The 53,810-nt window shown below is 41.4% G+C and overlaps 4 protein-coding genes across 5 annotated transcripts; 2 read left to right on the forward strand and 2 right to left on the reverse strand.

The window, feature by feature from the left end:
- Positions 1 to 6,751: 6,751 nt before the first annotated feature.
- Positions 6,752 to 29,385, reverse strand: LOC137265727 (putative cytochrome P450 120). 2 transcript variants are annotated; one of them, XM_067801168.1, is made up of 12 exons: positions 29,201 to 29,385; positions 27,081 to 27,468; positions 26,147 to 26,224; positions 22,515 to 22,599; positions 21,196 to 21,231; positions 19,040 to 19,176; positions 18,554 to 18,633; positions 18,127 to 18,333; positions 17,451 to 17,561; positions 12,324 to 12,451; positions 11,155 to 11,242; positions 6,752 to 7,590 (listed from the first exon to the last, which is right to left on the reverse strand). In XM_067801168.1, exons 2-12 carry the CDS (start codon positions 27,277 to 27,279, stop codon positions 7,459 to 7,461), a joined length of 1,281 nt encoding a protein of 426 aa, XP_067657269.1. In that variant the 5' UTR covers positions 27,280 to 27,468; positions 29,201 to 29,385; the 3' UTR covers positions 6,752 to 7,458. The 2 variants fall into 2 exon arrangements, with proteins under 2 accessions (XP_067657269.1, XP_067657268.1); XM_067801167.1 differs by having other exon boundaries at positions 27,081 to 27,478; positions 29,201 to 29,344.
- Positions 14,979 to 16,757, forward strand: LOC137266148 (uncharacterized protein C17orf113-like). Its single transcript, XM_067801636.1, has one exon. It carries the CDS (start codon positions 14,979 to 14,981, stop codon positions 16,755 to 16,757), a length of 1,779 nt encoding a protein of 592 aa, XP_067657737.1.
- Positions 29,386 to 29,436: 51 nt separating the features above from the next.
- LOC137265741 (uracil-DNA glycosylase-like) lies at positions 29,437 to 35,866 on the forward strand. Its single transcript, XM_067801191.1, has 8 exons — positions 29,437 to 29,648; positions 30,268 to 30,495; positions 31,047 to 31,142; positions 31,397 to 31,451; positions 31,820 to 31,862; positions 32,326 to 32,414; positions 32,705 to 32,883; positions 33,588 to 35,866. Exons 1-8 carry the CDS (start codon positions 29,478 to 29,480, stop codon positions 33,735 to 33,737), a joined length of 1,011 nt encoding a protein of 336 aa, XP_067657292.1. The 5' UTR covers positions 29,437 to 29,477; the 3' UTR covers positions 33,738 to 35,866.
- A 1,772-nt stretch (positions 35,867 to 37,638) lies between these two features.
- LOC137265234 (uncharacterized) lies at positions 37,639 to 46,654 on the reverse strand. The gene is made up of 7 exons (XM_067800588.1): positions 45,958 to 46,654; positions 44,904 to 45,158; positions 43,238 to 43,624; positions 42,475 to 42,792; positions 41,064 to 41,175; positions 40,060 to 40,125; positions 37,639 to 39,256 (listed from the first exon to the last, which is right to left on the reverse strand). The coding sequence occupies exons 1-7, from the start codon at positions 46,652 to 46,654 to the stop codon at positions 37,639 to 37,641; spliced, it is 3,453 nt and encodes a 1,150-aa protein (XP_067656689.1).
- Positions 46,655 to 53,810: the final 7,156 nt, after the last annotated feature.

The raw sequence follows: 53,810 nt of genomic DNA on the forward strand, positions 1-53,810 counted from the left end.
AGGAAGTCAATGTTTTTTTCAACATAGGCCTAAACTGAATGTTCATAACAAAATATTTTCAGGTCATGAGATCAAAATACTGTGGCAGCAGGGCTCCCAGGATACTCCTTCACATCAAACACTGACGGTGTTGTTGTGTATACTGTATGTATAGAAGGGGCGGGGAGGTAGCTTAGTGGTTAAAGCGTACGCTTGTCACGCCTAAGACCCCAGTTCGATACCCTACATAGGTACAATGAGTAAGCCAATTTCTCATGTGCCCTGCCATCATATTGCTGAAATAGTGTTAAAAGAGGCATAAAACCCAACTTTGTCAGTCATTACACATAAAACATTGAATGAGTGATGGTTTAAACTTCTAGTTACAGTCCAGCAACACAATGCAGTAACATAAGGTTCACATAATGAACCCATATTGGAAATTTAACCTGGGTCCTTGGTGTGATAAGGAAACACTGTAACAATTAGGCTACCCTGGCACATATATATGGAAACACAATTTTTCACATACAAATAATAACAAATATTAAGGTCTGGTTAACATGTCATCATTCAAGGGAGACTACTCTATGGCACCATCGTTAAAAGTACATGTATTTGGAAACGAGTATCACGGACCACATTATCACCCCAACATATATGAACTGATAAAATATTATGCATTAAATTCTCAAAGGTGCACAATCACTCTTAATGTATAATTCTCCATCTTACACGACACTTGGGGACTGAACAGTTACAGAACAAAAGTTGTTAGAAATGTTAAGAATGATTTAGCAAATCTTGTTTAAATATTAACTGGACATACAAGTCCCTTCAGAGAAAACAAATTGATTATCTTGAACCATTGATCAAACACTCATTATCTTTAACATGGTTAGGGCAGGAAAACATTAACTTGACAAAACCTTGCAAAGGGCTGCAGATGGTTCATCTTAAAACAGGAAGTACTGACCATCAATAGATGGATATTCATTTACAGTTATGTGAAGACAGAATGTGTGATCCACACACAACATACTGTACAGAGTCCAGAAACGAAAAACAGGCATTTTAAAGTGCAATGCTCAAGTTATATATAAATGCAGGACATTTTTGACTATCTCCAGACCGCTGACATATAGCTGGAATATTGCTGTGTGCGGCGTAAAACTAAACTCACTCACTCTGAGTATCTTTTAAGTAGGTCTGTGCAATATTACCAGAAAACTGGTATATACTTGTGCAGTATCTCACAATATGATTATTGCAATAAGGTTCAGATTTGGCAATATATCGGGTGTTCCCTTTGAATTATCTGCCCTTGATTTCCATGACAACAATACGTGCACTTAAAGTGCCAAATATACTTTCTGTTGGTTTCATGTAACATTTCACAAGTGGAAGTATCTTCAAAACTGGTTCTAAAAGCGCAAAAAAGTCTACCAGGTTTGGGGGGTCTTGAATGATTTCATATGTGACTTGAGAGGAATTTCATGGTATGTAAATGGACCAATTGTTCTTTTTTTGAGTAAACAGAAGAGCCTATGACTCTGAGTGACCACTTCACAATTCACATTATTTTATCAATTATGTTAGTTTTGCAAAGGAACATGCTGTCAATTTAATATATAAAGGCCTAAGTCTTATAAATGTAGGACTGTATAATGACATTCTAGTCAAGGATTTTAGATACTGGAGGTCACATGAGACTTTAAGCTGAAGTGCTTCACCTAAATGATGTTTTTGTTTCATTTTCAACAGTTCATGTCAACACAGGTTTATACTAAAGTTGAATATGAATGAATCACTGACATACAGTAACAATAACTTTACATACTTCATTGAAGTGCATTTCGTTGAAGGAAACAAGACTGATCATGAAAATCATGTTATACATTTGTACTTTTACATTTATCATTACATTCTCAAAACTTTGTTGGAATACTTCAATTAAATATTCCATACTGAGGATCTATATAATTACATAACATGTAAACCATCGGCATACATCCATGCACAATGGAGATGTGGAGCTAGAAAGTACGGTGTAACAGTAACTTAGAAGATGAGCTACAGGTATTAAGAAGGAATGATGTAAACACTTGGACAGGAACCTTCCAGACATTATAGCACAATACATATTGTAATATCTCTCAAGTTACTGCAATATATCGCAGTATGATAATCAGGGTAATATCCACCCCTGCTTTTAAGTTTCAACATAAAAACAAGAATATGTCTATTTCAGTAAATGCAGTATGAAGTATCCTTACTTAAAGGTCACATGCAACCAAAAAATCAAATATAATTAAAACACAGTTATCACTTGTTCATGATGTATAAAATGCATTGGTTATTGTGAAAAAACAAATAAACAAAATTATAAGCCCATAATCGCAAAACAAACGTGCAATATTTTGTACTTAGGTTTACCTCCGTTGAAACAAAGCAGCAGCAACACCGAACCCGGTTACAGCCGGTGTGCATGCACTCATGTGTAGCAACGCCTTGTCGTTGGACATTGGTTATTAGCCAATACTCTTAGCCAGCTCTTTGTTTATGGCATATAAGCCAGAGAGGTGTTAATTTCAAACTGCATATGGTCATTATGAGACAGGCAGATACTAGTATATAGGTGTGAATAAATAAAGACATTGAATTTTCTCTGTGACAGAGTCTGCTTATCACAATAAACGAGTTTTTTTTATGTAACAAGTAGATTATTTACTAGTTTGTGTACACAGCCAAGATCAGACTACATACTGCTATCACAACCTCGTACACCTGGCATGCATACTGTTTCAAGCTCTGTGAACCTACTCACTGCGCATGTGTTATGAGCACAGCTCAGTGCTAGGGGAGAATTAGTGAATCCTTTGAACTCTGATTTCACGGGCTTTTTTTCATCACGGTTTTTTTTTCAACTTTACAGGTTGGATTGGCATTTTTGATGATTTGTTTCAGTAAGTGCAGACCGAAAGGTACCAGAATCTGCAAAATTGTTTTTCATGTTGCATGTGACCTTTACACAAGAAATATGATGTGATATCTACCATCATAAGATAAGATCCGATTTCCATGATCATACGTAGGATTAGGGAGAAATATGATCTGAGGAGGTACACCAATGAACAGTTTAAAATTGAGTATGGTATAGGTTTAACATCACTTGTTAAAGCCAAGTGCAAATATTGTTGTGACACTGGAGTTAAGTACAGAAAATATTGCATACGTTGGTGAGACTCATGTACAGGGAAAACTGTCAAAACTGGCATCTGTCCAATCTGGCAAGTTGTTAACACTGGCATAAAACCTCAGTCCTATTCATGGCTTGTACATTTATCACCAGTTCTTCAATCTGGCACATTGTCTAAACCAGATAAATTCTTCAGTCCCAGTGAGGGCTGGTTTAGACAGCTTCCACTGTATTTGGAGGGAGACAGGTGACTTCAATGTCAGTGTGTTCATGTACAGCCAGGGATAACTGCACAACATGTAGCACACATGGATGGAATGTAATGCTTGTCCTCCTGGCATTGACATTTTATAAACAACAGAAACCCATAAATAATGTCAGGGTTATAAATAATGTAACATGAAAATCCATGATTAATATCACTCTAGAAAACAATCACATCTAAAAATACTTTGTGACAGAATCTTATCTGTATCCAACAATCCACAATTTGTCACAATGCATATAATGCACTTCATTGCAGGCAATACATATTGTACAGTGTAATGATTTTTTACACCCAAGGCTAAGCACTGTTCGGGAGAGTATGCTGATTTATCACACACTTCACCACTGTAAATTATAATGACATTTGTTTCCATTCTGATATCTATCTGCAGAAACAACCACATGAAACACAATATCCTAAAGTATTACTTCAATCATGTAAAACGTCTGTAAAGTTTTATAACTTCCAACAAACCAAAGTGAGGGTTGATACTATTACTAATCAGAGGAAATTATGAAAAGGAACAATGATGCTTCCAGTCAACAGCAAATGTGTGACTTCTCTATTATGAATAATTCTTATTAAAATTGCCACAGTGAGGTAAAACTTATAAATGAAAAAAAAATAATGTAACATTGAAAAATACAACTAATAATTTGAACTACATAAGAACAATGCAAACTGTAAGTTTAAACCTGAGATTTACATTATTGTGAAAAACCATCACCAGCGGTGGCTCAGTAATAAGCAGAAGATAAGGATGCCCTGGCATCAAATGTCCAGGTGAAGCAGTGGTTGACAGCATGAACACAACTTCAGGTCATGATGACCTGCATGGCTCCACCAAGTATACACTTTAAGAGCAAGAAAGTCAACAGTCAGGTTGAGCTATTACAGCAGAACACATCCTCGAAAATCTCCTGGGTATATGTTATGATAAATCTCCACTAAAAGACTGGCCTTATCAGCTTGGCCTGATAATGTTAATACCCTCTTTGCTGGCTCTGCGTTCTCACAGTAGCCAATCCATTAAGTCAACAAAGACAGTGGTTCCAGCCATAAAGATTTGTTCGCAGCATGACTCAGATTGTGGGGGAAATCATACAGATAGACCGACAGGTCTGAAACATTAAAAATTATATGCAAGACCTCCTACTTCTTCCAAAGTACCTCTGCATCAATTGTGTTTCCAAGTTCAATTGAATAGATAATTTAAGAAGCAAAAATGAGATGCGATTTAGTTTCAGTAGTTCAGTAGCAGTGGGTGAATGGTCATGACGCCATCACAGATAATCATTTGTGTCTCAATAACCAGACCAAGGACATATCACAGATACTAGGAGAATCAAATGTACTGAGTACGACAAGATATATCTATGGGAGATGATATGTTTCTGTATGTAAGCAACAAGATGGCGCTGAGTGACAGTCCAGCCCCTAACAATACACTTTAATGTGATATGATACGATCTTGATAGTACGGTTGCAGCATCATAGACATTATGCACACCTTGACAAAGGAGTCACAGCAATCATAAGGTCATAATACAATATGTATCTCCATCGTAAGTCATAATACAATACCTGTCTCTACTGCAAGGTCCCATTACTATATATATATATATATATCAAGGTCACAATAAAATACATATCTCTAGCGTAAGTTTATCGAACACCATGCATCTCAGTCATAAGGCCACAATAGAATACAGATCTCAATTATAAGGTCACAATTTGATGATCAAGTGTAACGCAGTGAATTATGCTTCTAAATATTCCAGTAAAATCTGATACCCCTATATACTACATAAAAACATGAGCACCATTCAGAAGATCCAGTCCTTCACCAAAAAGACCATCAGTTGAAAATATATATCTCCAAAACAGGTTTTGTCTATTAGAGAGTGAAATAGTTTGGTTTTCACAGGCCATATAACAGCATTCATGCAATATACCAACAAGGGGACACAGACAAATTGGCTCCTGTTGAGAATGAAAGCAGACCTTCTGCAGGACGAGCAAACGCTATAACAACTGAGCCACATATTTAAGGAAGTTACCAACCATGTTAAAGTACCAGTACAGAATTCATTAAATATCATTTGGAGCAACAGCATGTTGTCTGAGAACCTTGATATATAGTTTAAAGTATGTTACATGAACAATCACAATACTACCACTTGTAGCACATCTCCTCCACAATCTAGCATAATAATACACATGTAGGTAAAGTGAGAAACTTCCTCTACAAACTGTACTAAAAAGTATAAATATCATTTGTAAAACCCCATGAACACATGGTGCAGGTAGATTCACCTGTGTGAACACATGGTCCAGGTAGATCTACCTGTGTGAACACATAGCCCAGATAGATTCACCTGTGTGAACACATGGTGCAGGTAGATTCACCTGTGTGAACACATGGTCCAGGTAGATCCACCTGTGTGAACACATAGCCCAGATAGATTCACCTGTGTGAACACATGACCCTGGTAGATTCACCTGTATGTACACATGGTTCAGGTGGATTCACTTGTGTGAACACATGGTCCAGGTAGATTCACCTGTGTGAACATGACATGGTTCAGGTAGATTCACCTGTGTGAACGCATGGTCCAGGTAGATTCACCTGTATGAACACATGACACGGTTCAGGTAAGTTTACCTGCGTGAACACATGACACGGTTCAGGTAGATTCACTTGTGTGAACACATGACATGGTTCAGGTAGAGTCACCTCTGTGAACACATGGTCAGGTAGATTCACCTGTGAACACATGGTCCAAGTAGATTCCAATGTATATCTACAGCAACATCACTGAGTATCACAGCAAACATGTAAATCATCCCAGTTGTGTAATCAAACATATACTACTCAACCTTCCAAGAGGATAATTGAATATTCTGTCAAAATCCATGCTTGTTAAAAAAATTTTCTAAATTTGAATGAGGATAATTCAATATCCATATCGAAAGGTGGGTAGGATTTATACTAGCAGTATTATAAAGCTAAAAAGATGAGGATAAATATTTTCGTTGATTTTTCAATAGACTTGTCCATTACAAGAAACATCTTCCCCAAGAGTTACCTCCCTTCAAAGTTAGTCAAACACTTAGGGTCAGTGGCTAAAAACTGGATGTCGACATACAGGAACATCTGTTACAAAATCAACAGTGTTTCCATCATCTCTGCATGTGACAACACAAGTGACTGCTCTAGGCACACAACAATATCAGGCCACATAAAAGAACTGTCTTGTTTCCCATCACTTCTTCAAAAAATATGGGTCAGGTGGTGGATTGTATTTTTTTTTACATTTTTGTATGTCCAATATTGTGGACATTGTTGGAACTTGTCTCTAATAAAAAATAAAAAATCAGAAGTGTGAAAAATTCAAACACATTTTGAGAGTCAAAGCTGCATTTTCCCTAGTGTATATTATAAAACAAAATCTTAGAGTCGAATTTTTGGGTCTGGTGGTAATTAAAAACAAGAATACTGTGATATATGGAATAAGTGTGGCCACTGAAGGCATTGTAAACACTACTTTGAAGACCTGCACACAATCTGATGTGATATGACAGCCCAAGTCATGAAACAGGGTTTGGTGGAGAGAACTGTATCTCTCTCCATATTACAGATGGCTGACAATACTATTCAGATCAAATTCAGCAATAGTGAACAGCTATTGAGGAACGGTTGTCAGATGTGGACTCATCTCAGATGTGTAGCAGATCTCAGAAGTGGGGCAGATCTTGGTGTGGACCCTCTTCAAGAATTGATAGTTGATGCAAACTTGCTCTGCTGTTCCTGTGACTTCATGAACGACAATTCTCACTTGATTAATAACACAAACTGACTTCAGATTTCCCAGCTACAGAGGAAGAATGAGATAACAATAGTTGTGACATTAAGATAAATATCAAAATCTTGAGATAAAAACAGCAATAAAAAATGACATAAAATGTCTTGTGGAAAATAGCACTAGTAAGATCTAGGTGAAGATGGAGGTCACTGGTCCCGCTTGGTGAATGTGGCAAGAATCTCTCCTTTCGGACGTGAAACTGGCAGCCATTTCTGAGACCATTCTTGGTTGTCTTGGAGACGCCATTGATAAGCTCCCATTATCTTGTTAACGGTGGACTGAAATAGTGTAGATAATGACAGTGGGTGATCAATAAATTATTTATTCTCCAGCTTTTAACAAAACAACTACTGCCGCCAAAACCATCTATCCATCCATCCATCCATCTATCTATCCATCCATCTACCTATCTATCTATCTGTAAAGCATCCTCATTGACACCTACTATTTCACATGGCATTTTTAGCTGGACACTGTCCTTTCTATTTGGCACCGGCGTTTCTACCATACACCAGGAAATTTTCAAGGTACTAAACTTATGAGGTTTGATACTCCAGAGTTTTCGACGTGATTTAAATTTCGAGGTTTGGGGTCCTAAAATATATAAATATTTTAGACAATTTTAACTTTGATATTGAAGGAAATTCATTGGCCAGAAACATCAGATACCGGACCAATACTCACTGAGCTATTGGCAAAACTAGTAAAATAGCCAGTGATAATAGCCAGTGATAATAGCCAGTGATAATAGTGATAATAGCCAGTGATAATAGCCAGTGATAATAGCCAGTGATAATAGCCATCTGACTGTCATGACTATGGGTATACCAGTCCAAGGCAGCAAAATATACTAGGCGCATAAAGAAACTGTGCATACAAAAATTTAGAGTTTAAATTTATCAAACCTGTGTAGACACATAAGGATCGAAACTCAGAGATAAGTGACATCCATCCAACATGTATGCACATGCCATGTTCCGTGACATCAGTGGTTTCATCCTTGAGATATGCAATAGTTGTTGCATGTGCATTCTGGGAGAGAGAAACAGAGTAAATGAATGCCACACAATGCTGTCACTTTGGAAAGCTCAACCCCTGCCCTTGCAACTGTTCAAAAAATTGAAAAGCTATTGAAAAACGTAGCATGACATGGTTAACGTCTGCACAACATCAGGAGGCCATTGTGATGGTCCATGGGGGAATGTCTCAATGACATGTGGCCACTGGAACACCATTTCTGCACTGGTCAGACGCTACCAGAACGCAAATGACATCATCGATCGGCCATGTTCTGGATGTCTAGGGATAACAATGCCAGACAGGACAGATGGATAAGGTGACCCATCTTCGTTGCAGGTTTCAGACTGCAGTGATGACTGCCCAGAAACCGTCCCAGGACTTCGCTGTATTCACCCCAACACAGTTCGACAACATTTACGTAATCACAGGATCAGAACACGACGTCCAGACATACGACCTATCCTGACACAACATCAACAACAAGCTCGCTGAATGTGGTGCCGAAATCATGTCCACAGACCCTTCTTTTGGTGGAAGGTGGTGTTGTTTTTACGGATGAGTCAAGGTTTAACATTTCCCATAGTGATGGATGTCAACGTGCCTACAGACACGTGGGAGGGTGTTGTGCACAGGTCTGTGCCTTGGAGAGGAATTACTTTGGTGGTGGTGGTGTTCCCGTGAGGATTTGGGGTGGAACAACAGCACACCAAAGAACTCCTCTGGTGATATTTCTGGACAACTTAACTGTTGTGGGCTACAGGGACCAGATTCTTTGACCAGTGGCAATTTCTTTTCTTGTAACATCATGGGTTAACATTCCAACGGGACAATGCCCGCCCTCATATTGCAAGGGTTGCTATGGATTTCTTGCAACACCACAACGTTGACTTACTGCCTTGGCCTGCAAATTCACTGTATCTCTCCCTGACAGAGCACGTTTGGGACAAGATGGATCTCCGTCTACCTCATCCGCCCCAGATAACGTCCTTGACCTTGCAACAGAACCTTAGAGAATCTGGCGCAACCAGTCTAAGTAAACTTAGCCTCAGTACTTTCGTTACAATCCACTACTGAGTCTAACAAAACCTTATGAGAGGTCACGTCAGGTAACCTTTGAGATTGACCAACCAGAGCACAGCTTACCAAATCGCGAAAGTGCACATTCGCACATACCTTTGGAACTTTTTATCTCAAAAAGGTTCGTACCCGAACGATTCCGAATGCTATTTAGTGTATGCTCACTTCCGGGTGATGCACACGGCGTACGTATAACCATGACAACGGTGAGTAAACACTTGCTGAAAAAAGTGTTTTTAGCAATATTCAAGGATGTCATCTTGCGGAAATATTAGCTAATGGTAACCATGTCAACAGAAACCCCAAAGCGTATATACTGCAGGTCAAATAACTGTGTTATAGGCGGATTTTTGTTTGTGGAGAGATCTGTGTCAGTGACGTGAATATTTTGAAAGTCCCTCCAATCCCTGAATAGTAGCCGTTGTCTGATTGGTTAAATCTATTTAACCGTTTCGCGTTTGATTGGACGGCCATTTGTTGCTCAAAGGTTACCTGACGTGACCTCCTACTAGGTTTTGTTAGACTCAGTAATGGAGTGTAATGAAATACACTGAGACTAAGTTTACTTAGACTGCTGGCGCAACATCCCACAAGCCTTCCTTGCACATTTGATAGGCCCTATGCATCATCAAAGCATTGCTGCTCTCAATGCCGATGGTGGACATACCCGTTATTGAACTTGTGACATGGTCGTTTGACCACTGTCCTGCTGGTGAACTCGTGACGTCATTGTGATTGACTTTTCGATTGAAATTTTCCTAACTTGTTATGGTCTCGTGATCCCTCCATTAAAGTTTATATGTACCTTTGACATTGTTATGATACTTTTCAACTGGGATAATATTTTGAGAATGCACAGTTTCTTTATGTGGCTAGTATAGTAATGAAAACAAACGTTTGATCATCCCATGTTGTATAACTTGTAATAAATGACCCATGAAACACTTAGAGCTCAAAGATGATGTCATTTTTTCTTTAGATGACATTGTTTTCTTAACAGGTAACTATCGCCAATACAGTCCACTTGGCCAGAGAGTGACATCAAGTGTATTTACAGTTGGTTTGACTTCACATGTAAGAAACTGACTGAATGCATGTAATGCAGGACAAGGAATCTGTTCTTATTCAGGCCATTAAGGGTCACTGAACGTTAACATTAGTTGTAAACATGCATTACGGAGTTAATGCACATCTCAGGAAGTCATTCGTTGCCAGCAGTTGAAATGCCTATCGCTAGGAAATCTAGCCAAAAGATTGGAAAAAATCATGGATATAATATTTTTGAGGTTGCATTTCTAACCTAGAAACCCTAACAAATTAGATAACTAAAAGATTTCACAGTATATGGTATTTGGTAACCTGGGCCTAGATTTTCAAAGCTCTCTGAGCACGAAGATAGTCATAACATTAACTTCATGACTATCTCAGCGCTAAGAGAGCTTAAAACATCTAGGCCCTGCCTATAATTGATATTAACACCTGGTGCTATTTTTTCTATTTCATGTTGAAGTTAAGTGAAATAACTCTGCTCTTTTGAGTCTTTGAGCATCATATGCATGAATAACTCCACATAATACTTGGAAATTTGTTACTGCCCTTATTGGAATTGGGGTGCTGCCTTTGAAGTTATGTTGCCCTACCCATTTTGGATCCTGGGAGGTAACACCACAATATTCTGTTGGCGAGAGTGATCAGATGTTGGGTATTTATCAAATCCTGACAGATACAACATGGACGGTTCTTACCTTGATTATGTCCCAGACTAGTCTCTGACCAAGACATCCTCGGGGGCCAGCCCCGAAACAGAACAGCTTGCTCTTCATGTCAGCAGAACTACAGGCAGAACGCACGGACATTTAGAACATACAGAACTACAGGTGAAATGCATAGAACATCTAGAACATACAGAACTACAGGTGAAATGCATAGAACGTCTAGAACATACAAAACTACAGGTAGAATGCATAGAACATTCAGAAGATACAAAACTACAGGTAGAATGCATAGAACATTCAGAACATACAAAACTACAGGTGAAATGCATAGAACATCTAGAACATACAAAACTACAGGTGAAATGCATAGAACATTCAGAACAGACAGAACTACAGGTGAAATGCATAGAACATCTAGAACATACAAAACTACAGGTGAAATACATAGAACATTCAGAACAGACAGAACTACAGGTGAAATGCATAGAACATCTAGAACATACAAAACTACAGGTGAAATGCATAGAACATCTAGAACATACAAAACTACAGGTGAAATGCATAGAACATTCAGAACATACAAAACTACAGGTGAAATGCATAGAACATTCAGAACAGACAGAACTACAGGTGAAATGCATAGAACATCTAGAACATACAAAACTACAGGTGAAATACATAGAACATTCAGAACAGACAGAACTACAGGTGAAATGCATAGAACATCTAGAACATACAAAACTACAGGTGAAATACATAGAACATTCAGAACAGACAGAACTACAGGTGAAATGCATAGAACATTTAAAACATACATAACTACAGGTAGAACAGCAATACATGTCAAAGGATATTTTTTTCTGACATACATGAGTGGACTCACAATTCTATCAACATATTCATTCGGCACTGTCCTCTAATGACATGCTACATATATCTTATCATTTCCTCTGGCAGTGTGTTTGCTTAGGGTAACCGGTTGGTTAAGATGACCGGTTGGTTTGGTTACATTCCGTGTAAGAGACTCCATATATCATCACATTTCCTCATGGTCAACATTCCTACATTACTATACTGCACAGTGAGTGAGGGAGTGAAAGAGTGAGAGAGTGTGTGAGTGAGTGAGCGAAAGAGTGGCACAGAAGCCTGATGACAACTAATGTGGTACAGAAGACAACAGACTCTTGTGTGGTACTCACCAGTTTGTCCACCGCTCAGGACGGAATTCCTCCGGAGATTCAAACACAGCTGGGTCTCGGTGAGCAGCAAAGGTCATAAACACCACGGCATGATCCTTGGGGATCAAGTACCCATCAACCTCATAGTCCTGCCAACAGCAACAACAGCATCAACAACACCATCCTTGGGGATCAAGTACCCATCAACCTCATAGTCCTGCCAACGGCAACAACAGCATCAACAACACCATCCTTGGGGATCAAGTACCCATCAACCTCATAGTCCTGCCAACAGCAACAACAGCATCAACAACACCATCCTTGGGGATCAAGTACCCATCAACCTCATAGTCCTGCCAACGGCAACAACAGCATCAACAACACCATCCTTGGGGATCAAGTACCCATCAACCTCATAGTCCTGCCAACAGCAACAACAGCATCAACAACACCATCCTTGGGGATCAAGTACCCATCAACCTCATAGTCCTGCCAACAGCAACAACAGCATCAACAACACCATCCTTGGGGATCAAGTACCCATCAACCTCATAGTCCTGCCAACGGCAACAACAGCATCAACAACACCATCCTTGGGGATCAAGTACCCATCAACCTCATAGTCCTGCCAACAGCAACAACAGCATCAACAACACCATCCTTGGGGATCAAGTACCCATCAACCTCATAGTCCTGCCAACGGCAACAACAGCATCAACAACACCATCCTTGGGGATCAAGTACCCATCAACCTCATAGTCCTGCCAACGGCAACAACAGCATCAACAACACCATCCTTGGGGATCAAATACCCATCAACCTCATAGTCCTGCCAACAGCAACAACAGCATCAACAACACCATCCTTGGGGATCAAGTACCCATCAACCTCATAGTCCTGCCAACAGCAACAACAGCATCAACAACACCATCCTTGGGGATCAAGTACCCATCAACCTCATAGTCCTGCCAACGGCAACAACAGCATCAACAACACCATCCTTGGGGATCAAGTACCCATCAACCTCATAGTCCTGCCAACGGCAACAACAGCATCAACAACACCATCCTTGGGGATCAAGTACCCATCAACCTCATAGTCCTGCCAACGGCAACAACAGCATCAACAACACCATCCTTGGGGATCAAGTACCCATCAACCTCATAGTCCTGCCAACGGCAACAACAGCATCAACAACACCATCCTTGGGGATCAAGTACCCATCAACCTCATAGTCCTGCCAACGGCAACAACAGCATCAACAACACCATCCTTGGGGATCAAGTACCCATCAACCTCATAGTCCTGCCAACAGCAACAACAGCATCAACAACACCATCCTTGGGGATCAAGTACCCATCAACCTCATAGTCCTGCCAACAGCAACAACAGCATCAACAACACCATCCTTGGGGATCAAGTACCCATCAACCTCATAGTCCTGCCAACAGCAACAACAGCATCAACAACACCATCCTTGGGGATCAAGTACCCATCAACCTCATAGTCCTGCCAACAGCAACAACAGCATCAACAACACCATCCTTGGGGATCAAGTACCCATCAACCTCATAGTCCTGCCAACGGCAACAACAGCATCAACAACACCATCGTTCATACACATCTCACCTCCTATCATCGGAGATTGGGGAAACAGACATCCCTGAGAGAACATTATTCAGAATAAGCAACACTACAAGTTAACTTCTGTCATCTTTTGTCACAATATATTATCAGATACAACTTGCACTTTAGTTACTTATCTTCACGCTGATCAGGCGCCAAGCTACCATTATTCAAAAAAGCCTGGACTTACTCATGATTTGTAACAAAAGTTTGGGCAAGCCCTCCAATCTATCTAAATATAAAGCTTACATGAAAAAATGGCCTTTCTATGTGTCTGCTGATCAGATAATTTATGTAATTTCATTGTCGTTTCCACATGAAAATCTAACCCTTTGGGATGCAAAAGGAAAGTGATGACAACTTGACTCCTGCCATACACAAGATTTCACCATGAGTACAAATGGCAACAACAGTGTTTCCGTTATCCGGCATATACCGGCTTTTGGCCGGTAAAAATAGCCAATATCCGGTATTTTGAAACACTGCCGGCCATAGTAGCCGGCAAAATTTTTTTACCAACAAGTTAATAATTTCATTATTACTTCATTAAAATATTTCCCAACCAACCTGTTTGTGTTTTTTTTATCACGGCAACAGATCATTACGTGGCCAAAAACGGAAAAAGCCCAAGCTAAAAATAGCATTCGTTTCGATGTTCATTCTGAACTTACCAATACGACATTTGAGATTTTGTTGATGCGCATGTCAATTTCCCACGTGCTCGCTTCCATGACATCACTATGTCTGCCAAGAAAAAGCAAGCTTGTTTGTCCGCCTTTTTTGGGGGCAAACATTCAAACTTATCCTCAGAAAATGAAAGTAGTTTGAAACGGAAATTACCAGAAGAAAATAACTCTAAGTCTGATGGATCATCGGCATCGGGGTCGAAAAAAAGTGCCAGTGTCAAATCAGTGCGGAATTTCAACAGTGACTGGTTGAAGCAGTTCGGTTGGTTGCGTCACGAACTTACGCCAGATGGAGAATTATTGTTCTGTACTATATGTGAAGCTGCCAAAAAAACAGAATGGATTCACTAAAGGGTGCATCAACATGAAACTTTCTGCACTGAAAGAGCACAGGGATAGTGCTTCTCACTACCAGGCTGTAATCGTCGCTGGTCAAGTCAGAGCAATGGCGACTCATGTAAATAAAGCTGCTGAAAAAAGTGATGAAAAACTGACGGCTATGATGAACACCGTCCTTTTCATGGCTAAAGAAAATCTAGCGACTTCAAAGTTTTCCAAATTAATTGACTTACAGAAGAGAAACGGATGTACCAGTTTGAGTGGTGTGGTGTATTCCCATTCAGATTCTGTGGAGGAAATGGAACATTGTATTGTGCAAAGTACCATTGAACAACTCAAGGAACGCGTGCAAAACAGCAGATTTATCGGGTTAATAATTGATGAAACTGTAAACATTACCGTGGAGAAGAAACTGATCATGTTTTTGAAGATTCAAAATAATGGAAAAACTGACACTGTATTTCTTGGGAATTTTTCCGTTCACAGCGGAACGGCCGAGTGTATTACTGAAAAAGTGAAAGAAGTGTTGAGTGAATGGAATATTTCATTGGAGCAATTAGTGGGCCTTGGTTCCGACGGAGCCAGTGTGATGACCGGACGGCGAGCGGGGGTAGGGGTCAGACTTCAGCCAGAGAGCCCCTTTTTAGTCCATGTACATTGTGTGGCACATAGGGTCGCTTTAGCCTCTGCAGACGCAGCTAAGGTTTCAAAATATGTGGCTGAATATAGAAAAACTCTAAACGAAATTTATAAACTGTATGAATACTCGGCGACTCGTTACAATCGTCTTAGGGAGTTATCAGAAATTCTTGAGGAGAGTGATTTTGCAAGTGTGATTCAGCCGACCAGTGTGAGGTGGCTGTCAGTCGGCAGAGCAGTTAAATCTACAAGAGAAACATGGCCAGCTCTTGTCATGGAAATAGAGGAGGAGGCTTCAGAGAGAAAAAATGCAGTTGCGTCTAGCATCGTAAAGAAAATCAAAACCTACACTTTCATAGGAATGACGTATGTGTTGTCTGACACGTTACATTTCATGGACAAACTTGTGTGTTTATTTCAGAAGGATACGCTAAATCTTGGACTTGTGAAACCTATTGTTCGATCAACTATCGAGTCATTGCAGGAGCTGAAAGAAAATCCTGGGAAACATGAGCAATATTTCAACGAAAACGTTAGAAATGGTGAATTTCGTGGTGTGAAATTGACCTATGCAGACCCTCGCTCTGTCACAGCTTTCAAGAAAATTCGTGATGACTTCATTGACGAATTGTGCAGTTCACTCGAGGCAAGATTCCCTGATGATAGTCTGTCTGTTTTATCCTGTCTGGATAATCTATTAAATCCAGATCGGTACCCTGACACGGCGAACGAGTTGGCGACATACGGCCAGGATTCCCTACAAGTTGTTCTTGACAAGTTCAGCCCTGTGATTGGTCAGGAGGGCTGTGACGTCGTGAGTGTTCCAGTCAATCGGGAGCGAGCTGAGGGGGATTTCCCGCACTTCAGGAAAACAGTGACAGGCATGGGAACAGTTGGCCTAGAGCAGACGTGCAAACTCATTATCAGAGACTTTAGCGATCTATATCCAGATTTTGCCAATCTTGCAATTATTGCATTGGTGATACCAGTCAGTAGTGTGCCTGCAGAACGTGGGTTTAGCTTGCAAAATCGTTTGCACTCGTCCAGCCGTAATCGGCTCTGCGAACGACGCCTGAACAATCTCATGTTGTTGAACATGCACGCAAGTGAGGAATGTATCACTAGAGCTGTGGATCTCTTCAGAAATAAAAAACGAAAGATTTAAAAGGTGAGAATTATCGTTTGTTTTATTTTTGAAAATAGTTTGATTGATGTGGCCGGTATTTTTCTGGAATGGGCGGTAAAATTTTTAGCTGCCGGTCATGGTGGCCGGCTGTGCAAAAAGCCACCGGAAACACTGAACAACTCACACAAACAAGCCTGGACATATAAGAAGAAATCAAATCTCCTCCAGACAGCCATGTTACCTCAAAATCTCAAGAGCCAGGTATTCTTGGACACAAGGGCACGGTCAAAAAGGGTATAACTCCCATTACACATCTTCTTATGAACAGGTTTCAGAGATATCAATGTGCACATACCAATTATATTCAATGACAGAAAGAGCAGTTGTGATATACTAAAAGCCTCACAATCCGTTCAAAACCATAAAGTTGCATTTTGATATAAAAATTACAAAAGATCACCCTATTGTATTTTGACATCAGATATAACCATTGGCATTGGATTGTGATATCACGATAATTTGTAAAACATTGTTATGATATCTGATGTGGAAACAGTTTTGATGTCAAATGAAAACATTTCAGAACTCAATTACTTTTTATTAAATAAGAAGTCAATAATCTAAAGCTTGAAAACGTTTTTACAATGACTGCACATTTATTAACTTATTTAATTTCAAAGGATACTTCAACAAATTTCATTGCAATAATTATATGCAGCAATGAAAACTTACTTGCGTGACAATACGACGTCCGCCAAGAAAAGCAGGGTAGAGACGTTGAACCTCCAGAAACATAGCATCCATGAAGTCAGGATTGGACAGGCATTCCGTCTGCCAGGATAGCTACGAAACGTCAAGGTCATAAAAAGGCAAATTAAACCTTGCTTTGTTTAGGGTTATCAATAAAACTCTGAATAATGAACAGTAACAACACACATCAATCCTTCTTTTTATTGTGGTATTGGTTTCCTTAACAATCTGCAAAGCAAAGCAAAGATTTCCAGATTGACATCCATTACGTCAAGTGAGTCACTGACAGTGCGATCTTTTTATCCCAAGATGTTTTTGTCCAGATTTCTGGATTCATGTTTCAGCATGCCAATCCAAAGTTTGCTCTGTTTGTCATATAATAATAATATTCCAACTATATGACATCAGTTTGAAAAAAAAAAACAACATTCTTGACTGACCAGTGACTGATGTCATGAGCATAGGTCTATGGACACGAACTATATTGCATCAACAAAGTCAGCATGTCTGACCTCCTAATACTGTTTGTCAACTGTAACTGGGTTCCATCAAGAGCATTAAAAGTATTCAATATTCTGTCACAGTGTACATTGTCCCTGTGTTTGCTTATCAGTTAAAGGAATGTAGACATCATCTGCATAAAATGGAACAGGTGTACCTTGTCCCTCTGCCCAACCTCCACAGCAAAGGATGTCAAGATGGAGGCCAGCGCCTTCGGGACAAGAGCAGACGTGAAAAGCAGGAGATGGTTGTTGATGAAGGTGTCATTATGTACTGCTGGGTCTTGAGCTATTGTGGACATGTGCTGCGGGAAGCTCTTGTCAGTCTTCACTCTTCTTTCCTTGATGACTTCTAGCAGTTTTTTCTGCATTGATATAAAAACAAATATATACAAAGCCTCATAAAAGCGAAAATGTACTAGTTCCTGTATTACAATATCATTCCTTGCCCCATCTTTACAAGAGCAGTTCTGGCTATTACAACCATGGAAGCAGCAGTCACCTTGGCAACCAGTGCCTGACTGAGGAGATGCCCCTTGGGGAAGTGGAGATGTCTCTCCTGCAACCTGTGTGGGAGGGGCTTACCTTAGCATCCAGAGCCTTACTGTAGGTTGAAGCCCCACCTCTTCCAGGGATCTTCAGGGGCAGGGGAACGGAGATGATTCCTGTAAACAGAAAACCAAAAGTTACAAAGACAATTATATTTCATGGTTCTTGTTGCGAACTACACCAGTGCTGAATTAACCAAGACGCAACTATGTGGGGGACTGAACCCGTGCCCTCAGCATGCAGAACCAACACTTCACCACCTGGCTACATCACCACCCTTTCTCACCATTATGTAACAGATATGTAGATGAAAAATATAACAGATCAATCATAAGAACAGGTAGGATTCAACCAATAGTGGACAGTCAAATAAAACATACATAAATTATACTCAGATATTTCAAACACACTTATCAAGCATGTAAACCAACACATTTTATTTTTATTCCGTGAAACAGGAATCTTCCAAGAAGGGGGTAAAAACATTACGTTAATGTGATAGCATAATAATAACAAACTCACCATGCCAGTGAGTAGTTGTCATGGATATGATGGTGTCACTGACTTCCTTTGAATCCTGGAAGTCCAGTCCCAGAAAGAGGCTGAGGCAGATCTCGGTGACCAGCTGTTTGAAGAACGCATATAGGCACTTGGGACGGCTGCAAGGACAGAGTGACATTATCACTGTGGACAGACTGAGAGAGTCTTAGTGAATTGGACATAAGTAAAGATTGATGTTTACACTCCAGAAATATCAGGGCAAAGGACACCAGAAATAGGCTTCACTCTTAGTATGTTGGAAACTGAACCTGGGCCTAGATTTGCAAAACTCTCTCAGCGCTAAGACAGTCGTAAGTGCCATTCACTAACATTAACTTAAGACTATCTTAACGCTAAGACAGCTTTGAAAATCTAGGGCCTGGGTTGTCAGCCTCAACCACTAGGCTACCCATCACCTCTGTTGACCTTCAGGTTGCTTTGAGGAGTATTTAAGTTACACTATGGCGACAGAAACAGAAGCTTCTGCCAGATATTATTACTCTGGTGTAACCAGTTAGCACACTGTGATGCTGGAGGACACAATGATTCAGCCCATGGATACAGGCTGCTGGTTTGACAGTGAATTACACAACTAGGACACATGCTTCCTGTGTAGTAGCAATAATCAGCATAACAATATAGAGTTATGTCCCGTCTTAAGGTTACAGGTGACTCCTCACAGCAACAGCCAGATTGTGGCAGCTCCCCACTCTGCTGGGCACTTTACAACCATGCATGAAGTAGAACTGACAGATGTGCTTATAGATAACTAATGTGTGAATTTTCTTCATGGCCTGAACTGTTATTTTGTAGGCTTATTAGGGACTGTTCATAATTTATGGCCAGAACACACCTATGTTATAATGATATTAAGGGGGTCTCCCATTTTGTTCTACGGAGGCAGGAGGTGGGGAGGCAGGAGGTGGAGAGGCAGATGTTCAGAAGGCAGGAGGTAGGGAGGCAGGAGTTCGGGAGGCAGGAGGTGGGGAGGCAGGAGGTGGAGAGGCAGGAGTTCGGGGGGCAGGAGGTGGGGGGTGAACACTATAAGGTATTTACCTGGTGTCCAGGTAAAGGTCTCCCATTTTGGGGGTCTCCCATTTTGTTCTAGGGAGGCAGGAGGTAGGGAGGCAGGAGGTGGAGAGGCAGGAGTTCGGGAGGCAGGAGGTGGGAAGGCAGGAGTTCAGAAGGCAGGAGGTGGGGAGGCAGGAGGTGGAGAGGCAGGAGTTCGGGAGGCAGGAGGTGGGGAGGCAGGAGGTGGAGAGGCAGGAGTTCGGGAGGCAGGAGGTGGGGAGGCAGGAGTTGGGGAGGCAGGAGGTGGGGAGGCAGGAGTTGGGGAGGCAGGAGTTGGGGAGGCAGGAGCTGGGGAGGCAGGAGGTGGGGAGGCAGGAGTGGGGAGGCAGGAGGTGGGGAGGCAGGAGGTAGGGAGGCAGGAGTTAGGGAGGCAGGAGGTGGGGAGGCAGGAGGTGGGGAGGCAGGAGGTGGGGAGGTAGGAGGTAGGGAGGCAGGAGGTGGGGAGGTAGGAGGTAGGGAGGCAGGAGGTAGGGAGGCAGGAGGTAGGGAGGCAGGAGTTCAGAAGTTCGGGAGGCAGGAGGTGGGGAGGCAGGAGTTCAGAAGGCAGGAGGTGGGGAGGCAGGAGGTAGGGAGGCAGGAGGTGGGGAGGCAGGAGGTAGGGAGGCAGGAGTTAGGGAGGCAGGAGGTGGGGAGGCAGGAGGTGGGGAGGTAGGAGGTAGGGAGGCAGGAGTTCGGGAGGCAGGAGTTCAGAAGTTCGGGAGGCAGGAGGTAGGGAGGCAGGAGTTGGGGAAGCAGGAGGTGGGGAGGCAGGAGTTCGGGAGGCAGGAGGTGGGGAGGCAGGAGGTGGGGAGGCAGGAGTTCGGGAGGCAGGAGGTGGGGAGGCAGGAGGTGGAGAGGCAGGAGTTCGGGAGGCAGGAGGTGGGGAGGCAGGAGTTCAGAAGGCAGGAGGTGGGGAGGCAGGAGTTCGGGAGGCAGGAGGTGGGGAGGCAGGAGGTGGAGAGGCAGGAGTTCGGGAGGCAGGAGGTGGGGAGGCAGGAGGTGGGGGGGCAGGAGTTCGGGAGGCAGGAGGTGGGGAGGCAGGAGTTCGGGAGGCAGGAGGTGGGGGGTGAACACTATAAGGTATTTACCTGGTGTCCATACTGGCAAGTTTCTTGTTGAGGATCCTGTTGTTGAAAAGAATCAGATTGTCAGTGTCACAATCATAATAACAGTTCTGAGTTGTCACGTCAATGTTCTCTGTACCCATGTCTTGAAGAGCTGTATCATCTTGGAGTGAGTGAGTGAGTGAGTTTAGCTTTACGCCGCATTCAGCAATATTCCAGCTATATGGCAGCGGTCTGTAAATAATCTAATCTGGACCAAACAATTCAGTGACCAACAACATGAGCATCGATCTGTGCAACTAGGAACCAATGACATGTGTCAATCAATTCAATGAGTCTGACCACCCGATTGCGTTAGTCGGGTTGGTGAAGGCCTATTCTACCCCAGACCTTCATGGGTTGTATCATCTTAGATCTCAACAAACATTCTGGTGGTAATATATATTACACCATTCACCATAACCATGACAACAGCTATATAGACACAAGCATGCATTAATATGAAACCCCTTCCCTTTATTGCTAATGTGCTATTAAAAATTAACTCACTTAATTGGCTAGCCAAACAAGTAGTTAAAAGAATGAGCAAGAATCCATACTGTCTGCTACCATGGCAACCATCAAGGTGACTCAACGTACTCAGACCCTTATTATGATATCAGAAGTGGTAAAGAGCACATGGGACCGAGGGTGCCTGAGAGAATAGTTTTCTTATTACTCACTGACTGATTTTTAGACAATGACTCTAGTTCATGCTTTGGTGACTCTTTTGAATTTTTTGTATTTTTTGTTTTCACCCTGATAGTGTTTTGTCAAATACACAATATATATTTCAGGACACACTGCCAATCACACAAAACCATGAATTTCATGAAGGAGGTGTGAGGTGAGGTCAAATACATAACTGACATTGACACAGGTATATCCCAAACCGAAATGAGCGAAGACATGACTGTCAGTGTGAGACTTGAACATGCTCATTACATCAGCCTCTGGTTTGTCTGGACCAGAACTATTTATATACCGGCCATTGTTATATGGGTGTTATACTGCCGACCATGGCATAAAACAATACATGAACAAACAAGTAAAGACAAATCTTCAAAAAAGCCAAAAAATTACTTTTTAGCAAAGATACTGAAATAGTCTATTTGTACTGTTTTTCACAGATTGGCACATTATTTGTACAAATTTAATCACAATCAATTAGCAGCTAAAAGTATCTCAGTGGAAGAAGTCACAATCCACATTTTCGTCAAAACAAGAAAAAACATTGTAAAGGGACACAACTCTGCATGTATCCCATAACAGAAGTCTGATAAGATGGAGCCTCACTTCATTACCTGTCAATGGTCTGATGGTAGGTGCGGACACTGTCTTCTGTAAACAGCTGACTCAACGAGTGCCGCAACACCTGCGCCTCCTCACCTGCGGCAAAGGAATGTAGATAACAGTAACCATGGTAACACAGAAACATGCCACATCCCTCAATTGTAACATCACTGATGTCTTCACACTAGATATTTTCTACTGAATATTAATACAAATGTGAGTCAGCATGGCTATTGCAGTAGGTTACACACAATAAAGAATGAAATACAAAATAGTGATAGTTGTACCGATATTGGAGCAATAAAAACATTCTAAAACAAAGATACGTAACTGTGCTTGATTTGTCTACACCTGTTTGTTAAAATGTATATTCTTGAGAAAATAACACACATATACATATATAACACACAGACCCACCTGAGAAATGCAGGATTTCCTACAATTAGAATTTTGAGCTTTACAAGCAGTTAAATACTAAATCATAAAATTATAATTCAAATGAATAAGCAGGTGATAAAATATTTCAACAAAAATATGATCTTTGCAATGTAACCAGTGTTACAACTGTTACTGAACAAAAAATAATGATTTGAATAAACGCTGTACATACTGTGTTGCTAAATATCATTACATGATATAAGCCATGATCTCCAGGAATTATAGTCTGTTTGGCTGAAAAATGGACTGATCTGGATCTGAATTGCAGTCTAGCTCGAAAACTAATAAACATAACATACTCAGTGAAACGCTGATCATAATCATGATAATCAGAACATCATACCAACTCTGTGAGTTGTTTGCAGAATATTTTTCCTTGCAATATAAAAGTTCTTTAACAAACTATCATTAAAAATACTGACACAGTTCACTATTTGATACGACTAATACGAGGGATAACAAGCACTCCTCCCTTGTAATAAACAGTGAATTGTGTCAATACTTTAATGATAGTTTGTTAAACAACTTTTTTACTATTAGGACAAAAATTCTGCAAAAACCTCACAGGGTTGTTAAAATGTTTTGATTATGATCAGCATTTCATTGAGAATGTTATACTTATTAGTTTCTGAATTACTCTGCAACACATCTGTCCGCTTTTGAGGGAAACAGACTAAATGATTCCCGTGTGTATTTTCTCATACTCTAGCCTGGACATTCCCATCAGTAGCCTGCTCTCCACAAATTGTAGACCAGATTTACAGGTGATTCAGTTACAAAAGCTTCATACTGAGATAAATAATTATTAGGCGCTTGACCGTTTAAGCACTTGTAAACAAGGAGCAGGATTTTACAGTCGATTCTGAAGTGGACTGGAAGCCAGTTTAGAGTTTTGAGGGCAGGAGAGATGTGATCCGTCCTGTTGATTTGACAGATCAATCGTGTGGTTGAATTTTGTATCAAACATGGGTAGCTGAATGCCTCTTCATAAATTGTTTTGGAGGTTATCATTAAGGAATGTACAAAGTTTACCAAAACATTACTTTGGTTCAAGCCCAAATGGTAGACTAACTACAAACAAAACCCCTTCACTAGTTGATTGTGCAAGATGAGGCCAAATTACAGTAACAAAACTATAAAACCAAGAACATACATAGGTCACAGGACATAAGACAGGATATATTTGGTATTTCATCTAGATTGCTGATACTCAGTACAACAAATTACAACAAAGTTCAACTTGCAACTTAATATATATCTGTGTACAACTTAAGAGAACTCATTACAACCGACAGTACAACTGAGTACAACTTAATATATTATTTTATACAACTTAATACAACCAAGAACAACAAAATACAACTCTTTATAACTCAATACAACACAGACCAACCAAACACAACACCAAATATTATCAGTACTGTTCATTTTTCTTCACATATTTGTCAATAATTGACATGCTATATATACAGTAACCTAAATTAGCACGGTTAGCTAAATGTTCAATGTGAGATCCATCACAGGAATAAAACTAGCTTTGTAAACATTGATTTCCTCTTCACAGCTGTTGTCACAGACTTACTCACTTTGACATAACAAATCACCGAGTCAATGCAACATATCAGTTCTTCTTTCCCTAAGTTTCCCATCTTCAATGACCCAGAAAATATAACGACTTTATAATGAGTTATGGAAGTAAGTGAGTTTAGTTATAAGGGTTAAGGACGGTCAAAATGGAAAGTGAGTATGTTTTTACGCTGCTTTTATCAATATTCCGGCAACATGACAACAGGAGACACAGGTAATGGGCTTCATGCATTGTATCTATGTGGGGAATCAAACCTGGATCACCAGTGTCACAAGCAAATGCTTCAACAACTATGCTATCCCACCACAAGGTAAACAATGGAGTGATATGGACAGGAATTGTATTTATCTTGGTCCTGATACAAAAGTATACAATGATTAATTCTTCATAATTTGTTGATAAAGAGTAACAATAGGTCATGTTTTAAGGGTTTTTTTTATTGTTTTCACAAAAAAAAACAACACTGTTTCTAAACATGGATTTTCTCCTGCTGAAAGTTTTTTTCTAGAAAGTTTTCTTTCCCTACGTTTTGTAACAGACATGAGTTCTGGATTACAACTTCTTTGTACTATGTACTATCCTAGGGAAGTAAGGAATATGTTCTCAGTTCACTGTGTCTTCTTTGTACTATGTACTATCCTAGTGAAGTAAGGAATATGTTCTCAATTCACTGTGTCTTCTTTGTACTATGTACTATCCTAGTGAAGTAAGGAATATGTTCTCAGTTCACTGTGTCTTCTATGTACTATGTACTATCCTAGTGAAGTAAGGAATATGTTCTCAATTCACTGTGTCTTCTTTGTACTATGTACTATCCTAGTGAAGTAAGGAATATGTTCTCAGTTCACTGTGTCTTCTTTGTACTATGTACTATCCTAGTGAAGTAAGGAATATGTTCTCAATTCACTGTGTCTTCTTTGTACTATGTACTATCCTAGTGAAGTAAGGAATATGTTCTCAGTTCACTGTGTCTTCTTTGTACTATGTACTATCCTAGTGAAGTAAGGAATATGTTCTCAATTCACTGTGTCTTCTTTGTACTATGTACTATCCTAGTGAAGTAAGGAATATGTTCTCAGTTCACTGTGTCTTCTTTGTACTATGTACTATCCTAGTGAAGTAAGGAATATGTTCTCAATTCACTGTGTCTTCTTTGTACTATGTACTATCCTAGTGAAGTAAGGAATATGTTCTCAGTTCACTGTGTCTTCTTTGTACTATGTACTATCCTAGTGAAGTAAGGAATATGTTCTCAGTTCACTGTGTCTTCTTTGTACTATGTACTATCCTAGGGAAGTAAGGAATATGTTCTCAATTCACTGTGTCTTCTTTGTACTATGTACAATCCTAGTGAAGTAAGGAATATGTTCTAAATTCACTGTGTCTTCTTTGTCACCAGTCAGCTTGCAAGAAATGCTCATGAAACAATCTTTCACTCTCTTAAGTAGAGTCATGCACAGGCAAAGTGTAGTGGAAATGGGGTTGCGCAGCATAGATGATATGACCAGTCTTCTTATATGCTGGCGAAGCAAGCAAAGCTTGGCAACATACTTCCCTCGATTCGGTTCGAAAAAAAAGTTTCATGTCAAAATATAAAATTGCCAATATACTACTCACCATTAGTAAACAAGATATTGTCCCCAAATATCTGCCCCATGAATGCCTTGTAGCCAAGATCCAGGTGTTCTCCGCCATCTGTAATTCAGAACAGTTGTAAACATACATAAAACTTAACATCAGCACTGCATCAGTGATAAACTGGGAAGAAAATCATTATTATTTCATTACAAAATAAGACCATCATACACATGTATAAGTTCCTATTTTCTTCAATTTAGATATGTTGAACACTGTATATTGATGAAACAATGTATGACTGATTATTTAAGTCTCTTCATCATCACCACAATATATTGTTCCTGTGATCAGTGAATCTAAGTCAGATGTACAGTTTCATGTGATAGTCACTATCCCTCGTACCATTTATAAATTACAGAAGCTATATCACTATCCCCTGTATCATTACTTACAGAAGTGATATCACTATCCCCCATATCACTTACTTACAGAAGTGATATCACTATCCCTCATATCACCTACTTACAGAAGTGTTATCACTATCCCTCATATCACCTACTTACAGAAGTGAAATCACTATCCCCCATATCACTTACTTACAGAAGTGATATCACTATCCCTCATATCACCTACTTACAGAAGTGTTATCACTATCCCTCATATCATCTACTTACAGAAGTGAAATCACTATCCCTCATATCACCTACTTACAGATGTGTTATCACTATCCCTCATATCACCTACTTACAGAAGTGATATCACTATCCCTCATATCACCTACATACAGAAGTGATATCACTATCCCTCATATCACCTACTTACAGAAGTGATATCATTATCCCTCATATCACCTACTTACAGATGTATAATTTACTTACAGAAGTAATATCACAATCTCTCATATCAGTTATTTTCAGTATATTGAGAAGTGATGTCAATATTTTTTAACAATGAAGCAAGTTTTACACAGTACCTGCCAGCACTTTCTCCACTCCACTGTTGGAACACACAAACACTGTTGGCTTGTTCAGGAAGCGGACAGAAAACACCCTGGACTTGTTTTGAGTCATGTATTTCTCTAGAAAATCTTTAGGGTTTTTGTAGAATTCATATGATTTATCTCCAACCAAAGGCCATCCTACCGACCCTGGAGCAGTTGGACTGGTTGCCATTATCTATAACTGTCTGGCTGATGTTGGTGCAAATCAAAGATATTGACTGCAGATGGATGACACACAAAATGTGTCAAAACAAAATAAGTACTTGATCTATCCAGCAGAGGATAAACAACTTCAAGGCATCACGTTCATGGTATCATATGATTTGTTCAGCTGATCTCTGGGGCATTGATCTCTCAGCAACTGAAACAAACTAAAAGTATTGGCCATATGTCTCATGTGAAGTGAGAGAAATGGTGTAGTGTGTCACTGCTGTTATAATATTCCAGCAATATTATGGCGGGGAACACCAGAAATGGATTCACACATTGTACCTATGGGGAATCAAACCTGGACCTTTGATGTGATGAGCAACTAGCCTACCAGTTGTAGAGAGTTGTACTTAAAATGGTCTGTATTCCGCATGCACATCACTTCCACCATGGGTAACCAAGTAGAGTATGTTACGTCGCAGTGAGGTGTCAAGAAGGTTCGTTTCAGGGGGTATCGGTATGTTAGACACAAGGATCTGAAGACTGGAGTTGTCAGCTACCACTGTGAGCTGAGACGGACTGGACAGTGTAGTGTGTCCATCAACGTTCTCGACGACCGGTGTAGTGTTCCCCCTAGGCACATCTAGGAGGGCGCAGCACCCTGCCCTTTGACTTTTGCGCCCTGCCCTTTCTATTTTGCGCCCTGCCCTTTTTTGCCTCAATCACAGTTGTTTACTATGACGAGTGTGTATTTTCCAGATTTGAAATGCTTTTTTCAAATTCTAATCTTAAAATACAAACTGAGAAGAGTAAAAACTTTAGAATTGAAGTCATAAGACAATTTGACTTCAGATACATTTTGTTGTTTTTTTCAATAATCCTCACCCTCTGCCCATTGAGGCTATAAAGTGTCCATTTCCATGAATTTACCCTGCCCTTTCTGAACCCTAGGGGGAACACTACCAGTGTGTTGGTGTCCTGTATGAACACACACACACACCTGACCATATGTCACAAAATAGTGCTTCCTTACTTAAATGCTATCATTTTTTATGTATTAAATAGGATCAGTAAAACTGATACTAAAGCATGCCAAGAAGAAGGTAATAGTTCATGTTTGTTTTATGTGGAATATTGCTATATTACATGTGCTAAAATGAATACATGTTGAAACTTCATTCTTATGTTGAAACTGACCTATGTTCTTCATGTTACTTTTATTTTGGGGTGGGAATTATCCGGGTGGCAATTGTCCTAGGTGGGAATTGTCCAGGTGGCAATTGTCCTGATATCTCTGGGTATTGTAATTATCACTTATCACAGTTGAATAAAGTGAAATTAAATGCATGTAATCATGTCTAAACATGCTACAAGCTAAGGGCTTGGACACCAGCATGGTGAATAAATGTCTTCCACATTAACATAAGAACCTGTCAATACAGTGCCCCATTAAGTAATGAGCATGGCACGAATGTAATCTTGTGAGATTATGACTCAGCAGAATTTACATGTGTTCTACATTCACAAACCTTACATTACTTCCTCCTGTACACATCTGAGAAACACCGAGCAAGTATCAGACTGACGTAAATATCCAGCGTTCATGAACAACTGTCCAAAGTCAAATGAAATTTTTGGAGTCCATGCAGATGCATCGATTGTAATGTACTACATCAACGTTCCATGTATATATAGGTAAAACTTCCCTTGTTATTCATATAGCTGAATATTTATATTTGTCTAAATGGCAAACTCAGCATGTCAAACTAATATGCACACAAACATTGTAACAGTGATAATAGGTATGTTAAGATAATTAAGATGAAATGTCTAATCTCATGTTTATCGGCGACTTTCAAGCTTCACTAATTCATGATTCCAACACAGCTAATATTCATGGTGACAAGAATGTCTCCAAATAGACATTTTCTCAAAACCATTACCTGTCCTTCGTTACAAATGACACGGTTCCCACAGTCACCGCTGTCGATCGGCATATCTCTCAGCTTACACCCTTGGGAGGGTTAGCTAAAACCTGTCGCCTAAAACAATCCATGGCCACTCATCCGCATCCATTTCCGCAATAACAAAAACGACCGTGCCATTGTATCTAATACAGCACATGACTGGCTATTTCTGGCGAATGGTCAAGTACAGAATCTCTGATTGGCTATTGAACAGCCTTCACCTTTCCATTTGACATATGGCGGGAAATAGCACATGCAGTTTCTACGTAAATTAGGAAGTGATTCAATATTCCGTGTTTGCTGTCGCTGGCCATTTGACAGTGCATGTAATCCTCAGATAAGCGATATGATAGGTCAAGCGAAGATCTCATCCTTTTTCAGCCCTAAGAACACCAAGAGGCCAGCAGACACTGTTGCAGATCAGGTAACTAGGGATTCAGTGAAATACTGCTCTGGCTGTAACCGTGTGCAATGTATTCAGTGCACATTGCATAAAAGAGCTATTAATGTAGACGTGACCACTGATTCTTTTTGCTTAAACCTCGAAATGTATTATTGACAGAGTAGAAAATTGGAAAAAAAACTAGGGGAAGAAAACGTCAGCGTATTCATCTTGAAGTTTTTGTCTGTAAATATGTGAACTATTGATATGTTGAATACAGTACATGGAATAGAACTTTAACTATTACATGTGGCTCTTTAATCATTCGTTTACTGATATAAACGACCAAGCTGCATTTGTTATTTCATTGTTCTCAACACTTTGAGAAATTCGAACTAATGTCAATGATAGCCCAAAGTGACCAGATCTTAATTTTTTTCACCATAAGCTCAGGGTTGATGTACAACAGTTACGGCATGTAGTGATGGTATTGACAACAGTGATAAAATATATATTCAGCCAGAGGAGACTGAGTTTTAAATATTGCATCAAATTAACAGCAAAAAATTAACTAATACCACTACTGGTATCAGAGACCATATACCGATATATTGGTATATGGTCTCTGCTGATATATTACAACAAATGTTTCTGACTTCAGAACACCCCACCAAAGAAGACCAAACCTGACCGTGCCCCAGCTGAAGAGAAAGAAGCATCACCATGTTCTCAGACTTTGTCTCCAGAACAACGCAAGAAAATTGAAGAGAACCGGATTACAGCTCTATCAAAAATACATGCCAAGAAATCATCAGGCCTGGTTGTCAATGTTGGGAAAACTTGGCTGAAGGCTTTGGAACCCGAATTTTCAAAGTCTTACTTTATAGAGGTGAAAACATGTACTGATCAGTTGTACATAATGAGTCCCTGTGGTAGTGTCGGTTACGTTTTGTAGTCAGCAAACTATGCTGATGGAAGAAAGCTTTATGCTGGTCAGAAGTGTTGCTCACAATATCAATCACTAGATGTCAGGTCCACATTGTCATAAAGCTGAAATAGCGCTGAGTGTTGTTGCATGGAAAAGAAGAGAACTCTCATTCTCTCTCTGCCCATGTTTAAAGGGATCTCTGCCTCACCATGTTTAGGGATCACTGACCATGGCTCAGAATGTCTGTCTGATCATATTCATAAGGATCTGTCTGATTTAAATGAGTGGGATCTCTGTTTGAACAATTTTAAGGGGATGTCTGTCTCACCTCTGTTTGGCAATGTGCAGGGCATTGTTTCCATACTGTGTTGAGGGGATCTCTGTTTGACAGTGTTGATAGGGATTTCAGTCTGTCCATGTTGAGAGGGATCTCTGACTAAGTTGAGAGAGATATTTCACTGACCATCTTGAGGGGGATCTCTCTCTCACTGTGTTGTAATTTGTGTCTTCAGCTCAGTCAGTTTGTTCAGAATGAGCGCAGCAAGCACACCATCTACCCACCAGCAGACCAGGTGTTTAGCTGGACACAAACCTCGGACATTGATCGGGTAAGGTTTTTAATCATGTCGTAGCTGGCCTTGTGTAATTTTGTTTCCATTTGCGAAGAGAAACAAGGAAACTATTGTTTCTTTGATAATTGGGGGAAACATTGTCATTCCAATCCAGTGCTGTCCCATAATGCATCATGTCACTCTAAGATTTCTGGAATCAGCAACATTCTGATTAATGTCCTGGTTTCCACCTGTTGTCCAAGATGTCTTCCGCTTCACCATCACTGTGACATGGTGTGTTTTCTGTCCAGGTGAAGGTTGTGATACTGGGGCAGGACCCGTACCATGGACCCAAGCAGGCACATGGTACGTAGACTTAGAGTAAATATGGAGAGAAATGTTTTGTTTTAGCTTGACTTCCCTTTCGACTTTGAACAGCTGAAATGACTTCTGTGAGTGATATAGGTATATTGCTTTTAATAATGTTGTTATCAGTTAAGGTCATATAAAGCTGGGATAATGTAATGAATTACGGTGAAATAATGCCAAGATAATGTTATAAATATAGGTGATGTAAGGCTGGGATAATGTGATTATCAATTACAACGATAAGCTTGTCTTTTGTTATCAGTCACAGGAAAATAATACCAGGAAACTGTTGTCAGTCAAACTGATGTAGTGCTTGCGGACAGTAATGACAGGTGTGATACTTCCATATGTTTGTGTCCTTCCAGGCCTGTGTTTCAGTGTTCAACAAGGCGTCCCACCTCCACCCAGGTGAGAAATTTCACTTTCTTGTAACTACTATTATCATTCAGTTATATTTCTCTTGTCTTCAAATCCTTGTCTTCTAAACCACAGTATTAACTGGTACCATTTACTGTTGTGAGCTTTTTATTGTCAGAGCAGATGCCCAAACCTCTCCCTTCATTCATCATGAATCGGTGCTCATACATTTGTGGAATAACTTGTGAACAGGGGTCTTTTGCTAATGAGGGATATTTCTGTTCTTGTTATATTTTAGGTTTTATGGAAACAGGTTGGACTGAAACTAAACTTGGTTTGTTTCTGTGAAAACAGAATCTGTCCACTGTTTTGTAAGGTGTATAAACAGGTCCCAGGCTTGAAGTGCTGCCTTCTGACTGGTGGGTTGATAGTAGGAATCTTGTTGATGATTCATGGATGTCCCTCATTTATTGACTCTCACTCAGTCTTTGTCTGGCTCTCTATTTGTCTGCAGCCTGGTGAACATGTATAAGGAGCTTGAGAATGACATTGATGGGTTCAAGCACCCGGGACATGGAACCCTCACTGGCTGGGCCAGACAGGGTGAGTTGCAACCAGCAGACGTGTACCATTTGTCTGAAGCAAGCGTGAACCACTTCTTTGAAACCCAAGATTACTAAACTTTATTACCCTGTTTTACACAAAACTGATACGTTTGGATTAAAGTTCTACTGTGTGGTAAAATGTTTCCCCATGGATGTACTGTGTGACGCCCGTCGCTGAGTGATTGTCAGCGTAGGTCTAGAATATGTGAAAACTAACTCTAATTCTTTGATAATTTTCCAATCTTGCTCTGCATCATACAAGACATCCCTCCATCCTCCCTCTTGCAGGCGTTTTGCTTCTCAACGCCTGTCTGACGGTGCGAGCCCACAACGCCAACTCGCATGCCGGCAAGGGCTGGGAGAAGTTCACTGATGCTGTCATCTCTTGGCTCAACAAAAACGGAGATGGGATTGTCTTCATGTTATGGGGATCCTACGCCCAGAAGAAAGGAGCCTGCATTGACAAGGTACTACACATACCAATAACATTTTATATCTGGCTGAAAGGTCAACTACTTCAACCAGACTGGAAACCCAATTGGCTTGCTTGCAGGAATTCATGTATTGGGATGAATATTATGTATCATCAGCATGTGATTGATCAGCTTCCTTTATTAGGACTGGTATGCATTATAAAAGAACATTATGTTTACTAATATATAACAGATGGTATATGCACCAATCGACATTCCAGTAACTTCTTTGAGTGGCATGTTTAGAAGTTGGTGAATCAGATAAGGACAAAACGTTATGGATGAGCAACTTCTTTAATCAGGTGGAGCTCCTGAATAAAGAAGTTGCTCATCTATAAAGTTTTGTGCTTATCTGACATTCCAGTAAAGCAAGGCAGAGTTATCTCCCTTCGTCAGGCTCTACAAAACATGGCTTTGACTCTCAAATTTGCCAGATTGACACCTTGTCTAGAAACTCAACTCAGACATGCAGGATTTCATTGAATTGAGCTTCAACTCCAAAGATCTGCATAACCATGACAAGAGGTTGTTCCTCCAACATCAAACTCACTCACTGTAGTTGCCTTCCCTTGTACACAGGATGAGTAATGTTACTTTCTCAAGCATTATTCAAGCTGACTCAAAGAGATCTGTATCCTTGTTGTATAATTAACAACCTGTATGTGTTTAGTTTGTAAAATAACTTTTGTATAATTCAGAAACGGCATCACATCCTGAAGGCTGTCCACCCATCCCCACTGTCGGCACACAGAGGTTTCTTTGGATGCAAGCATTTCTCCCAGTGTAACAAGCTCCTCAAACAGCAGGGCAAGACCCCCATTGACTGGGGAAGTCTCCCCAGGGAATAGAGAAGACCAAAGAGCGAGGAACGATGCCAGCTGATCCACTGACGTCACTATGTTCATGATCACATCATATATCTTCAATAGGAGATCCAGACATGTATGTGTTATTTCAGATTGTTTCAGGTTCTCACAGAGAAGGTCCTGCCTGTGTTGATGTGTTTTGTTGTCACAATATGGTCAGTATTCTCATCTCACACTGCCATGCTTCTGTCTGTTGCCATGGTTATGTTACCAGTTATCATCATGTCTAGTGTTGTGTGTTCATTGTATCGTCAGAGAAACCGTTAGGGAGACATCAGTGGATGATTTTGTTGATTGTAGGTTATACCAGTTTATTCTTTTACTTAAATCAAACTGAACATTGTATCATATTTTAAGTTAGTCTGTTTGGTATGGACCTGCCTTGAGTAGGCCATTTTTAAAAGTATTTTAAGGTTGAAAGACTTGGAGAATTCAGAGTCCCGTGTCATTCTGGATGCTGATTTCTGATTGGCTTGAACTGACCTACATGGTTGACATGGCAACATACAAACAAATGTACATTCATATGTATATGAAGCATTGAATCTATGATTTAAAACCAAAATGTTGAGGGCGGTGTATTAAGGATAATTTTGTAGTGGCATCTCACAGAAGCAATATGAGCATAGATAATAGCCATACCACACAAATTCACTGCATGTAAGAAAAGGAGTATGGGCGTGCACACTCATGCATACATGCGCAGACACACATACACACGCACCATCTACACCGCTGACCCTGAAGACACATATTGAATCACACATGCTCTCATGTAGTGGTGCTGCTTAGGCTGCTATGATGATGTCCTGAGTGAGTGAGTGAGTGAGTCTGACTTCCTCTCCGGGTACCACCACTACTGTGTTCATGTATGGATGTGTCGATGAATGATCCGGGCAACACCTGGCAGCCTGGGTTGCACACCTCAACACATAACAGTAAACTAAAAACTGAGAGCTGTCATTAAATCAATTCTCAGTCATGATCCATGTGACATCTGTTGTTTGTTCTTGAGAGGAGATCATGGCGAGGATTACAACATCAATATTACATTTATGTTCACAGTCATGCTTGGCTTTTCTACAAAGAAGCTCACCTTGTCATGCTCCATGGTTGCCATGGTAACAAGTGTCATGGTAACCAGGCATATGAGAAGAAACAGCTATGAGAGCTTTACAGGAGAGCTTTATCATAACAGCACATCTGTATTTGGCTGAAATTAATTATATACAGGAGAATATTAATAGTCTTCAAAGTACATGATGACAGGTAGTTAATTATTCACAGGTACAGGAACATTTGAATATAGAACCAGTAACAACAATAAACCCTGCTTCTCTGAATTAGTATTGACATGGCATTGTTAGTAATGTTTTGACAAATTTCAGAGTAATTATTAGTGCAGGTCATTTTTTCATTTCATTCAAATTAATATAAGGGATCTATGTATCTTGTTTCCTGAGCCAACATGGATGAAAGGTCTGTGGTTGTCGCCCCTTTGATATGTGAGATGTGACAAGAGAAATCTGATACCTACTTTGGATACCACCTCAACTGTGTTCATTTGTGACTGGGTGTTTGACTTGTCCATGAGTGATTGACATGCCTGCGATTGTGTGATGTATCCAGTTGATTGGGAGACAAGTCCATGTGTGTGAGTGAGTGAGTGAGAGAGAGAGGGATAAAGGAGGTGACAATGACAGCACACTTAACCATGTTCTTCCTGAGGCATAGTAACATCCAGAAAAGTTCCAATCACAAGCAGGTCAGAACTAGACTAATGACTTATATCTGGCTCACACAGTTTTTGTTCATTTGTCAATAATGAGGTAGCATTGTGATCTTCATTAAAGTTGACTTCTGATTATGTTTCCCATGCAAGGCAATTGCCAGACCAAATTGGTTGTCAAGAGGTGTCTGGTACAACAATGCCACACCCCACAGGTTACAAGGGACTTTGTTAAGGTGAAATCATCCTGTGTTTTCGAAGAGCTGTAATCTGTGCAGCACATACACCAGTGTATTGTAACATGTTTCAAACAGTGCCATGTTGTGTTGCCCATGTTTATGTACAAGTGCTACATCAAATGTAATAAACAGTTTTACATGAAGCCAGCCGTAATGTTCCTTAAATGTAGAGTTGTCTCCATTAGGCATGAAGTCATTGGTTTGAATACAATCAATGGTGTAACTACTGTACATTACATTAGAGTCTCATTGGCGATGACCATCTAAACATTCACCATCAGAAGGTCTTTCCTTCGACAGTTGTCACAAGTGTTTCAAACTCTGCCGTACAACAGTAGTTCCAAAATCGTTTGTGTTAGATTAGAAGAAAATATTATTTGTTGTTATTTAATCGGAGCACCACTACCGGAAGCTGTGAATCCTCGTTGGCCCTGCTGTCTGCCTATGGTTTATCTTGTATAGGTAGGAAGCTGAGACAAGACTGGTAGTAGTAGTAGTAGTAGTATTCTGGGCCCACTGGCACAAAACGGTCATAGAGCTACAATTATTGTAAATCCTTAAGATCGCGATCTTAGGATTCGGCTGTAATCGACATCCACATGTGCAAGTGGGCCTTGGTGAGTAAAATTACTGAAGGAAACGTCACACGAGGGATGGAACCAAAATATGTCTATCAATGTTTGTTCTCAGCAAAGCCCAGCCAACAAAAACCATCGCAGCAACGTATAGCAACCCTTATTGATGTTGTTTCGGGTCGCTCTGAGGTTGTCTGGCCAGACAGCAAACAATGTTTGCAGTGATTTGATCCGGTGAAAAGACTTAACACAAACGAGGAGATTCAGAGTACCTTCACGAAAGGATTTGACCCCCAAAATTAGTTTGATAGGTTAGCTGGAAACCTTTTGCAAAAATCAATGAACCCAGAAAATGAAATGTGAGAAGACACACTGGGTCCCTTGTAGAAGCCCGTGTGTGGTGTCCCATGTTGTATTATTGGAATAAAACTGGAGGATTGCTTGTTATCTCTCTAATAATAATAACAACAAGCATTGTCACTAAGGTCACAATTATCGCCGCAAATTATCAAATTTAACTTAAAAAGTAATGAAAATTAAGGTAGTAGTTTAAGATGAAGTTAAATGTGCCTTCCCAAGATGAAGCTTGGTGGTGAATGCGAAACTCCAGTAACCAGTTCTGGAGATATGTTGACAAGATTAACATGCTGGTGAACATGCTGAAATCATCTCCGTGACCTTGAACAAGATCCGTGACCCTCATGGACAAGCAATGAATATGTTATTATACATTATATTTTAGGATTCATTTAGCTCCCTTCAGAAACCTTTCAGATCAGAAAGCAAACAACATCGGTTATGACGTTGTATCAGCTGTGACGTCATCCCGACCTAAGTTACAATAAGACTCGAATTACGTCAAACACCTTCTTGTACATCAAACACCTTCTTGTACGTCAAACACCTTGTACATAATGGGTGGACGGATAACTGCGATAACACACCTATGAATGTTATTTCTTACTCAAAGTTTATCAGTGGATGAACTGCCCAGAACGAAACCAGGCTGATCTGATTTTGTTACAGTCCATACTCTGTAATTCGAACTTAATTTATATTGTTTTCAACAAGACCGATTAGATATTGACCAAGATCTTTAATGGATGAAACTTCTTTTAATCTTTCACACACAATGTTTCGGGGTCATTTCAGAAATGCTGTTTGTAAAAGATTAAAAAAGATTCATCCATAAAAGATCTTGGTCATCTATAACCACTTCTAATGCCACCAAAAGACACCATTGGTTATTTGCGGAAATGTCACTTTTATTATCAAGGATGTAGGTGTTTCAGTAACGTGACACGGTGGCCTTGTTACGTAACGGAACAATCTCTACAGGTTCACCTGGGCTTGTTCCTGGTGGGCCTGACTAGGTTGTTGATCATCCTGCCTCGATGTAACAGTGGAAGCGTCTGGCGTGATGCGTAGATCCTTGAGGTAATCTGGCTCCGGTTACGGAAAGATTGTCTTCTGTTCCACTTTGTCCTATCGTTCGGCGCAGGAGAAGCATCAGTGCATCTCAGTTTTTCAGTATCTGAGGCTGTGCAGTCCGACTTATCCCTGTCTCTCTCTGTCGCGGTACACCCTTGAGGAGTGTCTTTCTCAGTATCAAGCAAGGTCTTCAGGATCTCCATGTGTGGCTTAGTCGGAGATGCTGGCTGCTTGTCCCTTGCGATCGAATCCCCACGGCACATGTCAGCCTCACCCGCGGCTTCCCCAGAGGTTAGGCTCTGGGATTTGTTTGTCTTCTTCCCGCGTGGCTTTCTGTCATCGTCAGATTGAAAAGCAACCCTCCGATTTCGTCCAAATTTCTTGCCACCCTCACGTTCCCCCAGCCGTATAACAGTTCCTTCCACGCTGTCTAGTTCTCCATCCAAGCTGCAGTCTGCACTCATATTCCCAAGACTCAAGCTCCCCCTTCCCCTGCCACCCTCGCCATCAAATGCCCGCAGTGTGAGCGTCTGTCCTCCCCGTGTTAGTTGAGCTGATTTCAACCTCCTCGATCCGACCTGTTCACTCGCGTTCTTGTTGGTGTCAAATATTTTATACTCTGAGATGTCGTAACTCTGTATCTTCCTGTGGTAGATGTCATTCCTTATTTGCCTCTCACTATCGCTGGATCTGAGAGGAATGAGCGGAGTGACGTCAGGGGCTAACCTTCCCATTTGTGTATCATTACCGTCGTCCATTTTGTACACCTGACGATGTCGGGAGCCTGGGGCACTCCTCAAGCACCTGCCGCTGCGAAACCTGTCTGGTACAGACTCGGGGTTGTCTATGTGAGAGGAATCCGTCATCCGTCCACTATCTTTCAATTCACTCTCTGCGTTGTCCACAAGGCAGCAGGCAATGCACGCACTCCTGTTGTGATGTTTGGCCACGTGATCCGTAGTCTCTTCATCTTCCCTCGAAGATTCTGATGATGGCTTGAACATCACATGCGTGGTAAGATCCGTCGACAGGTTGATGTCTACAAAGGTAATGCCATTGGGCCCAGTTTCTGTGACGTTAGATGTTTCCGAGTCAGACGCCACAAGGGAATCTGGTGGCGTTGCCCTTGCGAGCGCGCTCGTGGAGCTGTTTGTGACTGACGTCGCTTCAGTGGGCGTCTCCTGTCCACACTCAGGCACTTCATTTCGAACACGATGAGGCTCATTTAGGCTTTTCAGTTCTTCGCACACGGCGGCCGATATCCGGTCTGCGGGATTCATATCTTCTGGTTTATGGTCAGTGGTTCCGACATTGAACTTCACCTCGAGACAAACGTTGGGGTTACCAAAGACATTATCTTTACCCACTGGTAGAGTGTCACGTAGCGACTTAGGGACAAGATCAAATTCACTGCTGCACACGTGGCAATCGGGTCCATGATCACAGTGGGAAGGATTAAACACATCACGTATTTCCTCGTCTGTGAGGTTTGAGTTGGACCCGGATGACGCCAGAAAGGACTTCCACCTGTTGGGTGAATATATGATATATTCTCTAATGCTTTCCAAAATGAACATATATCTGCGAATATGTTTCCAGCAATTCCCAGACTGTAATGAAGGTTTTCCTCATATCGGTTGTCCAATCAATTTAATGTTCATATTTGAGCAGCGACCCTCAGCAACGTGACATCATAAAACATTTCAGCTGAAAAGTGATTGATGTCACGCATTGTTCATATCATCCTCGATATCTCCAGGGTATACGTTCCGATAAGTCTCCACTATACCAAGGATGCATCTAGATGTCTTCACTACGAGTTAATTTTTTGGGAAATTGAACATGGGTATAGATTAAGCTTGCAGTAATCTATTTCATGACATCTGGACCTCACTTGGGTGAAATAATAGGTATATCCCACAGTTCATAAATTACTATATACTTTACATAAATGCTTCGTCCGGCTGGCTATCGTCTCTATAGTTTCACATGTATTTAGACACGAATGAAAACAGAGACTTCTTGGGTTACCGAGAAAACACTGTCTTCGGTTGCGTTGGTTGCAATCCAAAAATTCAGTATTTCCAGTTTTTGTATCGTTCTCTTATCTAGTTATGAAATGGCAGTTTTGTTTAATCAAATGGTTATGGTTATTTTTTTCTGTTATTAAACAAAGTAAGGCTTGGATGTTGTCAGTTTTCTGCATTATGTACCATAATACGCACCATATCATTTCAGCCTACTATCACATGCATCGTTGCCAAAACTTGTCGTCCCGAAAACGTTAGAAAGTGCTCGACAAGCCACCGCCATGGGGTTGCGGCACGTACCTTTCAATGTCCAGGAACATGTCTGACGTAACTCTCTCAGGACGTGACAAATCTTCATCCGACTCACTTCCCCGACCTATAGGAGTTAAACACAGTTAATTATTCATCGATTACAACTTCACATTCCAAACTATTCCGTTTCAGCATCTCTGAGTTAAAAAACCCCGGTGCCGTTGTACAAAACTTAGTCGCTGTAATATTCGTCCCACACGGTAACATAGACGTAAGGTGTCGGAGCACTACGGTTGTTTTGTACAATAGTACCCAGATCTAACACAGAGTCGTAAGAGAATATATTCTTGACAATGTCTCAGCCAGCAGCGTCTGCTAAACAACAATCTCTGCACATGCGCTGCAGAACTATCTAGCAACAGTGCCTTTAGCCAAGGTTCAGAAGAGACTATCGTCTAATCAGTATCGTCGCGTGGTGGACGGAGCCTAGCACTGACCCATTCACCCTGTTGTTAGTGCCAATACTTGTAAAATAGAATACTTTGAAGATAAGAGGGGTTCTTTTTCTAGCCAGATAAACTATTTACCTCACTGTTTTCCTGCTAGGAGAGGAGATAAACATGTTATTAACTAAGAAAGGAAAACATTCTATTTATAAAGTATGTTCATATAAAAACGTATCATGTGTCGACACTAAAGATCTCTGTCATATTGAAAGACGTGAAGTAGTTCCGGTGTTCTGACTGAGTTGCTCTAACGCTGCATTGAACATCCTTTTTCTTAATGTCAGCTTTATGTGCGAGAAGAGCAAGAAGTGATTAATTTCTTGGACTTCTTGACACGGTGCTGACAAACGTACTAACATAATTTGGACAAACTGGGATTCGAACCCAGAATCATTCGTTTCTGAATTAACAGGTTTGGGCCTTTCTATGGGACGCGACTCTGTCACTCGTGCTCCCATTTCCTTCATAAATGTCTTTTCTCAACACCTTGGCCACCTCGAGAGATAACGTGAACTATTTGGTTATTATGCTGGAACGGACAAAGACCATGCAGACCCACCCTTCATTCCAAGTATTTCATCCGAAGGTACGTCTCTCGGGGAGAGGGGGTCAAATGGTCCGTGATGGTATGGCGGGAAGGGAAACGGCCAAGAGTCATCTTCCAGGCTGCGGGTGTTGCCATAATCGGAATCTTCCTCTCTGACAACAGAAGACAGTGTGATGCATACAGTATGTCCTGGCTATAATGTCACCGTTTGTTCAGGAGAAAACATGGCATTATATCTAGGGTGGCAGTATAACCGTAGAGAACAGTTAGAGGCCCAATCAACACGGTGATGATTGAGCTGGTGTCTCCTGTAATGAATCTTTAATGACTGAATAATTCCACCATCTAGGGACTGCAGGTTACTTGTTTTATGTGGCAGGAAGTCTATTGTCACATGTGTTATCCCATCTGGGATTACATGACAACTTAAAGCAGTAATGAGTTTGGTCGATTAATTTGAGTCATGGCAATGAACCAATTCAGTTATGTTTGCTACATGCAGTCAGTGCGATTGGCATTATAACCCTTGACAAATGGCATTATATCCACTTTGGCATTATCACCAGGATCTATAGACAGGAAATCCGTCCTGGCAAAAACATGTCATTATATCCAGGATGGCATTATCACCAGGGTGCACTATACATGGGACGTTGTAAACGGCGCTGTCGTTACCATTTGCAGCTTGACGTGGGAGAGAGAGTGAGTCTTGATTTATGCCTCTTTTAGCAATATTCCAGCAATATTGGGATACACTAGGCATGGACATCACACATTGTGCCTATGTGGGGAATCGAACCCGGCTCTTCGGCGTCGAGCTAACGTCTCAACCATTAAGCTACCCCACCGCTCCAGACGTGGGAAACCATCGGGTGGAAATTAAGCACACAGATCTCCGTCCGTAAACTAGTGTGTTGTCATTAGACAAGCTTATATTGCTTTGCAATTGTAGAATTGTTCGAGGTCACAGATAGTGAGGAGGGCCTGGGTTATCTACCCATGACTGATTTCTCTATTGTTTGTTTAATACCACAGCTGTGTGGCGGCGGTCTGAAAATAAGTCTGCAATTGGGATATGATGACATGCCAACAAGGTCATCGGACCTGACACTCGATCTCGTTAGTCTGCTTTTACTCCAAACACAGGTTATTTGTAACTCTGATCTTCACGGGAACCGAACAATCAATATCAGTTTCAGCCTGAGAGCTTCTGAGATCGCTCCATGGCTTTGACAGCACGTTTTGTACATAACGAGGGGTGGTGGTGTAGCCTAGTGGTCAAAGCATTCGCTCGACACACCGAAGACCCGGGTTCAATTCCTCCCATGGGTACAATGTGTGAGGACCATTTCTGCTGTCCCCTGCCGTGACATTGCTGGATAATTGCTAAAAGTGGCGTGTGTGAAATACTTGACACCTGCCAAGCGTACCTCCTATATGGTTCTCCAACAGTCACCTTTACTGGAGAATGGACTTGTTTCTGGTCATCGCCCGCTTTCTTGGGTGAGTCCAAATTCACTGTACTCCGAGGGGTAGTGGGTGGTGCTACAGGCGAATTTGGTCGACGATCATCTTCCCGATGTGGGCTGATGCGATTTGCCTTCTTCTTCTTCCCAGTGGATCGCGACGTCTTCTTCACCGGGGACTTGTGCCGCGGTAGGTTTGTCGCGTTTCTCTTGGGAGACGCCGATGTTCCTGAGGTAACACCTGGCGACGGCTTCTCTGGGGCTGCCACGGAAGTAATACCAACAGACGTTATGCCAACACCACAGTCGTAAAACAACCGAATAAGTGACATACTAATGTTTCAGGTTCCCCATTCACAAAGCGTTCGTAACTTTACGACCTATCGTAACTATTGAATACATCATTGGCTTAGGTGCAATGAACGCTTTGTAGATAGGTCCCTGTTCATTGCTCCATCCCTTAAGTAACGAAGACAATCTTCAAAATGACTACATCAGTAGCGATCACGGGGTTTGGAAGTGACTGACGTCCAAGGATCAGTATTTCCAAGATTCGACCTGCGGACCCTTGTCGACTACATAGCATAACCCGCTGTCCGACATCGCGGAAACTGGCTGTAGAGAAAGGTGACTGGGCGTTTAAAATACCCAGACGTGTAGAACTTACAGTGTATATAACCGCATTAACAGTCACCTGCAGTGCTTACATTTATGGCTTTGGTTCTTCTTTGTCAGGCCAGACAACTTAGCCTTGAGGACCTCCCGTGTGCTGATGTCCAGTGTTGGAGGACTGTCCACTGACCTGACGGCGTCGTTTGGTTCGACGTGGTCGTGCTGTCCCTGTTGGTGTATCTCCTGCATCATCCCCAGCATCGCCTGTGTGTCTGCTCCAATCTGTTTGCCCACTACACGTGGCTGGCCAATGGGCACCTCCGTTTTCTTCACACACTCCAGAGGGGCGTGGTTGGCGGCGGCGGTGGCAATGCGCGCCAGAGTAGCTGCTGATGACCCTCCGCCAAATCTAGCCCACAGAACGTTGTGGGTGGCACATTCTTCTTGGCGCTTCTTGGAAGGGGACGGGCGATACACCCAACCTGAAAAATATTCCATAATACCAACACCACATCCAGAAGTCAAAACCCCCTTCCTGTTACATACACTGAAATGAAAGAACTTGGTTTAACGCGACGTTGAACCGTTGTTCGTGTATGTCACTGCATGTTGGCTGGATGAATTAGAAAGCCCCGAGGAGATGCAGGTCTGGAAAGGTTGTTGAAACGCACGAGCACCTCTATGTCACTAACAAACCGAGAAACATGATAAGAGCGAATGGAGACAAGAACGCATACACGTTTACGGCCTACCTTTAGAAGACAGCACCACAAGTTGTGGTATTCTGAAGGTGCTCCTGCGTTACATCACAGCAAATTGCACTGCCCCAAGGGGCTGGCTACTCGTGCCCCAACATATAACACGTCACGTCAACAGCAGTTTGTTGTCAGTGTCATTCCACATCTAGCATTTATGACACGACCAATCCAGAAAAACTTTGTGAAAATGAACAGTGGGGGAATGCTGTCTATCAATAGATTCTTTGCTATAGACTCAGTTATAACATGAAGAAATGGTCATCCTTTATATCTCCAGGTTATACGTTCCGATAATTCTCCTCTATAGTAGTGAACGTATAGCCTGAATAGTGGAGAGTTATCGGAACGTATAGCCTGTATAGTGGAGAGTTATCGGAACGTATAGCCTGCATAGTGGAGAGCTATCGGGAGGTATAACCTCTATAGTGGAGAGTTATCGGAACGTATAGCCTGTATAGTGGAGAGTTATCTGAAGGTATAGCCTGCATAGCGGAGAGTTATTGGGAGGTATAACCTGTATAGTGGAGAGTTATCGGAACATATAGCCTCTATGGTGGAGAGTTATCGGAACGTTTAGCCTGCATAGTGGAGAGTTATCGGGAGGTATATAGCCTGTATAGTGGAGAGCTATCGGAACGAATAACCCCTATAGTGAAGAGTTATCGGGAGGTATAGCCTCTATAGTGGAGAGTTATCGGGAGGTACCTGTAGATATCGAGGACGGGGATAATAATGCTGACTGCAGAGTAAAAACAACATTCAGTCCATCTTGTCACGTGTGCTACATTTAGTGCAATCATGTTTTACAGCTTGATAACAACTGCAGCGGAGACAGGTCGGGTAGCCATAGTAAATTTCATCATCAGCTCGGGTACCCTTGCCAACTGTACACGCAACCCAGAAAGTGAAAGGGAGTTCTTCCAGGAAGCGCTGCCTAGTCGCATTATAAATGATTATATTTATTAATGTTTATTTTCTAGGACTGTTTTTAAGGTATACAAACCAGGGAACTCCTTTTTGTGCTGGTTCTTTATCATTTCGGCCTCGTCGTAGTACGGCTGTTTTTCCTCCTGACTGAGGCTGTTCCAGACTTCCCCCAGTTTAACGCTGATCTGGGAGTTGGTGTCGGAATTGAACTGCGACGCGAGCTTGGCCCGATAGGTGCGTGCCCATACCATGAACGCGTTCATTGGACGCTTGACGTTGCCGCTCTTATTTCGGAAACTGGAGCCTGGCGTACGATAGCGATCGCCTGTGCCTGTGATAAAATAGAAGATGTTAACGTATCAGTAAAACAACACGAAAAATGGAGGACAGATGTTATATTTACAACACAGCAGGAAAATCAGTCTCAAACTGTATGTAAGGTTAATACAATGTATTCACTTAAGAGGTTTAATTGCATCATACCATACTTGTAAATGCAAATGCCCGGAGACTATAATGATTGTTTCCGCTTATTTTGAGTTTCTTCTAGGTATTCAAAGTGAGTTAGCGATAAACTGGAATTAAACTGGAATTAAGTGAGTGAGTGATTTAAAGTTGAATCAGCAATATTCGAACTATATGGCGACGGTCTGTAAATAATTGAATCGGGATCAGACAATGAAGTGATCAATAGCCTGAACATCGATCAACCCAATTGATATACGAAACATATCAACCAAGTCGGAGAGCCTTTCCGCCTGGTCCCGTTAGTCGCCTCTCACGACAAGTATGGGTTGCTGAAGACCAATTCTAGCACGGATCTTCGTGGGTACCGAAAAATCGTGGTACCACGTGAAGCGTAAATATGAACGATTAAACTTAAACTGCTTGGAATATAACTGGCACATCAATACTCAGCTATTCCACCATGACCAATAATTGATTACCTTGGTCCATCAACGACTGACAAAATGCATTGAGTAAGACTACGAAATATCGCATACCTCCCGCCATCTTTGAAAGAAGTTAAAAGTTCGGGTTCGGGTGACATGACACCAAGCATTGTACCACGCACTGACACCATGAGTTTTCAACATGTATAATATAACCATGACAATGAAATCACCTACCCGGTACCAAATCCTTGACCCGGTCCGACGAGACGGATACCGCTTCCGGGGAATTTTGACTTCCTTTGGTCTTGATCCCGGAAGTTGGACTGCCTTTGACGGGTGGGTTGTTGGGGATCCTTGACGCCCCGTTGTCATCATGTGATGAGATGCTCTGAGAGTTGGTTGTAATAACTGGAATCTTGTTGAGATACACCACATGGCCAGGCTGAGCTGTTTTGGTGGCAGTCTGCTCGACACTATGTATGGGAACTAAGTTAATGTCTGAGAGTTTCTGTCCAGGCTGAAGGAAGACAAAACGTACGTCCGGTTTTCGAGGAGCCGGTGCTATCGACTGAATCTTAGATACATCCTGATCAGGGGGCTTTTTGATTCCCATTTGCTGTCCTATTATTCCATTACTAAAGTTGGATTCTCGGGACCCTCTCGGGTTCACGGTCTCAGTAGCTACACGCAAACCACTATCGCTGGAACCCATGTTTACACTTTTCTGTGTCGGCGAATCATTGGAAATATCCATCTTTGTTTCTGAGTCATCCGATGATTGTTGTAAATCAGTCCTCAGAATCTGATCTGCCGCCAGTTGCTCTCTGCTGAATGTTGCGTTTATCGTTTTATCCCCTTTTCCTCGCCAAGGAACAGTGAAAGCCTTATTCGGGTTGACGGAACGTTTAGCTGCGCTAACTGCGTTACCCATCATAGACGTAGCAAGAATGTGAGAGATGAAGGCGATGATGAAGATGGCCGTCCGTCATATGAACTGCCGTTGTCTATGACGTCATTCGAATTGTAATGACGTCACTTCCATAGTAACGCCACAGCAATTGTTCATTTCAAGGTATCGATGCGAAATAATAATGCAATCAACAAATTATACTGATGACTTAAAGTAATGACCTGATAAAGCGGTATATTAGATGCTGTCGAACTGCCTTTTATACTTTACTGCTGCTGTAAATACACTCTGTATATAGATATTATCACAGTGGAATATCTAGTTATGGTGCAAACCAGGGTATCGTATATATCACTGTAAAAGACTACACGCAGTTACGACCACCGTAGCGCTAACAGCTTTTTGTACATCGGCACCTGAATCACGTGACCACCGAGCAGTCGTGGACATGGTGAGATCTTTGTTGTTTGCCAATGAATGCCGAGGTTTTTCTCCTGAGACACGTTTTCTTTAAGGTCTCAGATGCGAAAGCTTGGGAGAGAACTGCAATCGCGCGGTCCTTGGTCTAACTACGACTATAAATTGGCACAAACTTGTAGAATATTAATTTTCATACCCGATGGTGTTAATTGAAGTGCAAATAAGGAGGCGGTTTGAAACATATGAACCGCTCAGTGTACTCTGAATTTTATTTATGCTTTAAAAAACAGTAATTTTCTCCTCTTTTTTATCATACAAAGATAATAGCACTGTACAACTATTTGTTTTATTTGGCATCTTTACGCAGAGTGTTAGCGAAAAAAATAAAAGGCATTATCTCCGCATTTAGCGACGTTCCAGATGTCTGCTAATTGGATCAAACATTCCAGTGTTCAGCATCATGAGCCTTGATCTATACAATTGTGATACGCCACTGGAAACAGATGACAATTGTCAACCAAGTTAGCGAGTCTGACCACCCGATCCTGTAAGTCGCCTGTTACGAGAGGCATAGTCGCCTTTTATGGCAAGCATGTGTTTCTGAAGGTCTATTCTACCCCGGACCTTCCCTGGGCTTGATACGATGACATTCAATTTGTACATAGTTGATGATGTAAGCAATGCTCACACTCTTGGCCACCTTTATGACCGTAAACCGTTCTTTCATACTGATCTAAATCAATTCCCTTCTACCGGTACTGTTTATAATATATATATTTACTGTTTATAATATATATATATATATTTAGAGTTCATCGTTACCTTCCTCCTGTAACCGTAAAATCACACACGCTTGTGAGTCCACCAGCTGTTTCATTCTTATCTGATGGCGATATCAGGATATCGTCTACGCTGATATTCTTTACTTGATGTCTATTTTATTTCAGTATGTTGTAAGTACCGTTTTTGTGAAAATTAAAATAATGCAGTAATCGTCATAGTCTGGATGTACAGCTTCGTGTTGTTTTCACGCCAGGCTGTATGAGATACTTGAATGTGATCATATCTATAGCCAGTAGAGGGTGTGCGAGAAACAGTACTGCATTACACTGATCATGTCTGTAGTCAATAGAGAGTGTGCGAGAAACAGTACTGCATTACACTGATCATATCTATACTCAGTAGAGGGTGTACGAGAAACAGTACTGCATTACACTGATCATCTCTGTAGTCAGTAGAGGGTGTGCGAGAAACAGTACTGCATTACACTGATCATGTCTATAGTCAATAGAGGGTGTGCAAAAACAGTACTGCATTACACTGATCATGTCTATAGTCAGTATAGGGTGTGCGAGAAACAGTACTGCATTACACTGATCATGTCTATAGTCAGTAGAGGGTGTGCGAGAAACAGAACGGCATTACACTGATCATATCTATACTCAGTAGAGGGTGTGCGAGAAACAGTACTGCATTACACTGATCATGTCTATAGCCAATAGAGAGTGTGCGAGAAACAGTACTGCATTACACTGATCATGTCTATAGTCAGTAGAGGGTGTGCGAGAAACAGTACTGCATTACATTGATCATGTCTATTGCCAATAGAGGGTGTGCCAGAAACAGTACTGCATTACACTGATCATATCTATAGTCAATAGAGGGTGTGCGAGAAACAGTACTGCATTACACTGATCATGTCTCTAGTCAGTAGAGGGTGTGCGAGAAACAGTACTGCATTACACTGATCATATCTATACTCAGTGGAGGGTGTGCGAGAAACAGTACTGCATTACACTGATCATGTCTATAGCCAATAGAGAGTGTGCGAGAAACAGTACTGCATTACACTGATCATGTCTGTAGTCAGTAGAGGGTGTGCGAGAAACAGTACTGCATTACACTGATCATATCTATACTCAGTAGAGGGTGTACGAGAAACAGTACTGCATTACACTGATCATCTCTGTAGTCAGTAGAGGGTGTGCGAGAAACAGTACTGCATTACACTGATCATGTCTATACTCAGTAGAGGGTGTGCCAGAAACAGTACTGCATTACACTGATCATGTCTATAGTCAGTAGAGGGTGTGCGAGAAACAGAACTGCATTACACTGATCATGTCTATAGCCAATAGAGAGTGTGCGAGAAACAGTACTGCATTACACTGATCATGTCTATAGTCAGTAGAGGGTGTGCGAGAAACAGTACTGCATTACATTGATCATGTCTATTGCCAATAGAGAGTGTGCGACAAACAGTACTGCATTACACTGATCATGTCTATAGCCAATAGAGAGTGTGCGAGAAACAGTACTGCATTACACTGATCATGTCTATAGTCAGTAGAGGGTGTGCGAGAAACAGTACTGCATTACACTGATCATGTCTATAGCCAATAGAGAGTGTGCGAGAAACAGTACTGCATTACACTGATCATGTCTATAGTCAGTAGAGGGTGTGCGAGAAACAGTACTGCATTACACTGATCATGTCTATAGCCAATAGAGAGTGTGCCAGAAACAGTACTGCATTACACTGATCATGTCTATAGTCAATAGAGGGTGTGCGAGAAACAGTACTGCATTACACTGATCATATCTATACTCAGTAGAGGGTGTGCCAGAAACAGTACTGCATTACACTGATCATGTCTATAGTCAGTAGAGGGTGTGCGAGAAACAGTACTGCATTACACTGATCATGTCTATAGTCAGTAGAGGGTGTGCGAGAAACAGTACTGCATTACACTGATCATGTCTATAGTCAGTAGAGGGTGTGCGAGAAACAGTACTGCATTACACTGATCATGTCTATAGTCAGTAGAGGGTGTGCGAGAAACAGTACTGCATTACACTGATCATGTCTATAGTCAGTAGAGGGTGTGCGAGAAACAGTACTGCATTACACTGATCACATCTATAGAAAATAGAGGGTGTGCGAGAAACAGTACTGCATTACACTGATCATGTCTATAGTCAAAAGAGGGTGTGCCAGAAACAGTACTGCATTACACTGATCATGTCTATAGTCAGTAGAGGGTGTGCGAGAAACAGTACTGCATTACACTGATCATATCTATAGTCAGTAGAGGGTGTGCGAGAAACAGTACTGCATTACACTGATCATATCTATACTCAGTAGAGGGTGTGCGAGAAACAGTACTGCATTACACTGATCATGTCTATAGTCAGTAGAGGGTGTGCGCGAAACAGTACTGCATTACACTGATCATATCTATAGTCAGTAGAGGGTGTGCGAGAAACAGTACTGCATTACACTGATCATATCTATACTCAGTAGAGGGTGTGCGAGAAACAGTACTGCATTACACTGATCATGTCTATAGCCAATAGAGAGTGTGCGAGAAACAGTACTGCATTACACTGATCATGTCTGTAGTCAGTAGAGGGTGTGCGAGAAACAGTACTGCATTACACTGATCATGTCTATAGTCAGTAGAGGGTGTGCGAGAAACAGTACTGCATTACACTGATCATATCTACACTCAGTAGAGGGTGTGCAAGAAACAGTACTGCATTACACTGATCATGTCTATACTCAGTAGAGGGTGTGCCAGAAACAGTACTGCATTACACTGATCATGTCTATAGTCAGTAGAGGGTGTGCGAGAAACAGTACTGCATTACACTGATCATATCTATACTCAGTAGAGGGTGTGCGAGAAACAGTACTGCATTACACTGATCATGTCTATAGCCAATAGAGAGTGTGCGAGAAACAGTACTGCATTACACTGATCATGTCTGTAGTCAGTAGAGGGTGTGCGAGAAACAGTACTGCATTACACTGATCATGTCTATAGTCAGTAGAGGGTGTACGAGAAACAGTACTGCATTACACTGATCATGTCTGTAGTCAGTAGAGGGTGTGCAAGAAACAGTACTGCATTGCACTGATCATGTCTATAGTCAGTAGAGGGTGTGCGAGAAACAGTACTGCATTACACTGATCATGTCTATAGTCAGTAGAGGGTGTGCGAGAAACAGTACTGCATTACACTGATCATGTCTATAGTCAGTAGAGGGTGTGCGAGAAACAGTACTGCATTACACTGATCATGTCTATAGTCAGTAGAGGGTGTGCGAGAAACAGTACTGCATTACACTGATCATGTCTATAGTCAGTAGAGGGTGTGCGAGAAACAGTACTGCATTACACTGATCATGTCTATAGTCAGTAGAGGGTGTGCGAGAAACAGTACTGCATTACACTGATCATATCTATAGAAAATAGAGGGTGTGCGAGAAACAGTACTGCATTACACTGATCATGTCTATAGTCAATAGAGGGTGTGCAATAAACAGTACTGCATTACACTGATCATGTCTATAGTCAGTAGAGGGTGTGCGAGAAACAGTACTGCATTACACTGATCATGTCTATAGTCAGTAGAGGGTGTGCGAGAAACAGTACTGCATTACACTGATCATATCTATACTCAGTAGAGGGTGTGCGAGAAACAGTACTGCATTACACTGATCATGTCTATAGTCAGTAGAGGGTGTGCGAGAAACAGTACTGCATTACACTGATCATATCTATAGTCAGTAGAGGGTGTGCGAGAAACAGTACTGCATTACACTGATCATATCTATACTCAGTAGAGGGTGTGCGAGAAACAGTACTGCACTACACTGATCATGTCTATAGCCAATAGAGAGTGTGCGAGAAACAGTACTGCATTACACTGATCATGTCTGTAGTCAGTAGAGGGTGTGCGAGAAACAGTACTGCATTACACTGATTATGTCTATAGTCAGTAGAGGGTGTGCGAGAAACAGTACTGCATTACACTGATCATATCTACACTCAATAGAGGGTGTGCAAGAAACAGTACTGCATTACACTGATCATGTCTATAGTCAGTAGAGTGTGTGCGAGAAACAGTACTGCATTACACTGATCATATCTATAGTCAGTAGAGGGTGTGCGAGAAACAGTACTGCATTACACTGATCATATCTATACTCAGTAGAGGGTGTGCGAGAAAGAGTACTGCATTACACTGATCATGTCTATAGCCAATAGAGAGTGTGCGAGAAACAGTACGGCATTACACTGATCATGTCTATAGTCAGTAGAGGGTGTGCAAGAAACAGTACTGCATTACACTGATCATGTCTATAGTCAGTAGAGGGTGTGCGACAAACAGTACTACATTACACTGATCATGTCTATACTCAGTAGAGGGTGTGCGAGAAACAGTACGGCATTACACTGATCATATCTATACTCAGTAGAGGGTGTCCGAGAAACAGTACGGCATTACACTGATCATGTCTATAGTCAGTAGAGGGTGTGCGAAAAACAGTACTGCATTACACTGATCATATCTATAGTCAGTAGAGAGTGTGCGAGAAACAGTACTGCATTACACTGATCATATCTATAGTCAGTAGAGGGTGTGCGAGAAACAGTACTGCATTACACTGATCATATCTATACTCAGTGGAGGGTGTGCGAGAAACAGTACGGCATTACACTGATCATGTCTATAGCCAATAGAGAGTGTGCGAGAAACAGTACTGCATTACACTGATGATGTCTATACTCAGTAGAGGGTGTGCGAGAAACAGTACTGCATTACACTGATCATATCTATAGTCAGTAGAGGGTGTGCGAGAAACAGTACTGCATTACACTGATCATATCTACACTCAGTGGAGGGTGTGCGAGAAACAGTACTGCATTACACTGATCATGTCTATAGCCAATAGAGAGTGTGCGAGAAACAGTACTGCATTACACTGATCATATCTATACTCAGTAGAGGGTGTGCCAGAAACAGTACTGCATTACACTGATCATATCTATAGTCAGTAGAGGGTGTGCGAGAAACAGTACTGCATTACACTGATCATGTCTATAGTCAGTAGAGGGTGTGCAAGAAACAGTACTGCATTACACTGATCACATCTATACTCAGTGGAGGGTGTGCGAGAAACAGTACTGCATTACATTGATCATGTCTATAGTCAGTAGAGGGTGTGCGAGAAACAGTACGGCATTACACTGATCATGTCTATACTCAGTAGAGGGTGTGCGAGAAACAGTACTGCATTACATTGATCATGTCTATAGTCAGTAGAGGGTGTGCGAGAAACAGTACTGCATTACACTGATCATGTCTATACTCAGTAGAGGGTGTGCGAGAAACAGTACTGCATTACATTGATCATGTCTATAGTCAGTAGAGGGTGTGCGAGAAACAGTACTGCATTACATTGATCATGTCTATAGTCAGTAGAGGGTGTGCGAGAAACAGTACGGCATTACACTGATCACATCTATACTCAGTGGAGGGTGTGCGAGAAACAGTACTGCATTACATTGATCATGTCTATAGTCAGTAGAGGGTGTGCGAGAAACAGTACGGCATTACACTGATCATGTCTATACTCAGTAGAGGGTGTGCGAGAAACAGTACTGCATTACATTGATCATGTCTATAGTCAGTAGAGGGTGTGCGAGAAACAGTACTGCATTACACTGATCATGTCTATACTCAGTAGAGGGTGTGCGAGAAACAGTACTGCATTACATTGATCATGTCTATAGTCAGTAGAGGGTGTGCGAGAAACAGTACTGCATTACATTGATCATGTCTATAGTCAGTAGAGGGTGTGCGAGAAACAGTACGGCATTACACTGATCATGTCTATACTCAGTAGAGGGTGTGCGAGAAACAGTACTGCATTACATTGATCATGTCTATAGTCAGTAGAGGGTGTG

Source organism: Haliotis asinina, chromosome 15, assembly GCF_037392515.1.
Source record: "Haliotis asinina isolate JCU_RB_2024 chromosome 15, JCU_Hal_asi_v2, whole genome shotgun sequence".
Lineage (NCBI taxonomy): Eukaryota > Metazoa > Mollusca > Gastropoda > Lepetellida > Haliotidae > Haliotis > Haliotis asinina.

Bases quoted from the DNA above. Each gene is read 5' to 3' on its own strand.
- LOC137266148 (XM_067801636.1), top strand. From the start codon at position 14,979: ATGAAACTTTCTGCACTGAAAGAGCACAGGGATAGTGCTTCTCACTAC.
- LOC137265727 (XM_067801168.1), bottom strand. From the start codon at position 27,279: ATGGCAACCAGTCCAACTGCTCCAGGGTCGGTAGGATGGCCTTTGGTT. The intron at 22,600-26,146 runs GTGAGTAGTATA...CCTTTGCCGCAG, and splicing joins CAATATCTTGTTTACTAATG to GTGAGGAGGCGCAGGTGTTG. The intron at 18,334-18,553 runs GTAAGCCCCTCC...ATATCAATGCAG, and splicing joins GTAAGGCTCTGGATGCTAAG to AAAAAACTGCTAGAAGTCAT.
- LOC137265741 (XM_067801191.1), top strand. From the start codon at position 29,478: ATGCAGTTTCTACGTAAATTAGGAAGTGATTCAATATTCCGTGTTTGC. The intron at 31,863-32,325 runs GTGAGAAATTTC...ATTTGTCTGCAG, and splicing joins GGCGTCCCACCTCCACCCAG to CCTGGTGAACATGTATAAGG. The intron at 32,415-32,704 runs GTGAGTTGCAAC...TCCCTCTTGCAG, and splicing joins CACTGGCTGGGCCAGACAGG to GCGTTTTGCTTCTCAACGCC.
- LOC137265234 (XM_067800588.1), bottom strand. From the start codon at position 46,654: ATGGGTAACGCAGTTAGCGCAGCTAAACGTTCCGTCAACCCGAATAAG. The intron at 43,625-44,903 runs GTTTGTATACCT...AATATTTTTCAG, and splicing joins GCACAAAAAGGAGTTCCCTG to GTTGGGTGTATCGCCCGTCC. The intron at 39,257-40,059 runs GTACGTGCCGCA...TTCACCCAACAG, and splicing joins ATGTTCCTGGACATTGAAAG to GTGGAAGTCCTTTCTGGCGT.